Raw genomic sequence first — 61,842 nt, forward strand, 5'->3', positions numbered from 1 at the left:
GTTTTTAGTCTTAATGGGGTTCTTACAAAATATTTCATACAATATAAAATGCTTTACTCAAAAGTCTTTATTATAGTAGATTTTATGAAACTAAAAGGAAGTCCGATATAGTATGTTGAATCGACGAAAAATCAAGAAATTAAATTGAAGCCGTCCAATGCCTCATTCAACTCATTGTGGTCCACCACCATGCAAGATCAAATTGAGTTAACTTGTCACAACATGTGGGTGAAGTTCAAAAAAACAAAATACATTATCCTCATCCTTTAGCTAGAATAAGTGAAGAATTTGGTAACTTAGGTATTGTTGTTTATTCATGCAGACTTCAATTATGGGATGCTCTAAAAGGTGTATTTCATGCTTGAATGTATAGCATAATGCTTATAAACAAAGAAGAATCTCAAAATATGGGGTCCGATCGGGAAAAAAGAAGAAGAAGAGGCATATTCTTGACATATGGCAGAAAATGTGCATGAGAAAACAAATCAGCCTCATTTATTCATCAAACAGACCTCGAATATTGCTCTCAAAATTAACCCCAAACAAAAGTTCTCTAATTGATTGAGTATAACATGTTCATTTATAAACCCCGTGTCGACCTAGATTGAGACTAGATTGAGACTAGACGCATCAACGTGCCCATTTAAACTAGCATCTATAAACCTAACATAGATTTGACTTCCTACAATAAAATAGAACAAATTGCCAAATTACCAAAAGCAACCCTAAATGTGAACATAATTGCATTTTGAACATACACATTATCCAACAAAAATTCATAAAATCAACTATTACACTCAAATGCATTGCCCAAGGATATTCTACATGATTAATTCCAACATTGTTCATTTATCAAACCACACCACAAAAGCAAACAAGAACAAAGAAACTTCAAGCATTGAAGCTTTCTTATATGATCAAGATGGCTACATGGTACTTGGCCTTATTCTAAAGGGCTGAAGAAGCTCATATTCTTTATTGGGTGCTTAGTCTGCTTTGCCTTCACATTTAACATCATTACATGTTCGGCTTCACATTGAGGTTGCTGCCAACCTTCTGTCCCAGAGTAGCGTCGCACTGCACAACCAAATATTATCAATCATAAGACTTATCATTCCAAAAATAAACCAGCAAGAGAAGTGATGGCATAAAGCCTGAGCAACATGAGTTCTTTTTAAATGTGTTAAAATTTTAAAATAAATAATGTTTAGAGCAAATTAGAAAGATTAGCTGCTAAATAATCATTATCATCAATAATTAAATGCATTGATTACTTAATTCTGTTTGTTCATTCTAAGTATTAGGTCATTCACTTACCTGAGTCAGATAGCCGACCCAGATACTCCTGAGCTCATGGCTAACCTTGGGATGTCCCAAAGCCTCAACCCAGCGACGAATGAACCTCTCCTGCCTGAGAAATTTGAAACAAAATGTTCATCAAATAGATACAAAAAAAATCTACAATACATTTAGAGTTAGGGTCTGTTTGGGGAAGCAAGTTGATATTCAAAAAACTGTAGTAACTAGCATAAATTTCCTTTTTCTTTTAAAAAGTAAGATCGTAACTTTCTAGTAGTGATTGCATTGCACTTAGCCTAAGTTCCAATGCAAAAAACAGTTTTCAATTGCAACTATTTGAAAAATAAACATAACGCGACAAAAAAAATGAGCGGTGCGGCGAGCATCACCACCACACCGCTGCCCCCAAACACATACTACTAATTAAAGTTAAGTAATATAGTATGGATACCTATCAGGAGCCCAGCTTCTGTATCTCACCCCTGATTGCTTGAAATCATTTTGTTTCTCAATTATGATCTGCACTTGTACGTAAACCATTAATTACACACTACACACAAACACACAGACATCGAAAGATAACAGAAGAAATTAACCAAGCAACAGAAGAACTCACCTTCTCACGCTTTCCTCTAAGTGGGCGCAACGGAATAGGAACCCTGTCTGCATGCCTCAGGGGAGCATGCCTTGATGGGTAATAATCCACCTGAACAAAATTGAGAACCAACATTAATCAATATGCATTACATATCCAATCAATCATATATATATATATATATAGATATAGATATATATACATACACACACACACACACACACACACATACCTCCTCAGTCCTCTGCATAAAGTTCATGGCGCCATCATAATGATTATTATGAAAAGCGCATTTGGGCGCATTGACGGGCAGCATGAGATAATTTGGGCCCAGGCGATAACGCTGGGTGTCGGCATAAGCAAACACTCTGCACTGAAGCATTTTGTCATCGGAGTAGTATATGCCCGGCACAACCAGACCTGGACCGAAAGCCAGCTGCTCATTCTCTGCAAAGAAATTATCAATGTTTCGGTTGAGCACAAGTCGGCCGACGGGCTGGAGTGGCAGGATGTCCTCCGGCCACGTCTTGGTGTCATCAAGGGGATCAAAGTCGTAGCGGTCCTCTTGGTCTGGATCCATAACCTATAGACATAATTAATGAACCCTATCATGTGGCAATTACTGTAATTAATAACTAGTTCTATGCCTTCACACATTCCTTTTAAATAAAAACTCACCTGAACAAAGAGCTTCCACTCCGGGTAATTACCGGCGGCAATAGAATCGTACAGGTCCTGAGTAGCGTGGCTGTGATTGCGACCGCAGACCGCGGCGGCTTCATCTTCGAGGAGGCAGCGAACGCCGCATGTCGGTTTCCAGTGGAACTTGACGTAGTGGGATTTGCCCTCGCGATTAATGAAGGTGTATGTGTTGACGCCGAATCCCTCCATGTGGCGGTAGTCAGAGGGGACACCCACATCATCGAAGAGGAAGAAGAAGGTATGCAGGCTTTCGGGGAGGTGGGACAGGAAATCGAACACGCGCCAGTATTCCTGGATGTGAGACCTAACAACCAAACAAATAAGGGAAATTATAATCAGAGCTATCATTTAATCTGATGCAATAATAAGTAAAAAGGAATATGAACTTCACAAACCTAGGGTTAGGCTTGAAGGCATGGATGACATCCGGGAACTTGATGCCATCGCGAATGAAGAAGACGGGGAAGTTGTTGCCGAGCAGATCCCAATTACCCTCGCGCGTGTAGAATTTGACCGCAAATCCACGGGGATCGCGTATGGTCTCAGGGCTGCCGCGCTCGTGAATGACGGTAGAGAATCGAACGATGACCGGAGTTTGAACGCCCGGCGAACGGAGAAAATCGGCGCAAGTCAGGTTGCTGACATCGTGGGTGCACTCGAAGAAGCCCTTTGCGCTCGCCCCGCGAGCGTGCACGACACGTTCCGGGATTCGCTCGCGTGCGAAGTGGGCTATCTTCTCTATCAGGTGGTAGTCCTCCAGCAATATGGGGCCTGGTTACATGCACATCAACCGATGCTTAATATTAAGGTTGAAACACGATTAAGCCTCTGTTTGAGGCAGCTTATTCGTTGCATCGGCATTTTGAAAATACTGTTTCATTGTTTAGAAACTGTGTATGAGCAGCTTTTCCGAAAATGAAGTTAGTTTTTTTATACTAAACGTTAAATGCGGGTCGCACCCCACAGTCCGCACTTTCAGATAAGCGGCTTATCTGAATAAACACAAGCTGCCAAGCTGCCACAAACGTGCCCTAAGTCGATTAGATAACCTAATTTCAACTTTAAAAAAATAAAAATAAAATAATTTAATTTGGGGTCAAATTATAGGTTAGAATTTTCTCCTCTAATTCATTACTAAATCGTTTGGTTAGGACCAAAGATGTAAATGAGTCGAGTCGAGCTCAAGCTACCCTCAACTTGAGCTTGAGTTTAATTAAATTTTCAAGTTCGAGCTCGAACTCGAGCTTATATCTACGAGCTCAAGCCGGCTGATGAGCTGACTTGTTTATTCTAAAAGAGAGAAAATAATCTTAATCTAAGGTAGAACTGTAATAAAAATGACAAATATAATTGAGAAATTAGAAGAAAAATAATTAGAACCGGCTCACGAGCTAACGGGTAGAGTTGGGATTAGCTTGAGCTTGAGCATGGCTTGTCAACTCATCAAGCTCAGTTCACAAGTCACTTATCGAGCCGAACTCGAGCCGGCTCATGAGTCAACTTGACTCACTTACACCTCTAGTTAGGGCTAGTTTTTGTTCGTCCCAATACTAATATTTAAACAAAATAATCAACAAGAAAATTTTTCATTTTTGTAAAAATATACAGCTAAACTTTTCTCACAACAGCTTTTTTTATGGGGTAATTACATAGAGATCACCTCAAACATTACTATTTACAAATCAGCTACTCTCTTTCTTCCTTTCATCAAGTTCTCACTCAAATATCAAAACTCATGGTAAAATCCCAATCTATATTTTTCATTGTTATTGAATTCTCAATAATTTGATCGTGGTACAAGTGAATATATCAGTTCAGTAGTTCAAATAAATCATCAAGATGTATTTATAAATATTAATATTTCAAGTGATCTGTATCTAATTATTCTTTTTCTATATCTATTAAGAAAAAAAAAAATGTTCTTGCAAAAAAAAAAAAATACAAATTTTCACTTAAATAAAAATTATAAAAATGTTTTACCTCTAGAACCGACAGTAAGGGCCTGGTCGTCATTCCAAACCGCTCCGCCAGCATTGGTGGTGGTGTAGGACGTGTCGTAAGCGCTCGATGGCGTGAACTGTAGAGACGAAAAAAATTAAATAAAATAAATACATATTTTTTATAAAAAATCTGAAATTATTTTTAAAATAAAATAAAAAAAATAGTTCATGAAATTCATGTTAAATTTTAATTAAGACCCCTTTTTAATTTCTTATATACTAGTTATAAACAATCAATCATTTTTTCATTAAGATTGAAATTTTATCATGAATTTTTATATTTGATTGATTTGTAAATAATAAATTTAGGGTGATTGTAAGTATTTGGCCCTAAAATTTAATATTCACTCCTCGATCAACTTTATATTAAAAAAATACAAACAGAATCCCATCACTGTGTCAATCACGGGTCCATTTACTTGAGTGTGTGGTCCAAATTAGTGGTGGGTAGGACCCATAATTTTGATTTAAACGTTCGGCTATCTGCAAAAAATTGATGTTTGATGGCTCATGAAAATAAAATTTAATTAATTATAGTTAGGCGGCTTGCGTGCGGCTTAAATTTAAGTTGAATAAAATTTATACAATTTGATAAATCTGAATTTATGAGATCGGCCAACATAGCTCGCGAGTGATGATGAAATAAATTCAGCTCTGGGTCGATTAATTAAATTTGGATTTACATCGTAAAAATGGCGTGACTCAGAAATAAAAAGATTTAACGGAGTTTTAGATTTTTTTTTTTTTTTTTTTTTTTTTTTAGTGCATGATTCATTATAAATGAATAATTCATTCATTAATGTGTCGTGTATCCCGACCTGTTGGTTGGCATCTACGGCATAAAACCCCTCACAGAACCCCCTTTGGCACAAAAAATTATTCCATACAGACACCGTATGTAGAAATGCATATAGTGTCTGATGTCCACCGTTTGTCCCTATTTTAAATTAAAAAAAAAAAATTGTTGTGATGGACAGTGGAGATCGAATCCGTATGGAATAATTTTTTCTCTAGTATAGTTGATCTTAAGAAGATAGTACTTGAATTGTTTGGTACATTAGAAGTGGATGGAGGCTCGAATAATAGCCTCTAGCCATTCCTTAACACACAAAAAAAAAAAAAAAGTCATTACTAAATCCTATCAATATTATGCTATCAAACAGCCTTACGAAATTCAATGATATAGCAATTCATAACTTATTGTAATTCTTTACCAACACATCCAAATATTTTACAAATAAAAGAATTATATCCTCACATAGATCTGCAAAGACAGGAATCATAAAACAGACTTTCAGACAGAAACTTATTCAGAATTTTCTCTTTCACTAATTACTCATTTCTTAATCAGATCTGTGTTCTTCTGCTATAAACCTCCTTTTTCCAAAAAATATATATATATATATATATATAATTAAATATAAAAAAGAAAAAAAAAACACTAGAGAAGCTGCCTTCCTTTTTTCCAAAAAAAAAATAAATAATGATAATAATAATGATATAATTCATGAGAAAAGCAAATTATACCTTGCAAGGATCCATTTGGTACTGGAAATCAGATGCAGAAATTAGGGTTTTTGCTTAGAGGAAAGCAGGAGGAGTGGAAGAAGGATGAGCTCCTGGAAGGCTAAACAGGCCTAAATTTATAGCAGAGTCCCAAGCACTGGCTTGGCTTGGCTTGGTTGAAGGAGATGTAGTAATTATTTTCTTGAATGATTTCCAAGCAGACCACTTAATTCCTATGTATTTACAAAAATACCTAACACCTAAAACATCTAATGTCATTTTTTTTCTTCTTCTGAACAAATGTATTTCAATTTTTAAAAGTTCTAATAGTAATATTTTTTATATGATATGAAAGATTTGAGTAATATGGATGCAAAAAATGGTGTTTAGGTGTAAGATATGTAAATACATAAAAATTTGGGGGTATCTATGTAAGAGCGTCTACTTTCTTTGCCTGTGTAGGACCTACGACTATCCACCCCTTACCTTTCGTCTTCTTGCTGGATGATTATTTAATGGCTCGAGACTATGTTTGGATAAGATCAAACTCAAATATCTGTCTGAGCTACAGTAGGCTGTAAATGAGTCTGTGTCGAGCTCGAGTTATTCTTGGCTTGAACATGAATTTGAATAAGATCGAGCTCGAGCTTAGCTGTTTCGAGTTCGAGATCACTTACAAACTAGCTTGTTTATTAGGGAAAAAAGAAAATAGTATGAAATCAAATTGGTGTTTTAATGAAATGAGAAATTAAGAGATAAATAATAAGAAAATATTTGATATAAAATGTAAAAAAATCATTTTTTCCACTTTTTTTTTTTATTAAGAGGAGGAGGGATATTGATTTTTAAAGTAATTTGAGCTTATATTTTAATTATTTTAAAATGAGTGGGCTCATGCACCAACGAACAGGGTTGGCTTGAGCTTGACTTATCAGCTCATTGAGCTCAGTTCGCTAGCAACTTATCGCCCGATTAATTGGCTTCTAGCTTTGAACAGTAGTATTAAATAGTAATATTATAAAGTTTGATTTGAACTATTAAATTGTGAGATAAGAGTAGGATTATGATATTTAGAAGTAATATATATATATATATATATGTACGTATAATCGTAGCTTTCAGGTCTTCGTCTTCTTTCCCTCTCTATATATATTTCGTCTTCTTTCCCGCTTAATTTGTCCTTCATAAATGATTTTCAATCAGCAGGATAAGATAGTATTAAATAATAATATTTTAATGTTTGATTTGAGCTATTAAATTGTGAGATAAGAGTAGGATTATGATTATTAGGCACTTCAATTATGAAACTTTGACCTGGGCATGGCCTGTAATTTATGCAAAAGTTTTAAAATGATTGTCCAAAATGAAAATTTTAAACAGATGGTAAAATTGTGAGATAAGAGTAGGATTGTAGGGGAGGAGCACTTAGGGCATGAATATTGCCAAGGATTCGAGAGCGGAGGCATCTGAGGGCAGGGTCACGGGAGTGAATGACGTTGAGGGCAGAGTCGTAAAATTTGTTCCGCAAAACGTGGACGTCTTTCACAAAAATATAAACCGCGTTTTGGATAATCAATCAACAAGTGCTATCTAAACGGGACGACTGCGTTTTCAAAAAACCATACGCACTTTTTAGCTGCCCCAAACGGGTCCATAGTCTTAAAATTTGTAAATTTGGAGGATTTTGTAAATGTATATGCCATTACATTTGTCACAAGTAAATTTTGTATATATATTATTTTAAAGTGATAATTATACAGATCATCCTAACAATTTTGCTAAGCACGGCACACGCCTTACCAGAAATTTAAAAAAAAAAATTATATTATTTTAATTTTCCTACGTCCACCACACGCCAAATCCAAACCTCCATATTATTTCGATTTTCCTAATTTTTTTTTTATATTATTTTGCCCACACGCCAAATCCAACTTTCATTTTATTTTCTATCTTTATTAATACAGTTGTTGTAACCCTAAACTCAAAAAATTGGCTGCACTTTGGGGAAAAATTTTGGGGAAAAAATTTGCGTACACGCAGAGCTGCGTGTTGCGTATATAATAAAGGTTATACTCGTGTTATATCTCTTGTAACCTCTATGTAACTTTTATGTAACATACATGTAACCTACATATATGTGAAAATAGAAGTGCGAAACTTATTCGTAAGTTTAGGTATGTTATAGGTAGGTTATATGAATGTTACATCGAGGTTACAGACCATATAACACGGATATAATGCGGATATAACGTGAATATAACTTTCATTATGTATGCAGCGTTGGGTACGTCTTAAGTACTCAAATTTTTTCCGCACTTTGGGGGGCATTTGCATACATCCTAGCCAATTCTTATGTTTTAACCTATTTAATACATAAATTTTGTTTTTCTATATTTATACCATCCATTTTTTTTATATCACGCTATTTAGACTTAAAATGCGAAGAAGTATATTTTTACATGCAAATGTACTTTTAACACTAACAAAAATCAAGGTCTTCACACTTCATTAACTCATAAGCAAAATTATTTTGAAAATATTAATATAAAATATATTCAAATATATAAAAATAAAAAAAAATAAATTAAATCTAAATTATTTTAAGTTTGTAAGACTTTATTTTATTTTTTTATATCAAATGATTTTCTATTATTTATCATGTAATTTACTTTTATCACAAAAACAAATAATAGAGAATAAGTAATTTTACAAGAGATGTGTTTTTTAGGTATGACTCATATGCCATATAAGAGAGAGATGCTGGAGCGGAGCGAAAGATTCAATCCAAATCAGTAGAGTTTCCTTATGTGGGTTGTGGGTGCAGTACATGGGTAATTTGGTAATTACATATTGTACTCAATGTTTCTTTTTCTGCTCTTTCTAGGGTTATAAATATGTCTGTTTGTAACCCTAGGTTAATTAGATTATGTATCATGTACTCTTTTTCTGGATTAGTGGAAAAGTCGCCGCTCTACTCCCGAGGACGTAGGCTTCTTTGTCGAACCTAGTTAAATCTCATTGTGTTCCTCGGGATTTGGTTTCCCAGACATCTCTCTTCAGCTTTGGTAGCTTTTCAGATTCTTCTTCTGGTGCGCTTCAGTTTGAAGCTCTCGGGTAGAGAGAGAGAGAAGGAGAGGAGAGAGGAGAGAGAGAAATTTTTCCTTGTAATCTTTTAGGCGATCGACGGGTGTATTCCTCGAAGTAATAAAATCTTCTACAGCCCGTGAATGTAAGCATCTTTATCGAACCTCATAAATCTCTGTATGTTCTTCTGGATTTGTGTCGATCCTAATTTTTTTTCCTCCAAATTTCTCAACACCTTCCAACCACAGCAATTAATTCAGCCACAACTCTGGAACAGCAAAATTATAAAATATTTATTTTTTTACGTAGTGGATAAAAAAAAATTCAGAGGAGACAAAATTATTAAATTGTTTAAATTACATAAGAAAATATTAATTATTACTATTTATTAAGTTAGTAGGATGATTGTCATTTGTGTAGATAAAACTTGTAACAAAATTAATGCCATATAATTATTTTAAAAAATATATTTTTCATTTATATAATTGATAGCAACATAATAAATGGTTGTCACGGTCTCATAGTATTATTAGTTTAAATTATCTGTAATAATACTGTAGAACCGGGGGAAATATAAAATTCGGCCGTCGGGATTAAGAAAATAAAGGTTTGGTTTGCTGTGCCACATTGACAGCCAATGTGATGTGATTCTTTGAACTTTTGCGCACCCAAAATTTGTCGGATTTAACTAATTGGCATTTTAGATTAATCAATGATGGAGACAGCGAGGAAGTCAAGGAGACGGACTTCAGGATCAGTATTAGTTATAATTCTAAATAAGTTTACGGTAGGAAAATAAAATAAACAGCAAATATTTTCCCTCGTCTGTTGTACTTTTCCAAGGAGTCTGATTGATTGTTTTAAGGTAAAAATCACTTTATCCTAGTCAATTTCACACCCAAGGAATAGAACGGAGAGGTTAGAGAGAAAAAGAGTACGATAATGAAGAGTAGAGTCTAGCATAAAAGTATTTACTATCTTCAGGATGTTAGAGTGACTGGAACAGCTGTTGTTGCAGATGATTTTTATGATGTCGCTATATTGTAGTATGTGTGGCTAGCTCATGCTGAAGAGGTTTCACTTTAGACTTTAATGAAACAAAGATTGACCAGAGGAGTGAGCACTTGTAAACTTGATTTCTGTGAAATATTACGTGTTTGGTAAGAAGACAAATGTGTCTTTTTTGTAATGTCATCCACACTACAAAGAGTTTTATAGAGTTTGTTCACACAGATCTATGAGGCCTGATGAAGATAATATTAGTTTGTGGATGGAGATAATTTATCTAGTTTATAGATGATTACTTCAGCAATGTTTGTGAGTGCATCATGAAGCACAAGAGCGAGATATTAAAGATTTTCATAACTTCGAAAAAGTTGATTGAGACTTAGAGTGATAAAAAGATTTGATATATCAAATCTGACAATGCGGGTGAATACACATCGACTGAATTCTTACAGAGTGCTAAAGAGTTGTAATAGAGATACCATCGTTATTCGAGTAGCGAAATGGAATGGTAAAGAGCGTGAATCAAACTTCAGTAGAGAAAGTTCAATGTGATTGTCTAACATTAAGTTGGATAGAATCAGATGGGTAGAAGCCATAGACTATGCTTGCCGCTTGGTGAACCTTTTGCCTTCTGCAGTTATTAGAAAGAAGTCCCCAAAGGAGATATTGTCGAGGCATCATGCTAGAGATTATGAGTACATGAGAGTATTTTAGTGTCTATCTTACTATCATGTGTAGAATGACAAACTAGAATCATAAGCAAGAAGGCAATCATCATTGGCTTTAGGAGTGCATTTATAGTTATAGTTAATTGAGCAGAGAGAAAGGTTGTCATTATCAGAGTATGTTATAGTTAATGAGATGAGCATATTGAAGTTGATTGACTCGAACTAAGAGGAGAGTTCTATTGGGATCACATATAAAGTTAAAGTTTAATGCAACTCTATTTATTTCACAAAATGCATTCACTTCTACTCAGGTACCTAATCTAATTATCAGAAAGTATTTATTGACAGTGCTCAAGTGTAAATGGAAGAAGAGGTTGATGATGAGGCCCCTCCCTAGTAATTTATTACTTGAAGTATGAGCAAGTGTTAGAATATCCCAAAACTAGCTTGGTTAAAGGATCACATTACATATTAATGTTTATCCACGATAACTAAAATTTCTTGTCACTCAAGGATGCTTCGGGAGCTTAGATAGTGATCTTTGAAGAAAGATAATGGATGCAGAGATGGAGTCACTTTGAAAGAATACTATCTAAAGGATGGTCAAGCTTCCTCAAGGAAGGAAAGTCATTAGATGCAAATGTGTATATGAAAAGAAAGGATGATCTCATGGAGTTGATGTGTGGTATAAGACAAGGTTAGTGGCAAAATATTTTATACAATGAGAATAGATTGACAATGATATGATTTTTTTCTTTAATGGTTAAGCATCTCTCAAATTTTGTTCTTTTGACACTTGTAGTACAGTACAGTGAGATTTTAGAGCAGCTTGACGTAATGATTATAATCCTACATGAGAAATTATAAGATGATATATATATATATACATACATATATCCATACATCTGTATATACATACAGAATCTATATATCTGTATATACATCTATATACATGCATATATCTATATATATGTATATACATACATATATCTGTGTGTGTGTGTGTGTTGCAGTCGTCTAAATATGGAGCCTCGCGAAAAAGTCTTTATATATATTGAAGAAGTCATCGTGGTTGTGTTATGAGAAGTTTGACTATTTCAGGATGGGATAAAAGCCCATAAGAAGTCAATACGATCATTATGGTTATTTTAAGAAGTTGGTCAATTGTGAGTTCATCTATTTACTTCAATATATTGAAGGCGTGTTGATTACATATGTTAACTAGACTGGCGTGGATAGGATGAAGAAATAATTGTTTAAATATTTTGAGATGAATGAGTTTGCTGAAAATTGAAGAATTCTTAACATAAAGATTCTCATGGACAAGACAAGTGACAAGTTTTGTCTCTCATAAAGATCATATGTTTGGAAGGTGTTTAAAAAGGTTTGAGGATAATAGCTTGAGCAGTGTTGTAAGCCAATCCATTGCATTTCACTTTGGTTGAGTTCAAATTAGTCTCCTAAATATGATCAAGAAAGAAAAGATATATAATCAGTTTCTTATGCTAAAGTATTGGGCGGTTTAAAGTATGTCATGATTTATCCTATACCAGATATTGCACATGTGGTCAGTATTATGAGCAAGTTTATGCATGCTCTTGGATGGTGTCATTCGTAGGATATAAATAGAATTTTGAGGTATCTGAAGGGTACAGTTGATGTCAGTTTGGTGTTTGCGAGACAGTCATCTATTGTTGATTTGTGCGTAAGCTCCATTGAGTTAGACTATGTAGGTGATGTGTATAGACGTGGGTCTATGACTTGACTATTTCTTCACATTGGCATGAGTTTTATTCAATTGAAGATCAATTTTTTAGTCTAATGTTTTTTTTTCTACTACAAAGGTTAAGTGCATATTATTCAGGAAGACAATAAAGGATATTATGTGGATGTAAGGCCTGTGGGATGACTTGGAAGTTGATCAAGAGTCTCAAAAAATATTTAATCATAGTCAGAATATGTTTTCTTAGCCATGAATCTAGTTCATTGTGCTTGTACCAAACACATTGATGTAAGGTACCACTTGTTCAAGATTTGTTTGATGATTGTAATATTATGTTGAGGAAGATGATATAAAGGATAATCTAAAGAACATGCACACAAAAGTACTACCAATCTAGAAGTCCATCTATTATAGAAGTTTCGTAAACATCGAAGCTCATGGTTGATTGTTTATTCGTGCATTTCGAAGAACTACGTGATGCTTATTTCCTTCGGGAAAGGGGAACGTAGGCAATCATCTTAGTGCATCCATTTTAGAGTTGGAGCTCACTTTAGTTATCTTCTACTTATCAAGAAGTGAGAGATGAGATAGAGATTATTGCATTAGAAACTTATTTATAAAATTGGGTAATAGGTCATTTTCTTAGTATGCTCTAATTCTCTCTTTTTTATAGAAGTGATTAGGGCTAACTTTTGTGTGCGGAGTTGCAATTTTTTTCGATCGCCTTTTTTTCTTTTTCCCTACCTGTTGATAGTGGAATAACCTCTTCAAATGGATGTAAGCGGATTCACATCAAACCATGTAAATTACATCATGTTCGATTGAATTATTTGTCGTGTAATTTTGTTTTCCACGTTCTTTTGCACAACACTTCTTGCGTTGCATTAGTTACATTTATTGATAAAGGAGTTGGCTTATACGTCTTAGTTTATTTTAATAGTTTGGTTGTGTTTAAGTAAGGTGATATTTCTGTAAAAACTAAAGTTTAGGCGTTAAATATGTAAATAAAAAAGATTAAGTGATATGTATGTAAATCTTCCTTATTATGAACAATAGCACTAAAAATTAAACAATTAATTTTATTCAAACACACACACATATATATATATATAATAGTTAACTAATTTTGAAGTTGTTTATTCTTAACAATATTTCCTTGGTACTAAAACAAACAATTTATTTCAAACAAGATTTAAACTATATACATACATACATATCATTGATTGCTAAGTGATGGAGATATGTCTCTTTCCATTGAATCCTACATATGATACTCTTATGTTTTGAAAAACCTAATTTTCTTGAGCTCAATCTTTTCTAGACAACATATTCTCTGACTCTTCAAACCACATCCTAAAGCAAAACAAGCATATAAAAAATAATTTAAGTTGGATCATTTGAGAAAAATGTCAGGCATAGAACTTCTTATTTTATATTATTTATGCATATTTATTCCTTTCAGGCAATGTCAGCTCTTGAGCCCAACACCTTGGACATGTTTATGTTATTTTCAACTAATTTGTTAGGTATTCGAGCACTTATAAAATAAAAGAGGGGTATTTATATATTTACTATTTAATTATTATGTATGTACATATCCGATACCCAAATTTAATTTTTTTTTAAAATTTATACCTCTTAAATCTTTCATATCACATCAAAAATATCACAACTTTAATTTTCTAAAAGGTGAAATGCACCTTTTCATGTATAGATAATTTAATATGCTAATTGACCATTTCTATTGGTTTATTGGCAATAAATAGGGTTGTAAAAGAGATGAGCATGAGCGACAGTGGGCTTGGATTGTGTCGGATTCGTTCGAAATTAATTATGTTCAAAATTGGCTCGCTTTTGGAACCATTCATGAACCGTGTGTTCGTGTTCAGCTTGATTTACATATTCATGTTCATGTTCGACTCGAAATTGACAACTTTAAACTAATTAGAAAATAGATGTAAGATATTGGATTGCTAAGCATATCATTTAAACTAATATACATACATACATATCATTGATTGCTAAGCATTAAAAACTCAAAGCCACACAGACCACCAAAGCTTTGATGATTTAACTTAAATATAAATATATATACTACATTATTATATATATATATATATAATTTTTTTTTTATTTCCAGCTAAAATAAGCAGGAACACAAGCAAATAAAAGATTAATCATGTTCAATCAATTTATAATTGAAACTTAAAAAACATTTATTGGATTTACATACTTAATCAATAAATCAAATAAGAGATTAATTTTTCTCGGTTTTACTTTCTCTTTAATTCTACAAATCTTTGGAAATATTTGAGGCAGCTGCAACTTATTGAATAATTTGTTGATAGACTGATTAAAAATAATCTGCTGATAAGTTAAGTGTGGTGGATATTAGAAAATTTTTATTTTTTTTTGAAAAGTCAGCCCGCTGTCGGTCAGCTGTCACCGCATCTAAATAGATATATGATGAAAATACTATTTTTAACGTTTTAAAAGCGTCGTTGCATCAAATAAACTGTCCCAAACAGGAAGCGAGGAAGAGGGGGGATAAGTGAAGATCACGGCATCGGGAAATAGCAAGTGGCCACGTGACGAGGAGGGAGAGAGAGAATATCCTTAAATCTCGAATAGCGTGTGGTAGATACTGCTGACGTGGGGCTGTCACGTTGTAGCCATTGGCCCCACTTCTCAATTATTGGCCAATACATAATCGACAAAATTTCATCAAAGAATCAAAAGGAGGGATGTACTGAAATTTCTTTTTCTGTTCTGCTATTGGTCAGAAGGATTGCTTGTTTATCTCGTAGACTAACATAATCCTCATATATATAATAATTTTATTTCTATTTTTTCATGAATTTGCTTATTCAATAACGTGCCCTTCTAAAATACATTCTTAGACCATCCTTACAAGAACGCTGGTCACGGGGTTGATCCTGCGGCTACGTTCAATCGAACAGTTGATCAGATTACTAAGATAATCCCCGGCGACGCAAGATCAAAACACAACCAACAGTGTTTTTAAAATGTGACCGCAGCAATAAACTGCCCCAAACACACCTTAGTATTTACCATCTTAAGATGTGCATTTTATCACGTTTCAAACCCCTTACATTTATATTTTGTGTTCGATTTAATTAGTTTTTATTAAATATGCAAAATATTAAAAAGTTTACATTTCATTTATTTTACACCTGTAATTCTTACGATTTTACATTTGATAAAATTTCACTGTATTTTATTTTGTAAATTTAAACAATCAGGTATATTCGTAATTAGGGTTGTAAACGAGCCGAGCTCAGGCTAGGCTCGTGTTCGGCTCGTTCAAAATTACTTGTGTTTGAAATCGGCTCGTGTTCAAAACCGGCTCGTGAACAGTGTATTCGTGTTCTGCTCGATTTATATATTTGTGTTCGTGTTCGGCTCGTGTTCGATTTATCTATTTTTTCAATTTTATTTTAAAATTTCCTCCGGCCGATAACTTGAATTAACGGACAAAAAAAAAGCAAATATAAAATATATAATTGAATTGCAATTTCATTTATCTATAATTCGTTTTAATTATTTTTTAGATTTTAAAAGAAAATATAAAATATATAATTGAATTGCAATTTCATTTATTTATAATTCGTTTTTATTATTTTTTAGATTTTTTAGCATATCGGCCAACGACTCGAAAGTCAATAGTGTCGCACGCTACAAAATATTAGTGGTAGGGAATCAGCAAAATTGGAACGTTGCTTTCTTTAGTTGGAAGATTTACATAACAATCATTCAATTATTATGTATTTACATATATATATATATATATATATATATATATATGCATGAAAAGATGAATTTCAATTTTTAAAAGTTAAAAATAATGTTATTTTTTGTAATACAGATGGAGCTCAAATCTTAAGAAATAGACTTTTGATAGCACACTGCACACGATCATAATTAATTAAGCACAAAGACATCAAATGAGATGTTGAAGTACTAATGGAAAGGTAAATATTTTCGATGAGAGAAGATCAATGAGACATGATCTCTCGATTTTAAGGTCATTAAGGAATTCTAAACTAACGAATGATGTATGATTTAAAGAATCAATATGTGTCATCCAAATGAATGTTTTAGGATTTTAGCTAAATTTATCAAAAAGACAAATTTATAAATAGGTAATCATTTCACACAAAAAGGGGGCCTAAACTTGAGTTTGAAGATAGCTTGGACATGTATATAATTTTTTAGCTTTACATGACATTTGACACACATGATTTCTATCAATCATTGACAACGTCAAATCATTGTCATCTTACTACTGACACCCTACTATTATAACTTCATTCAACATCATTCAATTTTTTTTGTCCAGCCACCATTGTTCAGTCATTATCCAATCATTGTTAGTTGACAAACATTATCAGACCACAGCCACCATCATCCATTCAATATTACTTTAGCTTGAAGTCCAAGTTTGTTCACATTACTCCACAATCTCAACTTCTTTGATTTAGAGGAAATGTGAAGCCTTGTAATTTTACTTATCTAGTAAATTATTACACCTCAACTTGGCCCCATGATTTGCTTCTTAAAATTTTTTAAGAAAATTATAGTCTCATGCATTCCTATATTTATCAGAGTGCAAGATTTTCATTTAAATTTAAAACAAAATTCTCATTTAAGCAAAATAATTTTTTGAACATGCAATATTATGGCAGTGTATTTGTGAACAATTCTCAACATTCTACAAACACATTTGCAATAGTTAACAACTTTTGAGAATTATCTTCAAGAGTTGAAAGAGTAACAAGCTTACTCTTCTCAAATCTTACACAAATTCACCAATTTTTTAATATTGTCACAACATACTAAAACTCATTTATTATAAAGTCAACCTCAAGCTATGATTGGTCAATTGAAAGGAACCCTTGTAGGGCCTCCTCATCTTCATGTTGGCATCTTCTTCATAATACAATTCAATCAATCATTCTCTTGTTGTCTGATTAGCCAATGATCTCCTAACATTATTAACAAATTGGGATAAATCTTACATTATTGATCCCTCGTGATATCATAAAAGGTGAACATTGATGTCTTATTAAAAAAATAAAGCTTCAGGGGATATTGATTAGCTTTTAAGAATCTTCTCCTCTAAAAGTTTTTATTCTACAATCTCCATAGATACATTGATCACTATAAAACCATCGTGCATATTCAAAAAGCCTCCGATGTGATTCTTTATCAAGTATCCCCTAGTCACACCAGAGGGTAAAGCTCATACTAATAGTTCAGTGTAAATCAAATGATAACTAATGACTCCACCCATCTTTTTAAATTTATCAAAATAGGGGAAATTATAAGATGTTTTCAAAGATTTTCATAAAAATCGAGCCCATCTGTCAAGTGGTTGAATCGAACCCACCCTTCCAAAATAACTGAATTACATCTCTTCCTTGAAGATAACCTAACCAACCTGGAAATGAACAACTACTTGAGAAGATTATCATTACTAACAATTATTCAAGTACATCTTTCTTTAAAAGCACCACATGATATCCCCCATCAAGATCATTTTATTAAGATATCATTGATCGATATCATATTATACTATATAACTTTTTATTGTTTTCTCATTTTTATACAAAAAAGAAAAGGCATCCAAAATCTTCTCCCGAAATCTCTCCCTCTCAAACATTATAATCCGAGAAACCAACCTCATGCCATTTTTTTCCGACTCATTGTCCCGAAAACCTCTCAAGACTCGTTTCCAACTCTCTTCTACCTCGCTACCATCAAAATAAAGTCTTTACAGAATTATATGTACTCAAGAGAGATGAAGAACTCTACATCCCAAAAAAAAATTGAATAAATATAATTTTTGCACCATAAATTTCTCCAATGAATATCAACATTTTCAAGGACAGACTTTGACGCTTTAAAGATATTGTGCCTTCATATAAATAACACTACTCATTCAAAATATAATACTCTGCTAACATAAAAAAAAATATTACTCTTAACGAATAGCACTAAAATAATAGTTCAATATTTTACAAATGAGACCAAAATAAATGAGACCTGCCAAAAAGAAAAGGGAAAGGGTAAACCACCAAAAACCCATTTTGCAGCTGTGATTCATGCAAAAGTATACATAATTAGGTTCCATATATATGTCTATGAACGGGAGCATCCAAGCTCTTCACTACATCCACCCACTGCCTCTCTAATACAAATACAGAATTTTCTGATAGATAGCCAACAAACAAAACCGGATCTTTGAATGCACAAAACTCAAAGTTCCTTTTCTTATGTAAATGTATCTGTTGATCTATTTTTTTTCTCTTTTTATTCATCTTCGTGCTGTTCGATATAACTAACTTGTCGAGCAACTGATTTTGGTTGACGTTCGGCTCGTCGTCTTGATGAATTGGTATCCCAAAGTCAATTAAGCACATAGCCCTGCAAGGACAGAGAAATTACAAGCACTATAAATGCAGTGAAACTTTTAGAGAGTTTGCAAAACAAACGGGTTTGGAAGGTTTGCATGCATGCAACTCAATTCCTACGTATTTATATATTTCAACTTCATTTTTTACATACATGTCACCTTGTGAAAGTTTAAATGGTGAAAATTTTTTTATGTGATCTGAAAGAATGAGGTCAGTAATGCAGTATAACACTTCATTACTGTTTGGGGCAGCTTGTGCGTTTCAGGATAAACAGCTTATCCTGAAATGTGGCCTGCAGGTCGACCGCGGGCATCGACCCACGGCCTATGTTTAGTGTAAAAAACTCAAATACGCAGACAACATTTTCAAAAACGCGCAAATCAAACGATTAGATGGCGTTTTCAAAAACGCCGCCGCACTTATAAGCTGCCCAAAACGGGCCCTAAATGCAAAAAAGTAAATTTTATGTTTTAGATATGTAAATATATAAGAATTGGGAGGTAGGCATGTAAATGCCCAAATGGACAGTTTTTTGTGCAGATTTTTAATGGAAACCAAACCTTCTGTTTCATGCTGTGTATGTTTTTGTGGGTGGTGGGACATGAAAGTTTAGTATGCAAATTAAGTAAAATAAATGTAATCAAATGTAAACAAAACAAAATGAGAATTTCAATATAACATTTTTAGTCACAAGAAGCAAGAAATTTTTATCTCAAATAAATTTATTTTTTGGAATGAAACATTACACAAAAATCACCCAAGCCTTTATAAGCTATGCATGGCATTAAGGCTTGTGCTTGTTTTTCTTTCTTCACAAAAGATTGAAAAAAGGCAGAGTTTCAATCAGAGAACGAAGTACCTAGCACTGTAGATCATCACCGATGTTGAATTACAAGGTGGAAAAGTTAGGCCAATAACCTCCCCTGGAAAATCCTGAAATCTTCTTGGCAAAATGTTTTTGTGTCGCCTTGACCATTCCCCTAATTGCTTTGCTTCCACATCAAGCACATAAATCTGGTTTACAGACGTCGTTATGACCAGCACATTACTATTACTCGGAGGAAAACCTCCGGCGGTAACAGAAGCACCGTCCAACCGAGAAATAAACCAATGTTGCCTGCCAATGAAGAGAAACAAAATGAGCTATCAAAACAATTTTATTAATGGCCAATTATGTCATTTAATTTATTTACTATAATATCATGAATTTCACCCTTCAATCATTTTTACTACCCAACCTAAAAGATAAACAATAGCATGCATATTTTGCAAGCCATCCACTGGGTCGTCTATCGCACACATAATGCAGTCTAACATTCAGTAAAGGTACAATGTTGGCTTTACCGATTTTTATTGGACACATGATACATATGAAATAAAAAGTTTTAAGGTCTAAGCTTCCCCTTTGATAGATGTAACATGAAATGCACAAAAACAAACGTATAAAATATACAATTCACATTCTATCAACCCTTATTTTGGTAAAAAAAAATGTCACCATTTTTTCATACAAACCCAAAAAACAACCGTAGAGCTCACTCCAAATGATAATTTAAAAAACATCAAAAACCTAAGTTTTGGCAAGCAATTTAAAATGAACAAAAGCCACACCCAAAAGTCACAGATATTTAAGAAATACAAGCAACAGATTTAACCAAATGTCAACCACACATAGAAAACGGATCATGGAATATACAGATGAAAAGAATAAGAATAGTAAATCACTAAAGAAGATTCAAGCCACAAACAAGTACAATAAGAAAGCTTCCCCCAAAGGTTGTGTTACGTTTTTGCCAGTCTAAGGGCAAGTTTGTCTTTTGTATGTCTAAGAGCAATATAGTCTTTTGTTATTATTATTGTTGGGTATAAATAGGCTTATTATGTCCAAGGTTAGTTTTTATGCATGAAACTCAATTGTCAGTCTTAGGTTTAAATTTTGGAAGAGATTTCTACCTCTCGAATTATAAGAATTGGGAGAGATCATCTACCTCTCGAATCATGGGTTTTTATCTTGTATCCTAATTAAGTTGTTTGAATTATTAAAATAAGAAATCTATTTTGCCCTAATTTACGTGAAGAATAGTGTTGACTTTTGCTCTAGATCGTATCAAACTGGTATCATTGCGACGTTTCTGAGAGATAACAAGTTCCTTCGTGACTAAGCACCTTTGACATCAGATTCAAGCAAAGAAGGCCTTGACTTGATCGCAACATACAAAAAATTATAACTTCTGGCTTTTTCCTCCTCTAGCTTCATCCTGCAGCAGTGTCGCAAGTTCAGCGCGGGGAAGGAGACGACAGGATCGCGTCTTACGTAAGTAGTGTCATCTCTTCCCATTTTTTTTTTCGAGTACAGCCACTGCAAGGCAAGAGACAAAGGGATTGCGGCTTACTGAGACCCGAAACTCCCTCATTCGCCTCCTCCTGCACTATTTGCATGCAATCACAATCAAAGCGAGCTGGGAAGGCCCTAACATGAAGGAGTCGCGAAATACATAGCTAAATAGGGAAGGCTTCAGTGGGATCACAACCTACCGAGGATCTGTAACTCAGATCCTTCTTCTTTTTCTCCCTATCCTTGCAAAAAAGCCAAGATTAGAGCTAACAGAGATTGCCACGTGGGGATTGCAGCGCACATAGACCACAAGCTTCCATCTTTCTACTTCCACTCTGTCCTCGCGATACACTAACGGGATGACGGTGTCCAGTCATGAGACAATAAATACCTAAGATCCCTAAATTCAGCGACCAGGACAAGCATCCTCGAGACGGAACCTATCGTGATTTGGGAAGCAAACAACAGAATTACGACATTCCTCTTGAGATTCAAGCTAGCTGGGAAGCCAACCACAGGATCACAAATTTTGAAACCCTACAAGAAGTAATGTTCGTAAAAAAAATAAATGCTTCAGAAGAAAAATTAGAGAAAATTGTGAGTCAAATCAGCTTTGAGATGGAAGAAGGTTCGTCGCCATATAAAATAGGTTTTCTCCCATAGAAAGCCGAATGGAGGGCGGATTTGAGAGCATAAGGGAAATGCAAGAAATAATGAAGAAGATAGTAGAGTTCCACATAAAATTGGCTCGGCCCGTCACAGGGTCGAGAGATGATGTCGGGAACGAACTCCTGCAGCAACCAAAAGGATTCGCACGACATGAGGGCAATTTCACAGTTTTAGGCGGATTGCGAGCTGTAGTAACGAAACCAGGAGCAAAATCAAGTCGCAACACTTCGAAGAAATAATATGACATTTGAATTGCTTGAACAAACAAAAGCAAGAAGGATTGAAGTTGACAAAGATGGAAGACACATGAGACAGAGTTGACAAAAATTCTAGTGATCGATAAGCCACGGGATGAGCTATTTCGGGTTGTGATATTCTTTAAGATTGATTAAAAATCAGACCACTAATTGATTTAGATGCAGACAAAGGATGTGCACAAAACTACATTTCGAACTCTCCTGATTAAATGAAAAAGACGGTCACATGATGACTTCGGGGGAAGCCACCTAACTTGATGAAGCAACAGTCTAAGGACAATTTAGTCATATTATTATTATTGTTGGATATAAATAGTCTTATTAAGTTTAGGGTTAGTTTTGATGCATGAGATTGAGTTGCAAGTCTTAGATTTAGGTTTTAGAAGAGATTTCTTGCCTCTCAAATTATAGGAATTGGGAGAAATCGCCTAACTCTCAAATTGTACGTCTTATCTTGTATTCTCATTGAATTATTTGACTTATTGAAATAATAAATCTATTTCGCCCTAATTTCTGTGGAGAATCATATTGATTTTTGCTATGGATCGTATATGTTGTTACATTTCAATAATTTGCACCGAGCAGCTTGAGCATAAATTTGAGCGCAAAGTTAAATTTATTAAACAGCGCGATAAAATTTTATTTCGCTTAAGATCAACTAACTATAGAAACCCCCATACTAATACTTTTCAAAAAATCCCAAAAAATCCAATAACAAATGGTTTCCCAAAATCGTTCAATTTCAATAATACTTAACAAGTTTATTTTTAGCTACTAAGCAAAATAACTCAACAATTAAAATAGAGAGCAGTTGGAAAGCATAGATTCTTTATTGCTGTAGTGCTAATCCTATGATCCCCATATCCTGAATCCTGGCAATACAGAAATTCTAGCAGCAGAGACAAAAACACAGAAATCTGAAGGAAAGCAACCACAAAAATTCACAAAGCGAACAAAACCAAACCGCAAAATACAGCCCATTCACTATAAAATCATCATCATAGACATACAGCATAACCAAATAATTATAATAAAACAGTTAAACTAACATCAAAACTTGGAATAACAATTTATTCATCTCAAGCCACGAAACTTGTGTTTCCGATGTATACAAAGTTTCAAATTTGTATCATTCTACCCTGCTTGAAAATTGTGTCTTTCAACCTGTCATGTATTTGATATTCTCTAAGAAAAATTGGAATAATTGTTGCTTTTCTTATAGAAGAATTCATGTATTATCACAAGTAGGTTTGTGACACCAATGTACAGATACATTTGACATATGCCATCAGTGATGGACAAAAATTTCATCATTTAAATATCCCTACACTGATTTGTAGAATAGTCTTTAAAACTCTAGACTAAATTAATATAAAAAGTTTGTTCGAAAATTATAATTTTTTTTATGTTGGTTACTACCCTGCATCACCCACCATATTGCACACAAACTATTTAATCCACCACAAGTTTACAATTATTTATCAATTGTTTATTGACCTTGACAAAGTCATTGGGAATATTTAGCAAACTTTCTAAAAAGAACTTAATTAAAAACTTAAAATTTTTTTAACATATTTCTGAGTTTCTCATTTCATGCACAAATTACAATCAGAATTGAAAAAATACAATTGCAGTTGCTATAGTGTTAACAGGCGCATACTTAAATTAAACACAACATAAATCATAGCAAAACATGTTGCTTACTACAAAAAAGGGAGTTAAATGCCTTGGCATAGCAAGTTAACGCACAATTCAAGGCAAATGAAAGACTCATCATAGAGTGCCTACAAATTTAAAAATCACTAAACATTCAACACACACAAACCAGTCCTCAGGTTGTCAAATAAGATACTCTCCTGATACTTTTCCTTGAGAAACTTTATTGATAAAAATGAAATATTTTTCTTATATTTTCTCCTGAGAAAACATGTTAGCACTTCACAAATCTCAGAGAAACTACGATAACCATCATAAACATGGTCAACATCAACAAAGAGTTAATAATCATGATGAACTTTGTATAAAAATCAAAATTGATTGTTCTTTCAATCGTAGGTATGCCTAATATACATTTTAATTGGATGTAGAGACAAGGGACGATTGCGTAACCAATTCCATAGCCTATGCCGAAGGCTCCATTAGCACAACTATATAAATCAATCTATGGAACTTAAATCGAGATCATTAGTTAAAAAAATAATAGGATAATTAAAAAAAAATTATAAATGAACCCGCGTCTAGCATTTATGTTGAGGTACATGCATAACATCCTACAGCATTAAAAGGAGCATTTTCCCCGAAGCTTTAGTAGCATGAAAATATCTGTAAAGAAAAAACAAATGAATTTAAATGAGCCCCTCCTAGACCTAACCTTTCTATAAATGTGCATTGTAAGTCATGGTGTCAATATATGACCCAACCAAACAACCGATCTAAACTAAACTCAAAAAATCAAAGTTCACATTAACCTGATCACTATTTGAATCAAGTTTGAGCATAAATTACAAACCGTATTATTATTCATATTATATTAGGATTAACTAGAATATACTAAAATCAACCAGAAATTAACCAAATTACTATTTGAGTTTGAGTGAGCAGGCTTGAATCATAAACATGTCTGTTTGGAGTCATGGCATGATTTATATATGTATAAATTTAGATTAGTCAGCTTGAAGCTAGATGAGTTCTGTTCAAGTCAAATTCAAGTCAAATATTTTAAAATATTCAATAAATATATTAGGTTCGAATCAAGCATATTTGGGTCCGGTCAACTTTCACGTTTGACTTGAACCTAATCCGTGAACCCTAATTGAAACACAAAATAATAAGATCATAAACCAAATTGTTTTGCCCCAGCAAACATTTAAAGTTATATACAAGAAAATGTAAAAAAAAAGAAAACATATTTAAAAGTTGATTTCAATTATTTATATGATTTAACTTACCTTAAAATTTTGATTTTCGCCCAATTCTTAATATTAAAGATCTAATACCTTATCGAGGTATTTTCGAGCCTATTATGCATGTTGATAGAGTTTCAGTAGGTGGAGCTTCTACTTAGATAAATAATGTTATTTTCCTATAGTTCACCAGCAATCATTACACTAAATGCCAAGACAGCTAAATTATTACAAACGAAACTACAACAAGTACTTCAAAAATGAATATTTATCCTATTTGTCAGATGAATCAAACTTCAACAAAAGATTTTTAAATCACAAAAGTTTAGTTCGCATAGTTAATGGCAAACATTTTGACAAATTCTGCACTTATGGCTCTTCATAGGGTAATTATTTTAATCCCAAGAAATTGGCGAAACATAGAAGCCCAAATCAAGGATTAAAGTTTTGACCAAGCTTAAAGTTAACCAAACTAGGTCATGATACCTGATCGCATTTCATTATTCAATTTAATTTATGATCCATATATTTATTCTCTTTTAATTAGATTGAATTATCCTACAAATAATCTTATGTTTGAATTGGAGTTGTCTAGCAGGGCTCGAGTCAAGTAAAATATGATTAGTTTCATTTAAATTTAAATAAAATTCTATTTTCTTTAAATAGGATACCCTAGGTGTAGTTATCTTAGAATCACTTTAAATTTTACCCGAATCATTTTTATCCTCTAATCTCAAAATTCCCAAACCTCCGGTGAACTCCCTTTTCTCTTATACTTTTATCTCCTGCAACATCAATTGGGACATTCAAAAGCCCATATTGGCTCTATCAAGGAAGAATATGAACTTGCTCCTGGAAACGACATTCTTTACTCGGCACTCTGGTTTTAAACACCTAAAAGATAAGACAAAACCACCTATATGATTGTTGTACAAGAAGCCTTGCAACATGAAATAGATGACAAATACTTAGAATTAACATCTGTGTAATTGGGCACTACTTTTCCATCAAATAATGTGATTACATAAAATGCTCTTACACATGCATTCAGACTTTACTCGATGATTGGTGTAAGCAATATTTAGAACAAAGGGCAATTCATGCCAAAGATTTTTCAATCTAAATCTTCTTTAAACATGTAAAATAACAACAAACAAAATAAAATATGAGAAAATTACACTGCTTTAGACTAAACGAGTCGTGGTTAGCAAAGCCACTATGGTGAAACCTCAACAGAATAAAGCTTGTAAAAAACTAGTGATTTGGTACATGATTTAACAAATTGTTGATTAAAAAAAAAAGAGAGAGAGGTTATGTGCTTCACAAAGCACTGTTCAAGTGACAATGAGAACTTGCCTGTATGTCTCGAGATTAAAAACATAAATATCGCCAAAACAATTGACAGAAGCTAGCCATTGCCCGTCAGAACTAGTAAACATCCTCGTTATAGAAGGTTCCTGAGGTACTGAGCTCACGTCACCATCCTTTCCTTGAGGCAAAAAAGTATGCACTAGTTCTGAACTCTTAACATCCAAAACCTAGTTTTCCAAAAAAAATGTGTTGAGGTACAAATTAATACCACCACAATATAAACATATAAAAGCATTACGATTAAAAAAAACATGCATCACCAGCCAAATTTTGAGGCTAAGACTGTCAAATAAACCAAATTCAAAAAGAACTTTTTTCCTCTTCTTTATTCAGGAATTGGATAAGTTGAACAATACCACAACCAAATTCATTAAACAACTCACATAAATTTTTCTGTCATGACCGGCTAACATCAACCTCGAGGAGTCAACACTGAAAACCATACAATGAGCATATGGCAATCGTCGAGGTAGATGTAATTTGGTTATAGACCAACCACTTTTTCTGGATTTCGGCTTCTTCAGTTCAAAAATGCAAGGCTTCACATGATCAGAGTAAGCAAAAAGATTACCAGAATTGGATATGGCACTAGAAATGATTTTTCTAGATTCCTTGCTTTTAACATGAGCTATAAATTGGGTGATTGCTTTGCTTCTTCTAAGTGGCTCACCATGATTTGATTTTATAAGCAACAAATCCAGCTGTGTTCCATGTTGTGCAAGTAAAACAGAAGCTCCATCAGAGACTGTAGAAGGCACAATTTGCAGAAGCATGCGTTGAGGTGCCGGACAGATATCATGAGGAGAATATTGTGTGAACTCCCGGGCAGAGTAAGCAAATAACTTGGTGTCATCGCCTCCAGAAATAAGCATGGGGACCCCTAAGTGTGCCCATTTATGGTAAGTAAAATTTATAGATCTATCCTTATGTCGTACATTGCCTAATGACTTTTCATTAGGAGAAGAAGCTGTCACAGATAAAAAAAGAAATTATCATTGATAGGCACACATGTCTATGTATACTAATAGCTGAATGAGACTGACCTTCTGAACTAATAGGAACAGCCACCGTCAAGGCCCTCACGTCATGGGTATGAACTCTAACATAACCAACATATATCCAGTTGTGAGAATGATCCACTAAAGGCTTATTAACTTTACCCAAATCAACAGCATTACCGGAGCGCTTGTAGAGAATAACCTAAATGATTTCAAAACATTAGTAGGCACCCTAAGAAGCAAATGTTGTGTCAGAACTTCAGAACTGAAAAGACAAGGTGTTTAGTAAGCATTATAAGCACAATAAAAGAATACTTAATCAGATGAATTATGATGGCATGTAGTTAAAAAATCAATTCACCATAATCAAGAAAATAAAACAGCAATAAATAAAACAGTACAGCAAGGCCAAACAAACAAATTCCTAGGATCATAATTAGCTAACTGATTCCACCGTGATTCAAGTTTCCAATCATGTAATTTCGTGACCAAATGAGAAACTATCCTCCTCAACACATTGTGTATGACCAAAAAAAACTAAGCTTTTTAGTGATAATTATTGAGTTTAACTCTACAAGAAAAATATTAAAAAGAATTGAAGTTGACAATGCTGCAACAACTGGTTAAAATAAAGTAAATGTTCTTATCTTCTAAAACAAACAATATTATGCGATCAAAAGCAGATAAACGAAAAAGAAATAAAAGCAAATTTTAAAATAAGCAAGGAGAAAAAAATATTTAATTGACGGATAAAATTATGCGAGGGAAAAGAGTTATTTTTTTCATATGATGTTAATATTAAGAAAAAAAAACCTATCGTAATAAGTAACTATTAAGCAATATTTAATATCACATCAATATTAAGCAAAAATGGCTAATTACTAAACAGAGTTAACATGTGATATCGGAACTAGTAGGGAAAATAATAGGAAACAAAAAAACAAACTTTCATTAATATTAAAATAAAATTACAACATGACTTGAACGGAAATAACAGCACAAACACACAAACAACACAAGCAAACACCCCAAATTATGTTTCAATGGATGATGGAGATCGGTGGTGGGTGGGGATGGCTAGCGGGTATGATGAAGACCCAAAGTGCTGGTGGCAATGAGGTGAAGATGCGAAATGATGGGAACAACAAGTGGGAACTGAGAAAGGTTGTTGGTTGTCGGCAGCGATAATGGGATGGTTGAAAGGAGCTTGAACGGAGTTAGGAAAGCAGGATAGCAGTAGTAATCTGTAGGGAGGTAATGGTTTGGTGTCGTGGTCACGGAGGGAGAGTTTGGTGGTTGAGCAGAGAGAAGGCTTGGAGAAGGTAAAAGAGAAGGATACAATCATTATCTCACAGAAGAATACAGTCGGAGCACCACCATCTCCTGGGATACAACCTACAAAACGGAAATGGAATCCATATAGGAGATATGAAGATGACACAATCTGAACTCTAACACAACTCAAATCTTACTTCCACATACAAAAAAGACAATAATTTATAGGCTTAAGAGAAACTTCTACACAAAGGGAAGCCAAGAGGAAACCAGAAATTACTTCCCATAAAAGAACTAGTGTTAATAGCCTGGTTGGATCGCAAGAATTCACGATTTCCTTCCCTGATGCGGGTTTTCCCACACCTGCGAGGGCAGGAGTTTCTCGTGTCACGTGAGGCTTCGCGCTGTATCATACAATTTCGAGCGGGGCTTTGGCCCCGCTGGAGCGCCCTGCTTCAGGCGCTATTAAGAACCCAATTTCGGGCACTATTCTATGCCCGCGTCAATCTCCTACTTTATTAGTTGAAGCTTTCGTTTTGTTGTCGGCCAACCTGAATCCCACTGGCGATATATAAGGGTCTTCCCAATCATACGAGTAAATGTCCATATCGATATGATCTTTGGAGGTCGTGCACCACGCTTATATCGGTGAATCTTCCCAGAGTATCTTAAGATCAGTTCAATTGCACGCACAGTGAGAGTAGTCAGACCCTTCTCACATGGCTATGGTGTTGTTGGTACGATGTCGTCCTGACATAACCTTTGTCATATCTTCCTGTATCAGGGGCGGGTGTCTCTGTCTTCTCGTCTGTTGTTATCATTAAAATCGGTTCCACTGACGCCATTCAGTTGAAAAGGGGTCCTGTAACCTCGGACTCCACCGAAGAAAGGAGGGTGATGTGTTTTCCATCCTTGGTGAAGGAATACGTGTTTTTATATCTATCATGTTGAGTCCCTCAGTCATATTGTCAAGGTTGTCCAACAACCAATAAAAGATGACAAGCATTCATAAGGACCACATCACACCACACTTGGTCATGCAGCTAACATCCAATCGAAAATTCTACCAAACATCTTCGAACGATGATGACCTCATTCTCCTTCTTTAGTCACGTCAGTGAATATGCTTGGGAATGTATCTAAGTTTTCAATCCCAATTTTACAACCATCTGAGTCGATGGCACATTCTTGCTCCTTTAGCCGTCGATGATTAGACTACATGTCTTTCCCTTTACAGTGCAGCTGGTGTAAAATATGTTGTGGCGAAGCCACTGTGAATCCCAAGTATCATCAGTCTGCATGATATGTCGAATCATAAGCGCCTCTCCTTCAACTGGGGGAAGTTGATACTCATGTTCCTCGGCTTTCTCTTCATTGCTAATTTCTACTACAGCGCCTTGATGTGTTTGTTTGACTACCCTGTTCGTAGGGCAGTGGGAGGCAATGTGGTAGTAGTCGTGGCATCGTTAGTACTTCCTGGACAACATTGTGTTGGAGGAGTTGCCCTTTTCATGTTTCTTCGCGCTTTGATCTGTAGTGTCGTTCCCTTATTCGGGCTTGCCTGTGTCTTCTGAGATAACCCTGTCGTGGTAATTGTAGGTGGCAGCCTGCATGAAAGCTGCTGCTTGAAAGATAATTGTTGTCAGCTCTGCTTTTGTTGTTTTTCCGCCTTCAAGGCTAATGCCTAGACATCCTCTAGCGCCCAGTATTGTTGCAACTGTATCACATTGTTGATGGCAAGTTTCAAATCCATGACATATCTCGCTATTGTATGTTCCTCTGGCTCTGTCAGTTCGCATTTCATCTGCAAGTGGTCGAATTGGGCAGTGAACTCTTCAACTGAATAATCCCCCTGTTGCAAGTTGTGGAGCTTTAGAAACATATCCTAGATATAGTAAGGTGGGAGGTACTTTTTTCTACATTACTTTCTTCATATTCTCCCACCTAGTGATTTTTTCACTGTCTTCCGTCTTCCTCTGCCTCTGCATATTTTGCCACCATAGGGAAGCGCTCTTCTTCAGCTTAACAGCAGCCAGCTTGACCGTTTGTCTTCTGGTACATCTTTATATTCAAAAATCCGTTCGACTAATTGCAGCCAGTCAATAAACTCATCAGGATCCATACATCTTTCAAATTATGGAAGGTTCATCTTGATGCCAAAGTCCGCTAACCTCCATAAGGAGCTTCTTCTCTCAGTCTCCTTTGGAATTGGATATCAAAATGGCGTGGTCAAAATTCCTCCTCACTGTTATCTTCCTTGCGGAACAGATTCATCTCTTAGTACTTGCTTCACTTTGACTCTCTAGATCACAGACGAAGGTAACCTCTTTTGGTTTTCGTCATCCAGCTCTGCTAGTCTTCGTTGTAGACGACGGATTAGATGGACCTCTTCGTGGTGGCATGGCTAAAGTTGGGAATCAGAAGAAAATATTTGAGTGGAAGTGGCTCGGGTAGGGGCGGATGTTTGGGAACCTAAGATGAGACTAAGGTAAAGCTAGTTTTGATACCAAATGATATCGGAACTAGTACAGCAAATAGTGGGAAACACAAAAAAAAAATTCATTAATATTAAAATAAGATAATAACATGACTCGAACAAAAATAACAACACAAACACACAAACGACACAAGCAAACACTCCTAATTATATTTCAATGGGTGGTGAAGATCAGCGAGATGGGTAGAGATGGCTAGCGGGGGTGGTGACGACCCAGAGTGCTCGTGGCAGCTAGGGGAAGGTGTACTGTTGGAACAACAAGTGGGAAGAGTTGTTGGTGGTCGGCAGCGGTAATGGGGTGGTTGGGAGGAGCTTGAACGGAGATAGGAAGGTGGGATAGCAGTAGTAGTCTATAGGGAGGTGTAGGGGGGACAGAGGGAGAATTTGGTGGTTGAGGATCGGAGATGAGAAGATTTGGAGAAGGGATAGCGTAGTTCATCAATATAAAAGTATATCATAATATTTGTGACATTCATTTAATCATTTTATCTATTAAAGATCCTTTTTATATACATATATAATTGTATAAGCATATTTGTAAACAATTGGCTTAGTAGTTCACCAATTCAATAAAAATAATATTTGTTTAACAGGTAGTGTATATTGAAACTTGCTTTTATTTAACAAATGCAAGTATTCAATAACATACAAAAACAATCTAAATATAATTTTGTATCAATGTATCACATAATAATTATATAGAAAAAAGAAATTATTAATTTAACACATGATTATCTCAACAAGATTGACATGGTAGCCCCTGTGTAAATAACAAGTTTTTAAGATTTTAAGAAATTCTTAATCCAAACACTAATTTAATATATCAACAATCTAAAGTAATGCTCGTACCTCGAAAAAATTTTCCCGCATAATAATACAATCCTTATTTGATAATTTTATGCAAAATTTACAGTCTCTCGTTAACAAAAAACAAACACACGAAACTACAATCAATTAAATAAATATTTTCTACATTGATTGAAATAAATATAAATATTTATTTGATTAAAAATAAAAAATATATATATGAATATTTTAACTCAAAATACTAATTTATCCCCAAAAGTCCTCCTTCCCTCTTTTCTCTTTCTACTCCGCTTCTTACTCATTTCCATTTCCTTTTTTTCCTTCTCTCTTCCACATGGCAGTTGTCATTGAGAGCCCAACTATCAATTTGCCTTCCCCACCACACGGGATCGCATGGATCGCGATCCCCTCTCCCACTATGAAACAATCTCGATGTGAGAGAATTGAAGATGGGAAATCGGGAGAGAGAGAATGTAAGGTACTAAACTTTAATCATATATATGTATACATAAAAAAATATTAATGCTTAAATCACATACATCCAAAATTCACCCTTACGCTGCATACATGATAAAGTAGAAATATTGCAGTGTTGGATAAATAACCTGAATTACAATTAAGTAATTAATTAAGTTTAATTAAGATATTATTTTAAATGATTTAGATCAAATATATTGATAATTTATATATAGTGTTATACATCACTTTGATAGTTGCAATATGGAAAATTTTATGAAAATAATTTGAATGCATTTCAAGTGGTGCGAAAAATTGGGTATATTTTAAAATAATTAAATTTTACATGAAGTGAACAAAGTTGGATACAAAAACAACAAAACTTTCATCCCACAAATATTTTAAAATTATTAAAAATATACCTAAACTGAACAAAATTGGATATTACACAAAATCTTGTTACAATAAGAATGTGAACAAATAAACAAAAATAAACTTGAATATATCAATTTAGGCTCAATGCAAATTCAATTTAAGTCAACAATTATCAAGTTCGGGGCGGGCTATGTTTTGTAACAAGTAAAGTCTAATAATTTAAATATTTCATCACCAATCAAGATCACCATCAATAAAAAGTATTAAAAATTTATTTACAAAGTAAAGTATCAATGTTCTTAAAAATAGATGTATCTATTTTAAAATTATTGAAAATTTACTAAATTGAACAAAATTGGGTATTACACAAATCTTGTTACAATAAGAATGTAAAAAAATAAACAAAAATTAAACAACTAATTAGGGGAAAATCGAGTTGAATTTAAGTGTGATGACTAAACGTAAATATATCAATTTAGGCTCAATCCAAATTCAATTTGAGTCAACAATTATCAATTTCGGGGTGGGCTTTGATTTGGAATATCCGAAAACTACAAATTTAAATATTTAATCACCAATCAAGATTATCATCAGTACAAAGTATTTAAAATTTATTTACAAAAAGTAAAGTATCAATGTTCTTAAAAATAGATGCATAAATGCAAATCAATGTTATATTTATGTGTGATGTAAATATTTGCATACCTATGTATATGTCTTAGCACACATACAAATATATGTATGTAATTTATCGAGCTAAGTTCAAATTGGATAGAGCTTAAATTTAGAGTGTCATATTCAAGACAGAGCATATTGATATCAAATTCAAATCAGTTAAAATTCAGAAATTTACTAACCTTCAAGTTTAGAATATAATTACTTGTGCTCAAGTCGAATGAACAAAAACATTGTAACATCCACAATTACACAAGAAGTTGATGAAACTGGAAAAAGAGAGGATGCAATTTGAAAAATCATATACCTGGCCATCTGAACCAGCTGAAAACAATCTATTGTGGTTTGGAGCAACTGCTAAAGCATTAACGTCACCCTTATGATAAGTATGACTTTGCAGTAGGGTTCCATGTCTACTGTCCCAAAACTGAACACTACCAGTACTATCTCCACTAACTAGGGTTCCACACCTGATATAGTTTGATTTAAAACAACAATAAATTAATAACAAAATTAAGAATCACTTTCAAGAAAAATTTCATCACTAATCACTATAATATTTAGAATTTTTCAACCTTAAGAATAGTAAAGACCATACACAGAGTTCCGATCCACTTCCGAGCCCTCCAAGCCCCACAGTAATACGGTAGGTCTCACGGAATGATGATGTGTCCCAACACCTTATGACACTGGAACAAAATAAATTATGAAATAAAAAGTGGCAATAATAAAAATAATTGTATGAAATAAATATAAAATAAAAAAATGGATAAAATTGGGAAGTGGAGAGCTTGATCAATAAAAAAAAGCATCAACTTTGACACATTAAACACGAATAATTGCAATGACTAAATTACAAACTTACCCATCACTGCTCCCAGAAAACAAAAACTTTGCATCGAGACTCCAAGCAACACTTAGTGTGCGTCCTAATATAAGAAAAGAAGAAAGATATGTAATAATATTTATTCAAACATAAACTATAAATGATGAGGCATAAAGCAGAGATCTAACCACTGACTCTAGGGAAAGTCCTTTTGTAAGTTATATTTCCTTCCTCGACAGTATATAAACGCACACAGCCATCATCGCATGCAAGGGCCAAGTGCAAATTTTTGTTCCCAATAATTGCAGCACTTAGTTCAGTAGGGTCTTCATCGCCGTCGGAATAAGAAGAATCAAAATTACTATCCCCATCTTGATAAGTATTTCCATTTGGTAAAGGTTGTAATTCTTTTCCCCCAAAATGAAATGAATCATTGATTGGTTGTAAGGCCATCTGCCAGATGGATACGCCAATGGTATCGAGTACTATCTAAGAGAAACCAAAAGAACATGATACATGTAACAGTCAGAAAAATTCAAATGAAACAATATCTCATTAAACTAAAACTAGTGTGATAAATCATATCGAGTTGATATTACAAAAATGCTTACAACAGGTCATTTATCTAATAGCTATAAACAGCAAAAAATAGTAAACATATCGTATCAAAAAACTTTAATATAATTAACAATTAGTTCAGCAAACTTGTCCATCAGAAAATTTACAAGACAATTGTTGATCTTCCTGTCCAAAAGCAAACACACAAATGAAATCAATAAAATGCAATAAATCATCTCCAAAAGGTTCATTAATATAAGAAAATGACTTAAAATCCCTCTCTACTTCTCAAGTCATGCATATAAATCTAAATTAAAAACATGATAGCGGCTACCAGGACTCCCTATGAAGAGGAGTGAAAAAAAAAACTAGTTTTTTTGAAATTTTATATAAAAAAAGCTTAAAAAAGACTAGAGATTACATCCTCGTAGCACAAAGATTAGGAAATAGTCTCAATCATATGTGGAGTAAATAAAGCTTGGGGTAGAACAAAATAGTATAGGGATCATATTTACTCACAAAACATGGGGAATATGCAAAATGTGTGAGGGTAAAAAAATTTAAAGTACGCCAATATGGTATGAAAGAGGTCATCAACTATTAATAAAGCAACACAACATTCTCAACAGATTGATAAATTCCAAAAATAAATAAAAACTCAATGCAACTCAAATTCAATCACCAAAATGTAAAATAATCATGCTCGCTGAGATAAAGTTCAGAAAAGTTATACAACAGGAAGAGGTTAAATAAATCTTCAACCAAATTTATGAAAAAAAAAATACAACTTAAAACAAACTTCCATTTCCACTACAAGTACCATGAAATGCAGTTTGTGACCTGAGGCCACAAGGTTTCCTACACAGTGGATTACAACATTTAAACAATTTCTCGAAAGCATAATCAAATTTCAGCCATGACACCACATCAAAGAGTATAAGAAAAAAAAATTCACATACATACCACACAATTTTTATGCATTTGCATATCTAACACCTAAAGTTTGAAATTCACATTTTGTAACACTTAGCCCATTCATAAAAAGTTGCATTTCACTTCTAAAAAGTCAGTGATTGTGGTATTTTTATGTATGTCAAAAACTTGAATGTTATGCATGTAAGTATGAAAGTTTGGTGATAGATATGTAAATATATGAGCTTTGTGCGGTATGTATGTAAATGCCCTAAAAAATTAAAACTTACAACATCCACCGTAAGAAAATGTTACATCTTTTACAAATAACAAGTGTATATTCTCTCATCAATTAATTGGTTTAACTATCGCACTAGTAGCCGTTGAGAACTTCATGACAAAAGTTACCAAGCAAAATCCTCAGGTTAGGCCAACCAAACTTGAGGTGGTGCATGCATTAACAAGAATCATATGAATAGCATTAATAAGAATGATGGTATGTTAGCATAACTCCGGTCAGCTTTCATTCTAGCACGAATTATTCAGCATCCGCTTTGTTGCTTTTTTCAATTCTATTTGCTGCTTTTTAAACACCGAGGGAAAAAAATAAACCCAGTTTCACAATGACAAGCTACGTGCATCTCAAACCACATCAGCATGAAGTAGGAATTCTTGCCACCAATTTCTGAGTGAGCTTCCAGATAAACAAAAAAAGAGAAAACTTACTATAAAATATGGAAAAATTAAAAAAATAAAGAAAAAAATCAAATCCTAAATACCATATGTGTAAACTCAATTGACAGGTGTATCATGTAAGAAAATCAAGTAAACTCAAACTAAAAGCACAAAAAATCACAAAAAATAAGTTGGTAAACCTTCTGCGCTAACGAGAAGAAATCCCACTCTGAAACAGATCCATCAATGCTGGAAGACAGCAAACGACCTCGCCCTCCACTCTTTGAACGGTAAGGTAACCAAACCATTGAAGAAACTCTGGAGCCATGATTCCCATGGATGGTCTGCAACCAAACGGATGAATTATAGCCCAAGAGATGCTCAGCCAATAAAAGAGAGCAAAAAAAAATCATACCAACTGGCAATGCCAGCCAACAGAGCCGGGGGAAACAAGCCAAATCTCTACGGATCCATCCTCCCTTGCAGCGGCCACCTGCGAGCCATCGTCGCTTGTGGCGAGAGCAACCACCGCCGAAGGAGTCCACTCGATGGAACTATTCCTAAGAATCTGCAGCCTCTCCATTCGCTAACAGAGAAGCGAAAGGAGAGGAAGCGATTCACTTAATCAAGTTTCTGGAGCCCTGCAATCCGATTCCTCGTGATCTCGAGTTTGCGAAGGAACTGTGCAGCATATCATCAACAAGACGACAGATTGATGATCCGGTGGAGAGATCGGATTGTAAGGAGTGAAAAAGCAAGCGACTTGTGAGGTGGGCGAAGCTGCAACAGCGGGAGAAAGAAGGCGGCTGAATTTAGGAGCACCAAGGCTTTGATTTTGAGATGAGGGTTTAGGGCTATGAGAGTTTTTTTTTTTAATTTTACTTCGGCACGGCATTCCGAATGAAAGATAGGGATGGGGTCTGGGTTGCCGCGGGATTTGTCGAGCTGCCGGGCTAGCCCACAAAAAGCCCAGCCCAAGTAAATTTTAAGTATCTATTAAAATAGATTGACAATATTAAGTATTGTGTGGGTATGTATGTAAATTTCCCGACTAATTAACCTTGAAGCCACTTTAGCTCCAATTACTCTTTAATAGGAGAAAGTAAAATTTATTTGAGGTTTGTGTAAGTTGTAAAATGAAACTTGACATGCATAAATGCATCGATTTAGCGGTTCGAAATAATTATTTGATTGATCCTTTTATAAATATTAATGTTTCATATGTTTTGCATCTAATTTTTCTTTTAGGTTTAAAATATGTAAAGTAATTTAATAGGATTTCTCTTTAGCGGAAATTCTTCTCGAACATAAAAACCTTTACTTCTTGTAGTAATCTTGCCACTATCCATTTTAAAATTATGAGTTGTTGGGTTTGTTGCAAATCAAATATTGTGAAATTATTTTATTTATTATTTAAGATTAGTGGTATAAAAGTGTCCAACCAAGCTATAAGCTTGTTTGAACTCGATAAGGGAATGCTAAAATGAGCCAAGCATGTTGAGTTCATGTGAGTTCCAACTAAGGCTTGAGCTCGAAGAGCTTGAGTTTGAGCCTAATAAAACTCTACAAGTTGTCTCGATTGGAATGGTTGAGAAGCTTCACCTTGATGTTGTGCACCTCCTCCTCCCTCCAACTTGCTCTGTGGATGGGTTTAGTTATGACGTAGACCAATGGTGGCTCGAGCTTGGTTTAAGGCTATGTTGAAGGCTGCGAGAAAAGGGTATGTTGAGCGAGGGAGGTGATTGCGAGCTTCGGTGAAGCTTTTGGGATGGTTGAATTGGAGTTTTAGAATATTTTGTGTCAAGCCCTTGACATGTCCAAAAATTCAAAGGTGAATTTTGGGCTTTGTGAGGGGGGAAATGGCTTGGGATCAATGAGGAAGGGTCGATAAGGGTTGTAGGAGGGTTTGGGGGAATTTTAGTGCGGCTTCGCAAAGGTTTCTACACACTTCCTTTTTAGGTGAGAACAGACCATATTTATAGGTCAGGGGCATGGGAGCGGGGTGGAGCTCCAACAAGCTAACTTAGGGTTTCAAACAGATACTTAGGTGGAGCTTTAGGAGGTAAGCTAGTGATGATGAGTTGCCTTGGAAGGGTTCAATTACGAGTTTTGAGGTAAAGGTGTGGCTCTAGGATAAGCCCTCGTTGCCATTCATGGTTGAATGGGAAGGGCTTAAGACAGTCACCATCTTCTTATGTGAGGACAATGATGATGCATGGAGAAGCTGATGGGGAGGTAACATGGGCATGTTGGTTGATTTTAGACGGAATTAAAACTTGCTTATTTTGGGCTCCTCTTTAGTTCTTATCATAAATATGGGTTGTACTCTCCCATGATAAGGACTAGGGTTCATGGAGGCTTGGGCTTGGTCAAGTGTCACTTGTGGAAATGTGGGTTTGGCTTTGGCATGGAATTAGGTCTCCAGCTTGGTAAGAAAACAAAAAATTTTTGGACTTGGCTAAAAAAGGGAGCTAATTAGTCTTATTTGTCTTGAGACCCAATTTAAATAATTGGCCAAGAGACTTAGGAATTGGTCTTTGATTTAAATTTGATCTTGCATTTGGTTCATAGACTTGGATCCATGGCTTGATGGGCTTAAGCTTAGATTTTATGGGTTTTGGGCATTTTGAATCTATGGTGGTGGACTTCCAAAATTGACTTTGTGGGATTTGATTTAATTCATGGCTAATTTGATTTAGACCCGTGAATGTGGTGAGCTAACATGGAGACATCAATTATGGAGTGTGGTTTATGAGAGGATCAAATTTTGTGGCTTGTAAGTGGGTTTGAGTTTGTTGTCAAAATGCATTCATTGGGTCTTGAATTTTTTTTTTAAAATGTGTGGGGATTCAATTTAAAGATTGATTCGTTTTCTTTTTGTTTTGGATGTGTGTGAGTTGTAAGTGTAGGTGATGTGAATTGTAGTGTTTCTGTGTGTGAATGTGTATGTGGTGCATGTATGTGTGGATGTGTGTGGTGCTTCAAAGATTGAAACCCTAAGTCTAATTGAGCTTCTTAAGGCATTTGTAATCATTATAGGAACTTAACTCGAGTTTCAATACGTTGGTTTTAATTAATTCAATTAAATGTTGAGAATTTGAAACCACACATACGAGACTACAAAGAGTCAATAAATTGTTTGAATTTATAAGTGGTGAGGGTCCCAATACTAGTCCTCTAAGAGATTCAATAGAGAAGACTTATGACTATATTCTACACTATAAAAAAGGAAACAAACCAACCTCAACAAAGATGAGATAAATATCTACGTCGTGCAATATAAGTACTAAATTTTTAAATAAATTGTGTAATTGAATATTAAGTAACCTGTCTTTAAAAAAATGTAAAGTTAAACCATAGGTTAGTTTGAGATGTCATATATGTTTCTTTGGTATCTTCTTCATCTCATACATTTTCATTCGTTTTGGTTACAAAAATAACTGTTTCACATTAAGTCTTTCCCATTTGATTTTTTTTATAATCAATTATGAAAACTAAACTTGAATTCTTGAAGACATTACCCCAAACTTAATCGAGAGTTTTTTTAAGTGATTTCAATTTCTTTAGAAGTAATTAAATATAGGGGTTTGCCCCTAAAAAAAAATTAGTAGCCCATATAATCAAAACACTATCTAATTTTTGGAGTAGATAAGGGAAATATATGTTGGTATTTTTGCAGACCAAACAAATGACCTAAATTTCTTAGTTTTAATAATTGAACCCATTATTAAGTGATATTTAATCTTTCGATATGACATATTACTTGTAATGTCTTCGATTATTTAAACAATCAATTATTCTAGATCTATGCAGTCTTATTTTCAAAATCAAACTATTTTTCAAAATCAAAATCTAATTTCAAACAAAAATAAAACTAATTGGGCTCCCCCAACAGCAGAAACACAATAAACTTGTGATGGTGGTAGATAGATTAAAAAGCCTAAAAAAAATAAAGAACATGCATCCTACTTAGGGAGAATGACACATGAGCTTCTCCCATGATCATGTAACTAACAAGATCCCACAATTATAGAATAACCAAATCCCATTATCCTCACAGAATTCATGAACTAAAAACTAGGTTTCTCGAGATCTCGTGGTTCCCAATTTTTTATTACAGCCTTTTAATCTTGCGCTATTCCTTTTTTTAATTAGATAATTAGATTATTTTCTATTTAAGAGATTATGTATATGTTTGTCCTCTGTTTTAATGAGTTTATTTTTTATTTTAAATTCGCTATAATATATGTTTTCTACATTAGGAAGTGTTGAATCATCTTCTTTTTGCAAGGGATGTGTATGTAGATGCTTAAGAATAGGTGGTGAAACTCCTTACTTCATACATTATTGTTTGGGAGTTCCTTTTATTGTATTTAGCTGGGGAAACTATCAAATGATGTTTATCACCATCTAATCGCGGATCATCATTCTCTCGCCATCTCAAAACTCCATCCCATCAAACATGCTTCCTAAACACCCACTAAGGCCATGACACGACATCACAAACATTTAAAATTTACACATCTCATAAACTCAATATCTTCAAATTATGTTATCATTAGTCAAAAATATCAAATTATGGCGCAGGACCTTTTTTCGGTTGCTTGACGAGTCTTTGTGAACGAAGATGACCATAACGCTCGTAATGAAAATATATATGTATTGTGTTAATCTATCAGATGAGTATTTTTATGTAAGATGCATTTGAGACTCTCAATTTTAAAATTTTAGTCACAACCAAACAGTCGACACCAAAACTATTATAAGGTCAATAAATTGTCCATCATTATTGACACTGATATCTATCATTATCAACTAACAAATAATGTTAATAAATAATTTATCTTGTTTGACTTACAATCTAATTTCGTGCGACTCTGTGGGATCTTAACATCACACAAACTGCAATAATTACAAATGGACAAATGTGTACACATTGGATTAATGTTCCCTCTTTATTAATACCTTTAACGAGAGTTTTAATATAGTATATGAATATATATTCTAAAATAGTTATTAAATTAGTGAATATTATCCATAAATTAATAATATCATAAACAAAATAAAAGAATGCCCTTAATAATTGATCATAAATTTTTTTTTAAACAAATCAAATAAATAAAAAACAAATTAGAAATTATTTAGGAGCATTTACCTAAACCCTAAATCATCTAAATTTTTCATACCATATAAAAATATCATAATTTTAATTTATAAAAATGAAACACATATTTTTGGGGCATATATAAGTTGTATGTAGGTTAAAATTGAAACACATGTATATGTGTGTAAAACTTCAAATTATTGATTATATATATATATATATATATATATGTATATATATATATATATATATGTATATATTACTTATCTTCAAAATTCTATCTGACGCGGAGAAGCACTATGAACCATGGAAGCAGACGGAGCATAAGACCGGTAACTTCATCATCATTTACGGGATTTCCGTGCTAAATCAGTAAATCCGCATTTACGAAATCCGCGGCTTTATTTAGGTCAAATTCAGGTTAAATCCGGCTCCAAATCCCTCCTTTGGGATTTCCAGTAGCTCCTTTTCAATTCCAATAGATATTTTGATTCAGACAACGATTAGAGATCTACTGTAGCTTCTTTTCAATTCCAATAGATTTTCCGAGGATTCGTTCCCATAATCCCAATGGGAGACTGGCAGGATCTCGGCCAGGCCGTGGTCGTTGGGCTTATATTTTCTTACCTGGTCGCCAAGCTTATCTCCACTGTTATTTCCTTTCGGCAAGATCATCTTAGGGTAGCGCGCGATAAGGACCACCCGGTTGGCGAAACATCGGAAGCTGATAAAGCATCGGAGGAAGGTAACGAGGAAAACGCCGGGGACCAAAGCTCATCCTTAGCCGATGATGACAGGTATCGGGTCAGAGATGATGGTTTTGAGGGTTTAGTCACGGAAGAGAGTCATTTAGGGGAGGATGATGATGATTGGGAAGGAATTGAGAGTACAGAACTGGATGAGATGTTTGGCGCGGCCTCGGCTTTTGTTGCCACCACTGCTGCAGACCGGAACTCGACCAAGGTATCCAATGACGTCCAGCTGCAGCTATACGCCTTTTATAAGATTGCCACAGAAGGTCCCTGCATTGCTCCTCAGCCTTCAGCAATCAAAGTTACTGCTCGTGCTAAGTGGTATGTCGCTTAGTCAAAATAAATCTTATCCGAAGTTTTTTTTTCTTTTTTTTTTTTTTTTGCTGCATTTCGTATGATAAACATGTAAAGCGTTAATGTGGTTGTGGAGTAATGTTTTGAAGAAGAAAATTTTCAATATTTTTGTGGCAAACCGGGCAGGGATCCGTACTTAGCAAAAAAGATGAGTTTGAACACCTAATTTGAACATCAACATAGATGTTTATGAGATAATAAAGCTGTTGCTTCCAGTTGGGTTACTAATTGAGGAAGAGAAATATTTCGTTATTAGAAATGAAGCGCCAGTGTTCTTTTGTTCTTTGTTTTTTTTTTTCAATTTAATTGAAGTTGCTTAATCTCTATGATTAGTGTATTATCTTCAGCTATCCGACATCAATAACTCTTTGTCATCTTGCCAGCTTGGCAAGTAGATATACGCCTGCAAAAGGACAGTTCGCTCACAGTTGTTTCCGCAGAAATGTTGTTTTTTTGATACTTTAAAAATAAAGGAGATAACTCTTGATTAACAAATTCTCATGGCTTTCCATCTTTTCTTAAACGTTGTAAATGGTTTCTCTTTTTTTTGATAAACACATGCTTTTACATTTTTAATTTGTTTTCAGTCTTTGCGGTCAGGGTAAATAGGTAGAGAGGGGAGGTGTGGTGGTAAATCTTGTCAAGATTTGTAGTGGTATCGTCCGAGCCTTTTGGCAGGCCTCGGTCTGAATAATTAAAAGACATGTATTTATGCGTCTTTGACACGGGCAGCTTTTTTAAGGAATCATGGTTTCTCTCATCCAAGGGATCACTTGGGAATCAGGGGTTTCATTATTCAATATGTATCTATAGACAGTGTAAAAAGCTTATCAAATAGGCTTATTTCATTGTAGACCTAAGCTACCTGATGGTTTTTGTTTTATCAGATGAAGCATACAACTCAGTTTTGGGTGATTTTGTGAGAATTCACTTTCATGACTGCTAAATTCAAAGATATCTATTTTTTCCTTATTTATCCAAAAGCTATAAGCAAGGTTGACATAGTTGTGTTGATATAAATTTCTTTGAGGACGATAGTACTTCTTAGTATCGGTGGCCTTGACCAATTTTTGATGGAAGAGCAGAGGGGTGGTTCATCAAATCACGTAATTGTCATTGTATTATATGCTAAAATTTTGTATGGTATGAAACTATTGAAGTTATATATGCAGGAGTTTTTTATAAATATGAAAGGAATTAAGCATAACAAAGAAAACTGGGCTAGAGGATAGTTATGCAAAAAATGCATTCGAATACAAGAACACAATGATCTGATACAATCCCAGGAGTTTTTAATAACCATCAAATCAGATCATAAAAGAAAAATTTTGTACTGTAAAAACAATTGATGAGAGAAGGATGCAGGAAAAAAAGCAATGGAGTGAACAAAAACAATTTTCTTTGTTGGAAGTGGAGTGGAGAGATTACTCCCTCATTTTGCATTTTTTTGAGAAGAGAACGTTGCTAGAAATGTCGTGAAAGGTATTTTTATGATTAGTTTTGTGAAAGATAGGATTTTTGTAAGAGAACAATGTGATTTATTTAATTTTTTTTTTTTTTCACTTGAAGTATTGGGCATTGATCACATATTTGCCCGAAAAATAGACTGGCTCGCGAGGAGGCTAGTAAGCATGAGAAGATGCATTTAAATTTTACCTAGTTAAAGTATTAGTGTTTTTAATCTTACCTTGTCCTTCTAAATGTGTTAACTAATCTTTCTGAGCGCCATTTGTTGTGCTTGTAGGAATGAGTTCTAGTCATTCTCTTGTGACGTCAGGAGTTCATCGAAATGCCCAAGTTTATTGTGCATGCAAATTGCCATGTGTAATATATATAGCTCAGCAGGGTAACAATAAAAGAAGATTTTATTGTTGACCGAAAAATCAAACAGTTGGTGATATTTAATTTTTCCAATGGAAAGAGCTACCAACAGTGATAGGGTTGGTGTATATATTCGTGATAGGGTTTACACTTAGAGACAAAATGCGGAATGAATATATTCGTGATAGGGTTGGTGTAGCTCCTGTGACAGACAAAATTAGAGAAAGTCGCCTTAGATGGTTTGGTCATATTAAACGTCGACCATTAGATGATCCGATTAGGAGAGTAGATGTTTTAAATTCGACTTGTGTTAAGAAAGGCAGAGGTAGACCTAGGAAGACTTGGGCTTATTATATTAAAAATGATCTTAATTTACTAGAACTAAATGAAAATATGACACTAAATAGGACGCAATGGAGAAAAAGGATTCATGTAGCCGACCCCACGTAGTGGGATTAAGGCTTTGTTGTTGTTGTTGTTGTTGTTGTTGAAAGAGCTACCAACAGTCAACAACATCTTATGTCTCCTATGTGAACATTACCATGTAAAAGATTGCCAATCTACAATAACCTCAACATTATTTGTTCGTTCCACTGAAATTCATCAATTGTGATACACAAATGCATATGTTATCTAGAAAAAAATAGCATTTTTGGATATCAACAATGTTACCTAAATATCTTAAAACAAATGCATCACAAACAAGAAAAAAAACTTTTTAGAGTAGGAGCCAGTACATTTTCAAAGCCATGCAAATGTCTTAGAAGATACATTTGCCCAATCATACATTTTGAAAATCCATTATTCCCATCCATTGCATTTGCCAAAAGCAAGACCCCCAAGTATTTAGGTTTTAAGTGGCATGCATCAAGGCCCACATGATGTTTGCATCCAGTTAGGAAACCATCGGTGCACACCTTGAAACTAACATACAATCTCTCAAATGTTTGATTAATGCTACTGCCCTCAAAGGTAATATGAGAACCCGAATTCCTTTTGATAAGCTCCGCACATAGTGTAGGATACCACTTGAAACTATCATCAACTGATCTAAATATTTAATCCCGTGCTATTTGTCTAGATCTCCATAAATTAATTTAGTGTAGTGGCAAGCCATACTTACTTTCTAAGCTCGATTTTATTTGTTTTAGAGGCATGTTTGGATAGATTTTTACCATATCTTATATTTCGTTAGCCATCCAACTAGCCGTTGCTTGTTTTTTATCAGCTATGTTGATACCTGGATAAATATGTGAAGCTTCAATTTTTTTTTTAAATGTTTGCCCATCGACCAACACTGAGGCTTTCACTCTTTATGGGAAGCCACTATAAGAGCAAATAGCAATAGCTATCTTTCTGTCATTTGCCTTAAATTTCATTCCAAAATTCTTAGCAATGACCAATGTCCGCAAAAATTGCTTCAAAGTTATTGAATCTTTAAATTGAGAGCCAACTTTCAAAGGACTATCACTAGCCATTTGGCTCATTAACTGTCCATCCATAAATATCAGATATTGGGCTTAAGAATTGTGTGTACTTATGTACATTTTCAATAGAATCATTGAAGACAATATCACCCAATGGACAATGCAAATATCTAAAAACTAAAAAAAAAAAAAAATTAGACAATTTTACATAAAAGTGATTGATTGCGCACAAACAGAACAACATTACTGAGAATATACCAAATTGTGAACTTTTATTAGTTAGATATCACGTATCAGCACACAAATTAGAAGATCAAATAGAGAAAAAAAATCAAGCGCATGTGACTGTATCTGTTGCAAAGTAAGCACAATGCCATGCCTCAATGTTTCTTCGATTCAAATTTGAAATCTCAAACTCAACACCATTGAACTTTGCAAACTAAAGCGGGTTTCAAAAATATATAAAAAGAAGAGAAAAGATGAGTTATAAATCCACATTAAATTTCAAATTCATACAAGCTGGATTATTGTAGAAAAAAACATATTGCCACAACCCTAGAGAATACAGATTATCATGAACTGTAAGAAAATCATTTAAAACACTATAGTGTTAACACAAATTGAAGTGCCTGGTTCAAAAAATCTAAAATAAGAAAGAATCAAAACAAGACAATCTACACGTAATTCTACACTCAAGTCAAACGAAACTGATGATTAAAAAAACATATTGCAAACCCCAAAACGAATGCAGAAAATCCAGAAAATGCAAAATCAATCACTCTGAAGCAACCAAAAAGAGACAGACCTACCATAGCTCTTCACCTATAGCTTACTCATTCCATCCCGTGGTACAGGAATACATATCAGCAGCTCAAAGTAGGAAGCCAATTTTTACAAATAATACAAAAAAGAAGAATGCTCAAAGTATGATAGTCCTTTCATTCCTTCCTGTGGCTAAAGAAGGATCCAAATCAAGTTCCCAGGCTTATGCAAATAATGCAGATAAGAAGTGAATGAAAGGATTGATGCGAAAAACAAGAAATGAAACAGTAATGGGGTCACGACTTTGAACGGGAAGAAGGAAGCGCTAAGTAGGAAGAAGGACTTACCGTGTAGGAGGCGAACGTTGCATGGGCCGGAGGCAGGAGAAGATGATGCGGGAAGGAGAGACAGAGGGTGTCGCGGCAGTCGTAGTCGAATGACGACGTCGGCGCGGGTGGCAGCTTCGAACTGGAATGAGACAACAGAGGGCTTCGGTGGCTAAGAAGAAGGATTTTAGGTTTGGGTGGCTGTTTCGAAATATTTGAAGTTTTGTTTTTTATTCTGTTATTAGTAAAGTTTTGAATGGTGGGTAGATAAAAACCCCTTAATTTTTTTGGTGATTTTTTTCTTGCCTCAAATCACCTCATGATCTCACCTCCATAATGTAGGAGATGAAATTTACGAATTACTACATTTTCTCACAATTTTCCTATTTTTGTTATGATTTACCCATTGTTTTTGGATAACAAAAAATGTTAGAAATTGGGAATTTTGTAGGCTTGGGGGAACGTTTGGTAGAACTTATAGAATCTCTTAGCTTTAAATTGATGTTTGATTTTTTATTAAGATTTATGGTTTTTAATTTTTAAATGTATTCTAATTTTAGAAAAATGTTTAGGGACCTTTCTGCAAAACTTTTATGTTAGATCAATATTCAAAGGGTATGCAGATGCGATGTTAATAATTGTTATGAGAATCAAAGTGTGTCATGTAGAATAGTAACGTACTCATTGATGTGGAAATTTGAGAAGACTCTGGAAGAAATTTGAGAATATCATTGAAGAATTGATTGGGACAACTTAGATAGCTCATGATTAATTTATTCCCTTTCAATTCTATGTTATTTTATTTTTTATTTCAGAATTATTTCTTTTCCTAGTTTTGGTTAGATATATTTGGTGGTAAATTAGGAGAGATTGTTTTTATACATGTACTATACATGTGAATAATATGAATCAAAAGAATTATTCCTCTCCAAACTTGTTTTCTTTTGCATGGTATCAGAGTTAGGGAGCAAACCCTAGATCTTATTTCAACGCCAGAATCCTCCTTGCAGTCGTCATTCATCCTGCCAGCCCTTCCTGCTCCTGCTCTCAATTTCTCCTAGATCCCTCTGCCGCTATCTTCCTTTCTTAGCTGTAGATCCCCAGGATCCTTTCCCGTTCAGCGAGATCCACTCTACCACTGTTATCTTTTCCTAATCGCAACTCTCTACGAGACTTTCTCATCCAACGACTAACGACCTTAACAATTTGATCAGAGCCAACGTTTTCGGTGAACATTAAGTTTTCGTTGTTGGTTGGAGCCTCTCAGCCACATATTCTTTACCATCCTAGAAGCTGCAAACCTTCTCCGCTGATCTTCTGCTATCCCTGTGAAAGCTTTATCCTGCTGACTCTGTAGCAACTCTCATTTGTCAGCAGACCCGACACGACTCTTTCTACTCCGGAACTCTCCCCACTTTGGTTCTTCCCTTCAACAACTAGAACTATTCCCTGTAAGTAGCTATAATTCCTCCCCATAAGCCCCTTCCTCGACTCTTCTTTGTAGCAGAAATCCCTCCGTTGTTCTTCTCTGTAGCTGGAATTCCCTGTTGTAGGCCCTCCTTAGGCTGAAGCTCTTAGCCAGCCCTCCTGTATTCCTCCGCTCCTACTCTCCCTACAACAACAATAGCTAACAACAACAATAACGCAAGGAACAACAAGCAACAACAGAGCAACATCAGAAAGCGTACCCTTTCTTGGCTTGAAGTAACTAATTCAACACGTGCTGTTTTTCTCTCCTTTCTAGCAGCAACCTATCTTATATTTGCAGAAACAAATCCCATCCTACAACCAGTAACAAGCCCAAAAACACGTAGGGACCACGACCAAGTACAAAATGAATATTTCTAGTTGTACTTTGAAGTCCACTAGCTTAGTAATACACTAAGATATCATATTCTCCTATCTTGTCAACAATAGAAGATTTTGACCTTGAGTAATAGATTCAAATGCTTCTAATCACATGATTGGGGACATTCATGCTCTCATCAACTATCAAGAGATCATCGACCTCAAATTTGTTAGACTTCTCAAAGATTGTTGGGAAAGGAGATGTGAAAGCCCCTAAAGATATTCAACTTTCTTTAGGGCTATATGTTTCCCGACTAGATTACAACTTATTTTCAATTAACAAGCTTACTCATGACCTAAATTATGTTGCTAAATTTCATTCTAACTTTTGTGATATTCAGATGATGTATTTGGTGAAGATGATTGACAGTGTTGAAATGCACCAAGATTTATATATGCTCATGAAATGTTTTGCTCTAAACACACAAATGGTCCCACATTTATTTTTGTTGAGTCCATGTTTGTCGAAAATCAGGTCTGGTTATGATATTATTGCCTGGGTCATTTCAATTTTAATTATGTAGCTAATATGTATCTTCATTTATTTATCAATACAAAAAAATCTAGTTTTTATCAATGTGAGATTTGTTAACTTCTCAAACACAGTAAAATAGTTATCCTCTTATTCAATACAAACCCTCACACTCTTTTGCCATTATCCATAATGATATTCGGGGACTTTCAAAGGTGAAAATCCTATGTGGGGTCATATGTTTTATCTCATTTATTGACGATCATACTAGAACCACTTGAGTATTCCCAATAAGGAAAAATCTGAAACAATCCAAATCTTTCAAATCTTCTATGTCATAATACAAATTCAATTTCAATGCAAAATTTTGGTCCTTAAAACTTGTAATGCAAATGAATGTTTCAACTTTATTCTTAGGTCACCTCTTTCAAAAAATGAGCATCCATGTGTGTTCATGTATTGATACCTCGTAACAAAATGAGATAACAAAGAGAAAGAACAAACAACTTCTTGAGATATCCTACTCAATTATGACGTCTCATCAATTTCCTAAATAGTTTGGGTGGGAAATAATTCTTACCACAACATTCCTTATCAATCGAATGTCTAGCCAAGTACTTAACTTTAAAACACCTCTTTATATTTTGATGGTTACTTATCCTCGCATCTGAGCTTTTTGTTCTACTATTTCACTTAAAATCTTTTGGTATGTATCCTTTGTTCACGAACATTCGCTAAATCACATAAAATTTGACCTTAAAACTATCAAGCGTGTTTTTCTTGGGTATGCCACCAACAAAAATGGCTATAAGTGTTATTATTCTGTTACCAGAAAATTTTACAATTCCATGATTGTCGTATTTTTTTAAAATCGATTCTATTATCCTAAATCTAATGTTTTGAGAAAGAATGCAAATGAACATCAATTTTGGGATGCACTTAATGACATCTACAAGGTCTTACCACCTACTATGCTCAACCCTTTTATCCTATTTAAGGATGCCCAACCAACGAAGCAAACTTAACTTGAAGTCTAGAACAAAGAATTGTGTTTATACACAAGGAGAAACAAAAATCTTGAGTAGGTGGATGACAAGTTGCAAGGATGGAATAACTCAAACCAAAACCTGAGTCCACATGCACATGAAATTTCAGGTAAAGAGGAGTCCTAGTACTCATGAGTTATCACCCTCCTCGTCTGATGCTGGCAACAAAAAAATCTGCATTAGATACCCAATTCAGGAGTATGTAGCTTATGAGAAACTATCTTCATCTTTTAAAACTTTTATTTCTAACTTGATAGTATGCATATTTATAAATCCATTGATGAAGCACTTGAAAATTTAAACTGGAGGAAAGCTGTTGAGGAGAAGATTCAAGCACTGAAACATAATGGTTCATGATTTCTTACTAAACTCCATTAGGATAAGAAACCGGTTGGGTGTCATTGAGTGTTTAACGTCAAATATAAATCTAATGAGGGGTATTGAGAGATTCAAAGTCAGACTTGTTGCAAAAGGTTTCATTCAAGCCATATGATCAAATATTAGGAGACATTCACACCAATTGCTTAACTTAGTACTATCAGAGTTCTCCTTTCAGTTGCAACTAATAAGGAATGAATGCTGCATTATTCTCAAAGTTAAGCTGATTATACGCTGTTCGTAAAACACGGTCAAGGATGTAAGATTGTTGCACTGCTAATCTATTATTTCAGTTGCAATTAATAAAGAGTGCTTGAAGATACTATGTAAAAAATTATGAGGTTTCTCAAGAAGACTCATGATTATGAATTAATTTATGAGAAAATTTTGAACAAATATGTGAAAGTCTACTCTGATGGTAGTTGGACGGGGAACTCGCTCACAGATGGTCCATCCTAAGTAATCGCTCCTATGTATGTGGAGATTTGGTGACATGAAGAAGTAAGAAGTAAGCAATTGTTTCTGGAAGCAGTCCATAATCACAGTATATGGCACTCGCCTTGGGAATCTGTAAAGGGATCTAGATTTAGAATTTGTTAAGGGAATTATGATGTACCTCCAATAGGCCTATATTGATGTTTTGTGACAGTAAGCAACTATAAATCTTGCCAAGAATCATGTGTATCATAACAGGACCAAGCATATTATTTTTTTGATGGTGTGCTTGTGGCACTTTGGAGATGATTAGAAGTAGCCCCATAACAAATATGGTGTGCATATTGAGTTGATTGTGTTTGTTATTCCCATAAATTTTACCTTTCTTCGTGGATCTTTAAGAGTATACCTAAATGTCATGTTTTGGTTGAGCTAAGCTAAATTACATTGTGTTAACATGTATTATCATGGCCACTCAAACAACATATGAAAAATCTAAGAGATAATTGCATATAGGGTGCCTAAAACATTACTATTTACAAATCTAGCACCGAGGTGATTTTTTGAACTATGAAATCGATGCATTTAACCGTTCCACGATCAAACCATTGTGAATTTGATAAAAATGAAAAATATGGGTTGGGGTTTTATCATGACATTTGATATTTGAGAGAGAATTTGAGGGTGCTTTATTTGTAAATAGCAATGTTTTGGGTGCCCTGTATTTAATCACCCCAAAATCTAAAAGCAACTATTGATATACTGAGGAAATATAATATGAAATTTAACCCACAAAAGTGCATATTTGGAGTTGGAACATGAAAATTTCCAGGGTATTTGCCGACGTCTGATGGATTAAGTCCTGTCCTTTAAAGGATCAGACACTCATAAATATGCCACCCCGTCACAACATATACAGAACCTGATGGACCAGATCACAGGTCTCAGTCGCTTTATTTCTAAATCTGGAGATAAATGTGCAACTTTCTTCAAACGTAGTAAGAAATGCCAAAAGCTTCACTTGGACTAGTGAGTGTGAGCAAGTATTCCTACAACTGTAGATCTTTTTTGGCATTGCCACCTCTACTTCAGAGTCTGAAGACGGGTGAGGAGTTGTCGCTATACTTGGGAGTCAGTTCCAAGACAATTATATAGAAAACATTTTTAAAATTTTAAAATTAAATAGTGATCATTTTTTTTAAATGATCTTAATTTACTAGAACTAAATGAAAATATGACACTAAATAGGACGCACTAGAGAAAAAAGATTCATGTAGCCGACCCCACGTAGTGGGATTAAGGCTTTGTTGTTGTTGTAGTGATCAATTTTTTATTCAGCTTACTTACTAGTTTGGGATATGTTTTTATCTCATATGCACACTCATACTCTCACACACATGCAAACTTCAAATTTTCAGGTGGAGAAAATTTATTTTTGAGGTGGCTTGAAATAGTCGGATTACATTTATTTTCTATCAGAACTGTGCGACTTTCAGCGATTCGAGCATAGCTGCCGTTTCTAGTTTACGGTTTATAGAATTCTTCTCAAAAGCATATTGCAGAAGGCCATCTGTTACCAATTTTTGCACTGAAAACAAAGTTAATACAAATTCTAACATTTTTCTTGTTGGTTGCTGATTATTTGGTCCATATTAATTATAGTATAATTGCAGTCTTAAACTCCATGTTCAAGATAGTTGAAACCCCTTTACCTTTTTCCTGTGCCTTTTGGGGCTTCATAACGCCTTATTTTTCTAGCATCATTTGTGTTGTCTTAACTGGAAATCAGATGTTACAAAAACTGTTGTGATGTACAAGGAATGCTTGGCAAAAACTAGGCGCAATGCCTCCAGAAGAAGCAATGCAAAAATATATTGAGACTGTGGAGATGCTTTTTCCTTCTTGGTCAAGTGGTCTAGCTAAGGCAAGCTTTAAAATTTTTCATCTGATTTAAATTTCTTAACTATTGTTATCCTTCTATACCTTATACTAGCATTCTACTCTCAATAATGCTCTGTTGTATAGAAAAATGAACATGAAGATGCTTCCTCCTCTAGTTCGGCCACACAAGGAACAATGGGGCCAGTTTTCAGCAGTTTAATCCTTGAGGAGGGATCAGAAAATGATCTGTAAGTTTCTTCGAAGTAGCCAACTTTTTCTCATACTCTCTGTGCACTAGCAGTGCAGTGGGAGCTGCGGAACTTTATTTTCTGGTTTTGTCATATTCTTAAGAAATGTACGTCTTAGACTCTTAATTTTAGTGCTTTTGCTTGATCGTTTTGGGGCCATGCTTTGCAAATCTGATTTTCATCTATTATTTTTATCGTACTTCCAATACAATTCAGAAATGATATGACCAGTTAAATACAAAACCATTGTAAATTTTGCTCGTATAAGTACAGGGCAATTGTTTTGGTTTACTGGTTATTTGTATAACAGTGAATGCTATTAGGTTTGATGTACTGTACGTAATCCTTGGTTGGATATAGAGCTGTTTATTCAAAAGTGAAAAATAACTGATTTTAATTTTTTTTAAATGCATACAGGAGGCTAGATGCAATTCATGATTCGGCTCGAGAAGGAGAAGTTGATAGCTTATTGAAGAACATCGAAAATGGTGTTTCAGTGGATCTGAGAGGTTAGATATGTCCCAGCTGTAGGTGTACGCTTATTTAATTTATTTAAGGCTATGAGAATTGACGCCTGAATATGGCTGATGATGGTTATATGTGAAAAAAATCTGTAAATTTTACCAGCTTCGTCGTTGGTTACAGATGATACATTGTTCTATTCATTTGAAAATTTCTTTTGCTAACACCAATATTTTCGGAAATAATACACCTAACTTTTTGGTTACTTTGAGCGTAAAGCCTTGCTTTATTGTAGAAAACATGATTTGATGTCATTTTAGGAGTACTGCAGTGCCCCTATGCTAGTATGATTATTATTATTATTTTTAAGAATAGACTAGTGTTAGCACATGATCACCATTATAAAATGGAAGACAAAAATACATTGAATCAATATAACATAAATTAGAGCCGAGTAATTTCTATCTTTGATATTCCAATACTTGTCAGTCCATAATGCCAAAATCATTAGGAGAGTTATTACGTCTTGCTTGGAATCCAATAATTATGGGATTTTGTAGAACTTTTTTCTAATTAGTACCTCAATGAAGAAACACAATATTAAGGCATTTGATAGTTTTTGTCATCCTACTAATGAAGAGGGAATCTCTTAATGTAGTCGTTCCTATGGCGTGTAAAGTAAGAGGAGCTATCAGTAACTTGATTATATTTGGGTGTGTTGAATTCAACCCTTTTGACTCTCCAGTTCTAAACTTGAACTACAAAGGACTTGTGTTTTTCGTACATGTAGCTATTCGATATCCTAAACAAATGATTTTTTAGCACTACATTTTCAAAATATCACATCTAAATTAAGCATGGAGAATAATTACCTCAACAAATTGAGTAGATTGGTGATGTTCTAGGCCATCTTGGCTCTCCATGAAATTGCAAAGTTGCCAGTCCATCATTGCGGACAAGTTGGCGGTTCATCATTGCGGTCTCTTTAAGTAATACCTCTCAAAATTTCAAGGAAATAAATATGTGCAAGTTGTACAATATATTCATTAATTCCACTGTAATTAGTAGTTTTTCATATGTATAACCTATCAAGTGTAACCTAAATTTCTGCGGCTTAAATAGAGTAGCACATACAATTCAATTCGTTTCTTCTCATTTGAAAACTGATTTGCATAGACTAATTTTAACTCCTGCTGCAGTAATTAATGATAACGAATGAAAAAATGATTTTCATAACTGATTTCACATAATTGGAATGGCTTTATGATGATGATGATAATTAGTTGATGATCCGCATGCTATCCCTACATGAATGATTCCTATTGTTTCATTGAACATACGGGAAATCAAACACTTTCAGATTTCGAAATAGCTTTACAAGCTATCCTGGAATTGTTACTCATTTAGAATTTAGAACATTTTAATATCATCTTTTATTTTTCAAACTTTTTCTGGTTTGAATTGCCACTTCAATTTGAAATTCTTTCATATTCTGAAAATGTGCAAGGACTCAATGAACTTCTTGTTGATACTTCACTGCCCCTCTTTCCCCTTTGTCCTATTTCTATGCATCACTCCTTTTTTAATTTATTATTTTTAGGGGTATTTACTCAATTCCCATGAATTTACATTTCAAACACCTAAAATTTACTTTTTACATTCATACCACCCAAATCTTTCACATCACATAAAAAATACCTCCATTTTAACTTCTACACATTTTCATGCATAGCTAAGGTGGTATATGTATGTAAAAATTGATGTTTAGGTAGTAGATATGTAATTACATAGGAATTGAGTGTTATGCATGTAAATCTTCCTCATTTTTTTTCACCTATAATCCTGAATGCAGATAGCGAAGGTAGAACCCCATTGCATTGGGCTGTAGATCGTGGACATCTAAAGATCGTTGAGATACTTCTCAGCAAAAGCGCAGATGTGAATGCTAAGGTAAACACCATTACTGACATAAACCAAGTAGTAGACTTTCATAAAATCTTCATTTTACATCTGTTATTCTGATGGTTATACTGAAATTCTATTCTTATTAAATCATTGAATGTCGGTTCCAGCCTTTTAAAATCCCCTTTTTTCCGCATTGAGAGTACCAAATCGACCAAAACATTCTCATTTCTACATACATACCACCTAATTCTCATGCATTTGCTTATCTAACACCTAAAATTTACTTTATACATTTTCACACCCCTAACTTATTTTATCATGCATAAGTAAGATGGCACATATGTAAAACTTGAAGTTAAGACGTTTGATATGTAAATACGTAAGCAATTAAGTGGTATGTATGTAAATCTTCATTTTATTTGATTAGGACAATGAAGGCCAGACCTCTCTACATTATGCTGTCATCTGTGAGAGAGAGGATTTTGCAGAGTTGCTAGTAAAAAATGGCGCTGATACTGAAATAAAGGATAATGATGGTAATTCCCCAATCGATCTCTGCAGCTCTCCTTGGAATTTTATGACTCCTGCAAAGTAGTTGATTTCAGAAAGTAAATTAAAATAACTAAACCCTGAAAAGTGATTTTTATATACTTGTGTGAATATCAGCTTTCTGTCTGCCTGAGCTCAGGCTGACTTCAGTTGATAGGCATGTTTTTATGTAGTTTTGGTTTAAGAATTCTCCTGGAAGTGCCCAGTTTTTTCAGTGGCCAATCTGTATTTCTTTATCTTTAAGGAACTGAACTTTCATAATTGCATCAAACAAACCAGTTTAGTCTGTTGAGTAGCATAATGATGTTTCAAAAAATTGGGAATTTTACATGCGTACCGCACAATTTTTATGTATTTATGTATTTAACACTCAACTTGTGATATTTTGACCTGTAACACATTTTTGTCATACACCTATGCATAAAAAGATGGATTTCATTTTTAAAAGGATAGTGTTAAAGGTTTTGGTGGTATGGACCTAAATATGAATGTTTAGGTGTTAGATATGTGAATACATGACTATCATGCTGCATGTATGTAAATGCCCCTAAAAAAATTCAAGCTTTGATTTGTTGTACAAGACCTAAAGTTTAGATCCTTGTTTTTTTCCCCTATTTTTGTGTGTTTTTTTTAAAATTTTAGATGAAGAATGTTTGGTTATGATAATTATTTTTAAAAATATTGAAAGCATTATTTTGGTGTTTTGAATATTTTTAACAATAAGATGATTTATGTTGAAATATACAATTAGAAACATACAAAATTTATACTATAAATAAAAGTAAAAGCAAATTAAAAGCATAAAACAAAATTTATGCCAAACATGTCCTTAGTGTCGCTTAAGAATGAGTTAATGGTATTGGTTTCATGATTACTTTGAAAGTTAAATTTTGTAAGTTTTATAAAATGGGTTGGTATGACATGTATGATTATGGAGGGCGGCATTAAAAGAAGTCATTGATAGATATCTAAGTTAATTATGATATTAATAAGAATGTAAAAAGTGTTGAAAGGAGTTTATAGAAGTGTTAAATTTAGTCCAAAGACAGCTTCTCATGTGGGCCAAAAATGTCTTTTTTAGGGATTATTTTAGTATATGTTGATTAATTTGACATTTTTATATGCCTAGGGGTAAAATAATCTTATGTAAATGGTAAGAGGACTATTTTGACACTATTCAAATAAGAACTTCTAAGATAAATATCTGACAAGATTATAAATGATAGGTTAAGAAATGATTAGAAGTTATTATGTAATTTTTGTGGGCAGTATATGTTAGTAGGTTAAAAATGCATAATAAAAAAAATAAAATAGTAACTAATTTATACGAAGTTAATGCTGAATTAAAAAGAAAAAAAAAAGATAATTTGAAAAAAAAACAGTATGTCAAAAGATTTGCATAAAGTATGCTTTAACATCTTATAATTAGATCTTTTAAAGTTATGTGTGCCCTTAGGCGGTAAGTTAGAAGATAGTTGCGTTGTTAGTTGTAAGACCCTTACTCGGGTTCGATCCCTACGAAAACGGATAACACATTTATGGAGCAATATTGAAAATTTTTTAATATCATGTATTACATTGAAAAGTTTGCGTCATAATTTTAGTTATTTAATAATAGTTTAATATTGATTAAAATTTTAGTTTAATGATAATAGTTATAACACTTTTCAAATTTTTTTTAAGGAGAGGAAATTTAAACTTAAATATTCGCAGCCACGTAATTTTTAGTTTTGGCATCCCACACTTTAAGTCCTGCTTTTATCACCACATATATATTGATGTCTCATCGACAAATTTTTATCGAGCATGAATCTTTGTGTTTTTTTTAATAAATAATCCTCCAATATATATATGCTTGAATAATCATTGGTTTTTTTTTTTAATGAATAATCATTGGTCTCCAAAGTTGCCGACCACCGTCGATCACCGTCCGTCGACCACGTCAACCACCTCCTACCGTCCTCGCCTGTCATTGCCGATCAATGGCTGTCGGCCAACCCTGCTTGCAATCATTGTAGTTTAAATAGACTATTGTGTCTAAAACTTGTATTTTCTTTATTTTGTATGAAGACAAATATATTTTTTGGTGTAAAATTTTAATCACAAACTATGACCTTTATAGCCAACTACCATCGAATACGGCCTTTATGACCAACTGTTGTTTTTTTGTAATACACAACTATAACTTCCGTGACCAACTACTATTGTTATATCTTCCAACTATGCACCCATTACCAGTTGTTGTTGTTGCAACAACTGACTACCATCTTTAAGACCAACTATTGTGTTTTTAGCAACTAACTATGGTATTTGTGATTAACAACTACTGTTGCAACTTTCAACTATGGCCTCTGTGACCAACTGACACTATTGCAGCAATCGACTATAACCTTTATGACCAACTGCTACATTTATATCAACCAACTACGACCCTTTTGGTCAACTACTATTGTTATAACATATAATTACAACTTTTGCGTTCAATTGTTACTATTAAAGCGACCAAAATGCATCATTTATTATCAACTAATGTCTTTGCAGCAACCAACTACGACCATTGGGGCCAGCTATTGCTATTGTAGCTAGGAAATACATTTGTTGTAGCTCAATTATGACTATTATAATTAAAATGCTATTATACATATGTGGTTATCAACTTTGTAAATCCACATTTTCTAATTTATAAGAAGAATAAACTAATGTACTCACAATTACATAGTGGTTTACTTCGACTGGACTATGCTCCGTGATTTTTTTTTCCTTCTAGAGTTTTCCACATAAAAATAACGGTGTCTCATCACGCTATATATATATTTTTTATTTGTGTGTGCATTGGATCTTCGTGAATTTTCTAGCACACAAAAATTTGGCATCATCTGTTGGAAAAAGTCACATTCAACTATAGAAGTATACACTTCTTCAATGACTAACAAATCCAATACATAAACTTATCACTCTAACACCTGTCATTTCAAGGTGAAGTTTCAAAGTTTGGGGCAAAGCTTTTGCTTCATTTCTACTAATGTAAAGCACATAATTGGTGAAAGAACCTACTTTGCACCATGTGAAGACTTCATATGAAGAATGGAGAAATTTCAAAATAAGATACTTCAAATTTCATGTGAGGCTCGATAATCGACTGATTGCGTACTGGAGAGGTGCAGTTTCCTTAAAATTCACTGATTGGAGGTACACATTTAACACCCTCTCCATACACTAAAGTTTCTCCTCAAAAGTTGACATCTTGGACACTATTAGCTCTACACATCTATCCCTGTAGCCAAGCATACTAGCAAACCTCTAATGCATATGAAGAATTGAAGAGCTTAACTCGATCTCATGTAATCCATGGTAAGTTATGACGTCTAGTGCAATAGAGTTCCTTCTAGAAAACCTTTTCTGCTTGGCATAGTCTCTAAAGTCTTCTCCTTTGGCTGAGATCTTCATTCAACACCCTATTCCCATAGGGTTCAAGCTTCCTAACATTGATTTATATGATGGGACGTCTGTCCCATATGAGCACATTGATCATTATTGAACCATCATGCATATACAATGAGGTTCAAATGCACTACTTTATCAAGTTATTCCTACCACTCTTAAAAATTAATTGGTTTTATTCATTCATGTGAGAGATCATTCATACATAAGATGAGCTTGCTAAATTAATTGTGGAGTGATTTATTTACAAATAGAAGGATTATCAATGACTCCTCTATCCTTTCTTGAATTCATCAAAGTGAGGGAGAGTCTCTGAAGATTATTTCTAAAGCATTCTTCGATGAGGGGGGACAACCTTTGCTATAATCTCAAAAGTTTGTTCACGTCAACACCCTAGGCACAATTTTGGTTGGGTAGTCTTCCTTCAATTCATTTATAAATCCAATCTATGTGAACAAATTCCAGGCTTGGGGGCAACCTTCATTATAATCTTGAAAGGTTGTTCTTGTCAATGTTCTAGACACAATTATGGCGGGGTAGTCTTTCTGCATTTTATTTATACATCGTTTGTGAGAGCTAATTCTAGGCTTAGGATAACTTTCACTATAACTTTGAGTGGACACTCACATCAACATCATAAACATGACCACAATTAATGAGTTTTTGACATTAAAGATAATGTTATTAACAAATAAGTTCTCCCTCATAATCTTCCCAATGAACTTTGTACGTCTATGAAGCCTTTAGGAGTTCCAAAGTTGGAGCTAGAGTATTGCTTATTTTTCCTAAAAAAAAAATGTTTTGAAATATGGGCTTTGCTTGATATCTCCTGAAATAATTAATTATTGCTAACTTCTCAAGTGGAAGGATACTTAAATATCCATAATTCATAGTTGGAACAATATCATGGCTTTGTTAAATCACTTCATGTTTGTATCAAGATGTTTTTGTTCTTTTCTCTCTCTTTTTTTTTAATAGAGTTATCAGTTTGTCCATCATCATATACTTTCCTTTTTTGAGTAAGTCTCTCTTCTGGATCATGTGATTGATCAGGAGAAGAGAGGAACCATAAAAGACGAACATGCAATAAAGATGACAAATACGAGAAAGATTGTGGAGAACCTACTTGTGATAAACCTCATTGGGATATGTTAAGTAAGTCTGCTTAAACAAATCAGAAGAAAACACTTTAAGAATAATATTCACAAAAGAATACATACGTAGACTATCCACAACCAGAGATTCAGGTATGTTTGTCTGTTATGGCGTCTAGAGTGCTTCTAAGGGGATTAATTAATTATGTATTGGGGGTTGCTTAAGAATATTCTTGATCCAATGAGTTTTGCTTATATTTAAATTGATAATTAGAGGCTATCAAAAAACAATTATTTCGTACGGAAATGCTTTGATGTTTTCAAAGCTTCTGTTATGTCATTAGGTTGGCAGAGAGTGAGTCTCTTACGGTCTTGCATGGGTAGCAGACTCACTGGTATATAGAGCCTATGAAATAACCAAATCATCCCGACGGGGAATTTCGATACATCAAAGCAAATCTAGGCCAGAAGAGCATAGGACAAATCGCCGTATCCCAAACGGGTGGTAACTTATTAGATATTAGACCTTCAAGGAAAAAACCAACAAAGGCAAAGGAAGTGATAGAGCTCAATAGAGGTAGTTAAAGGAAGGAGAAGTGATCTCTAAAAGGTAGAGGCGACTGAGTTAGGGTATTGTTGACCTCACTTTTGGTTGAGGTCTAGAAACTTCTTTAATAGCCTAGGTCTAGCCATAGGACTTTCCTATTGACTAGTCTTAGAAAATTAGAAAAGGTACCCCCACCATTAGAAATTCAAAACTCTTCTTTTTACTCAACTTGAAATTCCACATATTGATCTTAACCTCTAGCATTTAGTAGGTAAGATCATTATAAGAGAATTCAAGAAGAATCCCTATAGGATTACTTGGCTTTAGGATTGACCCTGGGTATTGACTTGGAACTAGGGTACACCATATCTTCACAATA

At 34.2% G+C, this 61,842-nt stretch overlaps 3 protein-coding genes across 3 annotated transcripts; 1 reads left to right on the plus strand and 2 right to left on the minus strand.

Moving 5' to 3' along the window:
* Nucleotides 1–732: 732 nt before the first annotated feature.
* LOC110018565 (catalase isozyme A) lies at nucleotides 733–6,269 on the minus strand. The gene is made up of 9 exons (XM_020715914.1): nucleotides 6,124–6,269; nucleotides 4,577–4,673; nucleotides 2,992–3,367; nucleotides 2,573–2,900; nucleotides 2,127–2,477; nucleotides 1,916–2,005; nucleotides 1,751–1,818; nucleotides 1,318–1,411; nucleotides 733–1,077 (listed from the first exon to the last, which is right to left on the minus strand). The coding sequence occupies exons 1-9, from the start codon at nucleotides 6,136–6,138 to the stop codon at nucleotides 1,018–1,020; spliced, it is 1,479 nt and encodes a 492-aa protein (XP_020571573.1). The 5' UTR covers nucleotides 6,139–6,269; the 3' UTR covers nucleotides 733–1,017.
* Nucleotides 6,270–18,589: 12,320 nt separating this feature from the next.
* On the minus strand, nucleotides 18,590–37,493 carry LOC110018581 (U3 small nucleolar RNA-associated protein 4 homolog). The gene is made up of 11 exons (XM_020715929.1): nucleotides 37,027–37,493; nucleotides 36,812–36,955; nucleotides 34,655–34,955; nucleotides 34,506–34,569; nucleotides 34,216–34,329; nucleotides 33,948–34,110; nucleotides 27,601–27,757; nucleotides 26,941–27,524; nucleotides 26,543–26,724; nucleotides 19,882–20,139; nucleotides 18,590–19,032 (listed from the first exon to the last, which is right to left on the minus strand). Exons 1-11 carry the CDS (start codon nucleotides 37,192–37,194, stop codon nucleotides 18,729–18,731), a joined length of 2,439 nt encoding a protein of 812 aa, XP_020571588.1. The 5' UTR covers nucleotides 37,195–37,493; the 3' UTR covers nucleotides 18,590–18,728.
* A 4,515-nt stretch (nucleotides 37,494–42,008) lies between these two features.
* LOC110018572 (acyl-CoA-binding domain-containing protein 1-like) lies at nucleotides 42,009–56,735 on the plus strand. The gene is made up of 6 exons (XM_020715921.1): nucleotides 42,009–42,788; nucleotides 53,155–53,260; nucleotides 53,362–53,465; nucleotides 53,883–53,974; nucleotides 55,780–55,877; nucleotides 56,260–56,735. Exons 1-6 carry the CDS (start codon nucleotides 42,286–42,288, stop codon nucleotides 56,425–56,427), a joined length of 1,071 nt encoding a protein of 356 aa, XP_020571580.1. The 5' UTR covers nucleotides 42,009–42,285; the 3' UTR covers nucleotides 56,428–56,735.
* Nucleotides 56,736–61,842: the final 5,107 nt, after the last annotated feature.

This window comes from Phalaenopsis equestris, unplaced genomic scaffold (assembly GCF_001263595.1).
Source record: "Phalaenopsis equestris unplaced genomic scaffold, ASM126359v1 Scaffold000025, whole genome shotgun sequence".
Lineage (NCBI taxonomy): Eukaryota > Viridiplantae > Streptophyta > Magnoliopsida > Asparagales > Orchidaceae > Phalaenopsis > Phalaenopsis equestris.

Bases quoted from the DNA above. Each gene is read 5' to 3' on its own strand.
- LOC110018565 (XM_020715914.1), bottom strand. The intron at 2,006-2,126 runs GTATGTGTGTGT...AATTTTGTTCAG, and splicing joins TTATGCAGAGGACTGAGGAG to GTGGATTATTACCCATCAAG. The intron at 1,078-1,317 runs GTAAGTGAATGA...TTGGTTGTGCAG, and splicing joins GGGTCGGCTATCTGACTCAG to TGCGACGCTACTCTGGGACA.
- LOC110018572 (XM_020715921.1), top strand. From the start codon at position 42,286: ATGGGAGACTGGCAGGATCTCGGCCAGGCCGTGGTCGTTGGGCTTATA. The intron at 53,261-53,361 runs GCAAGCTTTAAA...TCTGTTGTATAG, and splicing joins GGTCAAGTGGTCTAGCTAAG to AAAAATGAACATGAAGATGC. The intron at 53,466-53,882 runs GTAAGTTTCTTC...AAATGCATACAG, and splicing joins GAGGGATCAGAAAATGATCT to GAGGCTAGATGCAATTCATG.
- LOC110018581 (XM_020715929.1), bottom strand. From the start codon at position 37,194: ATGGAGAGGCTGCAGATTCTTAGGAATAGTTCCATCGAGTGGACTCCT. The intron at 27,758-33,947 runs GTATATGATTTT...GAAATCATTTAG, and splicing joins CAGCTGGTTCAGATGGCCAG to GTTATTCTCTACAAGCGCTC. The intron at 26,725-26,940 runs GTGAGTTGTTTA...TTGGAAAACTAG, and splicing joins GTCATGACAGAAAAATTTAT to GTTTTGGATGTTAAGAGTTC.